Below are 72,089 nucleotides of genomic sequence, written 5' to 3'. Positions count from 1 at the left end.
GTTCCACTTGAAATTTCAATGGGTCCATCTAGTAAGCCAAACATGCAGTTGTCAATATCATTTTAAATTAAAAACAAAATAAAATATATTCATTTTATTTTACCTATTATATAATCAAATATTACCTATCACATTATGAACAATAGAGATTCTAATAATGGTGAACAAAATTTATTGCATCCTTGATGTGTTAGAGAAGGTGATACATTAGTACAATATAGCAACTTAGGAGTTAATTTTTTTAGCAAGCAACTTAAGAGTTATAAAAGCTAAAAGCTATTTTTTAAAAAGAAGCGGTAAAAAAAAAACCCTTTTTTTGTGTCTGGGGTTCGAACCTCAAACCTTGCATAGATTATGCATTGTCAAACTGAACTAAGCTCACATAGACAAACAACAACCAAAAACCCTTCTAGTGAGACTTTATATGTATTGAGTATAATTTTTCTTGATTTATTTTGCTTATAAATATGAACGGAGTATAATTGATCTTAATGTGTTTTCAGAAATAAAATACCAATAAAAGCCAACAAAACACATAATTCAACAGTTAATCAACATATTTTACTGGTGGTATTTTCTTAAAGTTTTAACTTATAGTATAACTATGTTTATTATTATAAGACCTCTTTCCGAACAAAATGTTATGTATTTTTAGAGTTCTGGGACAAGGGTTTTACTTGTTTTATGCTTGGGCCAGAGGTGATTATAATAAAAATGATATTGTAACCGAGAGAAGAAACAAGGGTTTATTGTATAAAAAAGGGTCTTTTTGTGATCAATAAGAAACAAAGGTCTAGAATTTTTTTTTGAAAGAAGGGTTTAGATTCTTATAACTCGATAGCCTTGTTTCTACTCAGAATTTAGATAACCACACTCACCCATGAGGGTGTACACACCATATCCAAATCTTCCCAAGTTATTAACACATTTTAAAAAGCAAAGTGACTAATATCAATATAATTGAAAAAAATAAATAAACAATTAATTAATATTATATGTAGTTTCATAACAAAGTGTTTTGAATCCATGACGTATCACCACAATTTAGACCCTGAGAAATCATAATATTATCCTCCTTACCGTTATGTCGAGCATCCTTGTATTCTAAGCCCTTTTGGTTTTCTGGTGCCTCATCTGCATTAAAACCAAATAGATAAGAAAAAGTGAATAATTTATTGTTCTATTCTAAGTTGTGTGTGTAGACACAGTTCACTATCAATATAAAGATTTTAATATTGTTAACTAATTTGGAAATTTTTATAGTTATAAAGTTTGATAAATCATAACTAATAAAATAATATACACTTTTATCCCAAGTCTCAATCCTCAACCATAACTTTTTAATAACTATGATTTCCTAGCATTTCAACTTGCATATTTCAATTTGTAAGATTTTAAGATAACCAATAAATATGCAAGGATCATTCTTTTTAATATAAATTGTCAAGTTAAAAACATAAATATTATTAGGGTTAATATATGTACGTCTTGTGTGGGGGGTCTTTTGGTTATTAATATATGTGCTATTTCGAAAAAACAATTATATAAATATGATTAATGAACAAATCAATGGATAATATCATATGAACTTAAATTACTAATTATATTCGGTTCAAATACCAACTATTTAATTCTTAACAATACCCCTAAAAAAATTAACATTACTAATTCTTAATTTCTTTTAACATTACTAGCTACTTAATTAAGCTTGTAACATAAAAACTACTCAAAGTCAAATCCAAAGCAACTAACGTTATGAAGGTCATGATGTGCCGCTACTATTTAGACCTATAGAAATAACTGTATTATCCTCCTTACCAGTTCTGAGAACCTTCTTCACTTTATCTATGCTATTTTGTTCTTCTTGTAACCAAGCTGCAATATCAATTGAAAAAAGTAAAAAATATATACAATCTAAGTATAAATACACTATTCACATAATTATTTTATATATTACTAGCTAATCATAAATTTTTAGATAATTATAAAGTTTGGCTAGTTGACTACCATTCAATAAATCCTTAAAAACGTAAGACACCTCGTCATTGAAATTGTAAAAATATTTACATAATAAGTGTACCAAGTTAAACTTATAAAAAAACTACCTCTAAAAATAACAAGATATATTATCACACACTCCTTAAAAAAAGAAAAGAAGAAGATATATTATCTCTCACACACACACACACCCACACACACACACAGATATATATATATATATATATATATATATATATATATATATATATATATGGGTTTGCTAACTTAAGATTATCTACTTATTAATAAGAAATTGTAAGACAGTTTGGGATACATCATTAAATATTTATAAGATGTTTTTAGCTTATTTTCACAGCTAAAAAATGAATTAACTTTATGTTAAAGTGTATAATAGAAATAACTTATTTAAAGGTATTATAGATAAGAGTTTATGAAATCCAATTAGGTTAATCTGATGGTGTTGACTTTGGACCTTGTTTTAGTTTGTTTGTATAGCTGCAAATGGCATCATTTTGTTTGTAAAGTGGGGGCATGTGTTGATTATCTTTATCAAAGATAATCTATTAATAAATTTCATTTTCTATAGAAAAAAATGTATTTATAATCATATTTATTTCATGAAAACATAAGATGGAGTGTATTATTTTAAAGCACTGCTTTATCTTTTCCTAATTAATTAAAGTAATATTTTTGAAAAAAAATGAGCCGATGCGATATGAGTTTGATTTCTTGAATTTTCACGCCAAACTAATGATATAGTACGACAGTTATCTAAAAGAAAAAACCCAACTTTTTACAAACACTTCTAAATAACACAACAACTCTTGGATTAACATTACGGAAACAACTATAGAGAAAAGCGACTCACCACTTAACTCGAGATAAGTATGAGGTTCAGGAGGACAGTTGTGATCAACTGTAATATTGTATATACAAAATAACATAAGTTAGATATGAATAAAACCTTTTAGATATTAGAAATATTGTGAATAAATATCATGTCTTACACATTATACTATAATATAATGCTAATCCTATGTAAGAATCCTTAACCACAACTTTAATAAAATTACGTGGCACTTCGCTTCTCACAATATCGCAATAATAACTTTGATATAATATCTTTTAAAAAAATGATATACTATCATTTTAACTTTTTATAGCTCAGTTTATGATTAATAAAATAAAAGTTAAATATCCACCGATATCTAATAGAAAAATATAATAATCATTCATGAAAAAGTTAATGATTAATATTATACACACACGAATTACTAGTTATTATTTTTTGACTTAAAATACTAATTATAGTTAGTTGAAATATCAATGATTAAATTGTTAACTTTATAAAGTACTCAATCTAGCTAGTAATAAAACAAATACTAAATTAAGAAAAGTTAATTGTAAAACAATATTATCAAGACCATTTTGTGTAACTACTATTTGAAACATGATAAATTATTGTATTATCATTCTTACCCGTTGATGCATCCTTCACATAATCCATACTCTTTTGGTCATCCAGTGTTGAATCTAAAATAACATTAAATAATTAAAAAGTTCAAAAAGATATAAATAATAATATTCGTGTGTATATATACATATGTGTGTAATTTAATTATATACATTCTTGATATACAGAATTTAAATATTGTTATACCCATCCATGTTACCATATTCTTTCCACAAATTATTTAAGATAGATCTTAAACACAAGATATAGTTGATAAAAAAATTGACTTTGTTTTATTTTGAGTAATAAAAATATCTTATACATAAGAGATTATATGATAAGTGGTTATGATATAAGCTTCAAATTAAGTGTTATATCCAAATATGTTCTTTGTATATTAGGATTGAGTACCCCTATATTGTGTTTATTGTTATATTTTATTTGTTATTCAAAAAATATAAATCTTGTTATAACTATACTTTTTTCGTGAAAAAAATGTCACAACATGTATTTTGTCAAAGCAGTGATTTATGTTTCCTAAATTAACCAAAGTAATATTTGTTACAGAAATTGAGCACATGCCACATGTGTTTGATTTGTTGTGTTTTTTTGCCAAACCAATGGCATAGTATTGCAGTGCTTTAAAATAAAAACTTAAATATTTCTACAAATAATTCTAAATAACACTAAAATTCTTGGATGTTTATTACTTAAAAATTATACATTTGATACTTTGTAATTGAAATTGTAAAAATATTTACATTTGAAAGTTTATCGAAGTTAAAATTATAATATATCTACCTCTAAGAGTATATTTACTATGCACAAATATTTAACATCCTTCAAAAAAAAAAAAAATTTAACAACTGTTAAATTTTTATGATGAATTAACCTTGTTTATTTTTTTTCACAAAATAAGAGCATTAATATTTACAATTGGGATATATTTTAGTTTATAATTTTTATAATCATCTTTTCGCAAATTAAATTAAATATGAAGTATATTTATTTTTGTAAATATTTATTGTGCACCATGATGATTCCATATTTGGTGCAGAACATTATAGTTACTTGATGGCTTCACGATAGTGTACTTGAATATATAAATTTTTGTTCTTTTAGTTTTATTGTACACTTGCACAATGACATCAATTTGGCTTCTTTATTAAATCGTATACAACCCTCTTAATAAGAAACTTTTTTCATGGGGGAAATTTAGTTGTTTACTATATAAAACATTTTTGATTTATCAAAGATTATCTACTAACTTATGCCTTTCGAGCCTATTTAGGAGAACCTATGAAATGGTCATAAGTTTTTTTTAACCCTTTGCCATAACAAAGTTCTTTATAAGATAGCTATAAACAAAACATATAGTTTATAAGAAAACATTTTAATTTAATTTTATATTATGTAAAAGAAATATCTTATTCATAAGAAACTATATGATAAGTGCTTATTATATAAGCTTTAAATTAAGTTCTATATCTAATGTGAAATGATATTTGAACAACCATTTTTTGACAACTTTTGTGACAACTATCTATTTCATACTCACATTAAATTTTTACTTTCTCTCTAGCTAGTATTTTGGTTTTTGTGTCAATACTTCAGTTTCCTTGTATTGTAAAATTTTCGTTGTCTAAAAAGTTGTCATTTAAATGAATGTTCAAATAACACAGCTCATATCTAATTACGGCCTTGCTATATTAGGTTTGTCTATACAAGTACGAGTACCCCCTATAATGAGTTTATTATTATATTTCATTTGTTATTCAAAAGAGATAAATGTAGTTATTACCATACCTATTTCATAGAAATATATGATAACATATATTATGTCAAAACATGTTTTTTGTTTTTTAAATTAATTTAAAGTTATATTTGTTACGAAAATTGGACAAATGTCACATGTGTTTTATTACTTGTGTTCTATCTCTAAACGTTTGGCATATTATATCAATGCTTTAAAATAAAAATTTAAAACTTTCTACAAATTATTCTAAATAATAGTAAAATTAGTGAATTTTCACTACTTAAAAAACAACAATAGGTTAAAATGACTCACCACTTAACTCAAGATAAGTATCAGGTCCAGGTGGACATTCAGCTGTATATAGTATGTATAAAAAAAATCATCAATGATATAAAAAAAATAAAAAATTTAAGATATGAATAAACTCTTTATGATACATAAGAGTGTTTGGCCCCAATTTAATAAAATTATGAAGAACTTCGCCTCTTCCAAAGTATCACTAATAACTATGACTTTGTTGGTAAGGAAAAAATAATGGTTTACTAGTATTTAACTTTCATTGCTCAATTTGTACTATATTAAGGTAAAAATTCAATATGCAAAAATATCTAACTTATCTAAACTGGATAATTAGTTTGAACATGAAATAAAGTGAAAAATATAATATTCATTGATCAAAAAAGTTAATGATTAATATTATACATTCTTTTATTATTAATTATTATTTTTTAATTTAAATTACTAATTGCAAAACAATGTTACCAAGTCCATGATGTCTAACTACTATTTAGAACATGGAAAATCACTGTATTATTATCCTTACCAATTGATGCAGTCTTCACAAAATCATTGCTCTTTTGGTCATCTAGTGTTGAATCTACAATAACATTAAACAATTGAAAAAATTCAATAATATATATGCATACATATGTGTGAATTATTTATATATACTCACAATATAATGAATTTAAACATTGCTATACATATTCATAAATTATTATATAATTTTAAATTTGGACTAATAATGACTTCCTTAAATTTTTTACATAAAATTCTTTGTAGTTGAAATTGTAAAAATATTTACATCCAAAAGTTTATCAAAGTTAAAATAATAACATATATACGGATAAAATTATATTTATTACAAAATTAACAATTAATTAGAAAATTGTAGATATACATTTAACAATTGTTAAGTTTTTCTGATGAACTCACTTATTTTATTCATAAAATTATAAGCATCAACACTTAATTACATCTAATTTTTTTGTAACCAATGGCTTGACTTGGTGTAAATTTGGAAGGAATTATTACAATATATGTCAAAGTATAGTGATATTTGTAACCCATACTTTTGGTGAAAATTGTTGAAATTCAAATGTGAATCATTAGTCTCACTTCGACAATGACTAAGCTAAATGAAATATTTATATAAAAAAAAACTCATATTTCCAGTGGTTGAAAATTTTGGATAGAGATGTGGTGTTAAAGTTTCTTAGTGGTTATTCCTGGTGATTTCATGGCTCACCAACAATTTATGTTTGGTGTAAAATAATATAGTATAGTTACTTATGTAGTTATGATATTGTATAATTTTAAGTCTTGTTGTTTTATTTTCTTTCAAAAAGTGAAAATGAAATTGTTTTTCTCCGTAATAAAACCATGTACATCACACTTTCTATAAACAATAACAAGTATAAAAAAAATTAATTGATTTTCATCACTTATGAAAAAATCTAAAGGGTTAGAATATGACTCACCATGGATAGAGGGATCAGCGCGCATATTATAAGCTAAAACATGAGAAGAGAGAAGAACAAAAACACCAAGACCAAGGAGCATATATGAATTTGAATAAACCATTTTGCTTCTTGGAGAATGAAAATGCAATGTTTGATAAATAATATGTAGTCTCTATATATAGGGTTACAAGATGACTTGTTTATGAAGCCAAGAGTCAATTTAAATTAGTTAAATTAAACAAATGTGACCATATAAACTTCTAAAGAAAATGTACATATTAATATTAAAAACACAATAATTATTTATATATTTTATTTAGAATTTTAAAATTTATATATTCGACGGCATAGGTTTCTTTTTCTAAAATTAAAAATGAAATATAGCTGTAAATTGTTCATACGTTTTCAATATTTTAAGTTAACTTGGGTATCTATTAGCACTTCACAACGAATGTGGCCATATCAACTTCTTAAGAAAATATTCATATTAATATTAAGCATACAATAATTATCTATATTATTTATTTGGAGTTTTAAAATGTGTGTCTTTAAAGGCCTAGTTTTTTTTCCCTCATTTAAAAATGAAATCTAGCTATAATAAGTTCATAGAGTTTTATTGTTGTAGGTTAATTGGGGTATCTATTAGCACTTCACAACGAAATTCTTTAATATTTCCTGAATTATGGTGTGTGGACAATGATATATTAAATAATCAAGTACACTAATATTAATGTTGACATTTAAATTGTTGATTTAATTGCTGATGTATCATGTATACTGTCGAAACTCATTTTATTTTAGTCTAAGCTAAAGATAATCCTAGGAATCAAAGGCCGAAAATGTAACGCCCACACTAAACGTATCTAGAAATTTTAGCATGTGCATTATCTTTAATACTGGATACATTAAATTTTGCAACTTGAGTCTTTGAATGGATAAATAAATACAACAAATAATGTTCGTACAACTAATAATACAACCCTACACATCCGATACATAGAATGCACGCACATGAATCCATAACAAAACCCTGCAACCGGTATGAACGAGCACTTGCTGAGTATCCATTCGGTCACATGCTGCAACATCCTGCTAAACCAACCTGCTGATATGAAACAAAATAAGGATTGGGATGAGACATAATGTCTCAGTGAGTTCTAGCTAATCCTAGGCTATGGGCAACCTCGGGGAAACCTATGGTCACCACGTGTCTACAACACAACCATTCGGTTGATTATACGTGTGTGGAACATGCATACCTAGACGGTCGTCCATACTAGGGCCGTCATAAGGTTCTACGTATCATAGGCTACAAGTCTTGTCATATAGATATTCTACATGTCATGGCGGTAAAAGGGAACCTAAGACCGTTATGTCACGACACGATAAACATATCAAGACCTAATCATAAAATATTCATAACATGATCCTGAACCGGACGATCGGGGAGGTTCTAGGATCGTCGATAGTATATCTTTATAATACTATCCTGATACATAAACCTGTACATATCTCATAGTCTAACATAAGCGTGTCGTATCATGTTTCATAACTTATCAATTATGTTAGAGGGTTAGCGTGTAACATAAAATATTATCTTGGTTCATTTTACGGATTAATCCCGAGTGGAGTAACCCCAGGAATTAATCCCATACATGATCAGTGAAATTCCTATCTGAGGCTAACACCGGACTCCTCTTAATGTCGTGCGAGCCTACCTTGTGGAGCGTGTCACGTCCCCCTGATGTGAACCTCTTGAAATCCCCCTGGCGTGGATTGCAAGAGAGACGACATGTCATGTTACTTATATATAGTCTTGTACATACGTGAAGGATTTAACCTAGACTTGCTTGAACAATTACCACAGGTCCGTGACCTACCCGATTATTGGTGATTGTGTACATAGTTATTCATACATAGCTTAACCTAACATGATTAGGTTACATTCTAACATGCTTATTCTTGACTACCTAATACGAGGCTCTAGGATTCTCCCATACTTATACTTGATTTCTACCCGCATAGTTCATGTCTCGCTCGTATGACATTCATCGTTGAACTTGTTAATGTTACTCATGCATTTCATTTATAATACCTCAACATATAATGCACATTAGTTTCTTGACATTGAGGCTTTACTAAAGTTATAAAAGTTTGCAAGGAAAAGCATCGGATGACATTCTGGATCACAAGAGCAATTTTCAAAGGGTGCTGCAAAAGAGCTGGTCGCTTAAGCGACCTCTCAAGCGAGCAGTTCGCTTGCCAGTTCGCTTAAGCAAACACGTAAGCGAACAGAGTTGTCCTTTCGACATTTTGCACGCTTAAGCGAACCGGGATCACTCCAAGCGAAGTTCATCTGTCCAGATTGCAGAAAAATCGTATTTTTGACTAAAAGACCTCAAAACCAAGTCCCTAATGTTCACTATACACCCAAAATTCATGAAAAACATTATAGAACATGTGCATGGCAACAATTACACAACTTCAACAATCAATGGCAACAAAGGGGCTAAAATCATAATGCATACTAATAATTCAATCATCTCACACAATCAAAACACATAAACCCAAGGGTGGATAATTCTATCTAAAGAACTCACATTATGATTACAGCAACTTCAAGTTTCCAACAGTATGCTAAAGTTCCAATTCTACCTTAAGTACCCAAAACCTTAGCCTCTTGATTTTCTTGTCTAGATGATCGAGAGGAAATCCAATCTTAACCCAAGCTCCAATCTTCCTTACAAAGCACCAATATCAATCTAAGCTTGCACAATCATGATCTTGTTATGAGAATTGAGATGGATTGAAGTTTAGAGAGAGGGAGGGCGATGGCTTAGAGAGAGGAGAGAGCAAAATTCTGATTTCTAATCCTAGAGAGAGAAAGTCACTACAAGAATGAATGTTTTGTGACCAAACACACTTAAATACCCCTCCTGCGCAATTAACAAAATGCCCTTCCACCTTAACACACTTAACTTGACTCTGATAGCTGAACCTGCTTGTCTGACACTGTACGATAATATCTCTCGTTAACGTATTATGCAAAGACGTTATTTCTCAAACACATTCGTTCTGATAAAATCTAATACTGATGAGTGGGGTGCTATAGAAAATGTGTCTGATCCTAATACGGAACATCAAGGTCAGCGTAGAGCCTCAAAATAGAGAAAAGTGATTCACATTTAATATATAACAACCAACCTTATTCAAAAAATATTCTAGATAAAACTTCAAGTAAGGTGCAATCTCCTAATTGCATCCCATCCACGTGGAAATATAAACCACCTATTTAAAAGGAAAGTTCATTGTAGAAAAGAACATAATTCATTTTTCTGAAAACACGTCTTGATTCCAAAAATCCTCACGGCCTTGAGCATTTGGGTCCTCGAAGGTAACCAATGCCGCTCGAATGAAGGACAACCACAATCCTCCATAACGCACCTATTTCGACTGTCCTCTTAGATAATCACATGGCTCGCATTTCAATCACAAAAACTATAAAATAAAAAATCTTAGATGTTTTCATCTAACTTTCTAAGTGTTAAGGAACAACATTGATATCTTATGAAGAAAGCACTTTTTCTTGTAATAAATGTATATGTCAAGTGATGACAATTAGTTCTTTAAAAGACACAAATTTGTATCTCATTCTTGAATAATAAAGAGTCCTTCTTGGAAAGAAGTGACTAGACGAAGTTATCAAGTATAAATTGTCACGTGCTTAAAATATTTGTGTGGCTAAAATTATTCTGATTTTTCCTTCCTCGTCATTATTAAAAAAAATGTGTGAGATCATTTATGAAAATATGCATGCATTAAAATTTCAAAGAGACGATAATCATAAGCTCCACTAATATAAAGACTAAATACATAGTTAACCTCCAAAAGCCTCACTTATATATATATATATATATATATATATATATATATATATATATATGTGTGTGTGTGTGTACATATATATATTTCTTGCCTAAGAACATTAGGCCAGACCTAGAAGGAGTCGTGTCAGGTACAAGACCGTTAATTTTTAGGTATTTAGGGGTTAGAACGTAAAAGCTTCTTAGGGTTATATTGAGACCTATTTATATAGGAAAAGTTTGGCCTTTTTTATTTCTACAAAAGTCTTACATGTGTTGCTCCTTAAATCTTGCACAATGTAGTTGGAGACTTAGCCCTTAAGCCACATAGCTTCCGTGATTAGGTAATCGTTTTCTTTATGCTCCATGTGGATATTGAGGGTGATGGCATTTGGGTTTGGTGACCCATCCAAACCATTTATATGAACATGAGCTCTCTCTCTCTCTCTCTCTCTCTCTCTCTCTCTCCCTCCCTCTCTCTCTCTCTCTCGTATGTATGTAGGAAAATAATTCATGAAAATTTCTATATTTCGTCCACCTTTTTAACACCTGTCTAGGTGGAAAATGAAAAGACTTACATAAATTTTTTCAATTGCACCAAACCGTTCAAGCAACAAAGTAGTAGTTTTTTTTTTCTTCACATGGATTGTTGTTTAGACTCGGCAACTTAATAGAACCATTAAGAAAAAAAGTAAATTGGGGCGTAATTTCCAAAAGTAATTTGATTTCTTCAAAATTATATAGATTGTGTGATTCCAAGTTTTAGCAGCAATTTTGATTCTTTGAATCTCATTTAATTTCTTTGTTGGATTAATTAAAAGATACTACTAATTATGACCTAATGACTATAGAAATGATGGTTAATCTCGTGGGATGAATATTGTCATCCCTTTAGATATCAGATTGCTCTTTATCACTTAAGGGAGGTAAATGCGCACAATTGCACATATGTAGGATGCATATGATGTTAGTATGGTTCATATAGTGGGAACTTATCCTCATATGTTTAATTGACTCCATAATATCATGTTGCTCCTTAATCACTATTTAATGGACTTATTCTCGCATATATGCAAGAGGATACTAATGGTGTATAAGAAGTGTACCAAATCGTACTAAAGTAATAAAGTAGTAAGTTATCGTCTCCACAAGGATTTGTTGGAACTAACTTGATTAATTATTAGTTTTTGACTTGTTGTTTTGGATTTAAGAAAGTAGACAATAACCCTGAGAAGAATCAGTGGAAGTTTCTTTTAATATCGCCGCAATTCAACCAGGTATAATTATGGCGTTCCCTTAAGATGAGTTATAGTCCAAAATTCATACTTAGAATCGATTAAATGAATTTAATTTAGAAACTAAGAAGTTTACCATTGTCTTGTTCGGATGGAATTCGGGTCGTTAATCCTACTTAGCTCCATCTAGAGATATGATATAGAAACTGACATATACAAACTTAATTGGACTTTAGATTATAAACAGAATAAGAAAACTTATTAATAGAATCCAGCAAATAAGAAGGGGTTAATCTTGAAACCTTAATCAAAAAAGTTTAGTTGCGCATGGCAACATACATCATTACAAAATAATAGAAAAACATACTTGAGAGAGAACATGAAGAGGATGAAGATATGAAGATCCCCTTCCTTGAAGCTCTGATGTTTGACCCTTTGCTTTGTACCGCTAGATTTCTAAATAAATAAAAGTGTGTGCAAGGATCTCTATTTATAGTGCGTCACTACTTAAGGGTTAAGAGATGAAAAATATGGGTTTTCAACGAAAACAGCTTGAAAAACCAGCAACAACCACTCACTAGATGTGTACCATGCACATGGTGCATGAATAGGGGCGCCGGAGGCAGTAGAAAATGCTACCTCATGCGCGAGGGTACTTCTGGCGGCCCTTCTTGTGCAAACTTTGCAGTTTTTGTCCCATTTTTGCGCATTCTTCCATCCTGCAATGCTTTGGAACTTGAAATGAATTATCTTCATTTTGTAATGTCCTAAAATACCTTATAATAACCATTGATCTTCAATCTTCACATCCTCGATCCTTCGTATGATTTCTTATTTTGCCGATTTACACGATTTCACACTAAAAAGACTAAAAACACCTATGGAGTTTCATGATTTAGGATAAAAATGAATTACAATGACTAGAATTAAAACAATCCAAAAAGTTATTCAAACCATTGACAACTCCTCTAAATGACTTCTAATTTTCCTTCAAATGAAAAGAAAATAACTAAAAACATAGCCTAAAATTACATATGATGTTCCATCATCACAACCAAAAACTTAATCGTTGCTTGTTGATGGTCGGGTTTAGGCAAGTGTACAAAATTGTTTACCAAGTAATAAAGTGTAAGTCGAGTATCGTATCCATAGGGATTGTCGTTCCAACTAGGCAATTCGTGTTACTTATTTGGGAGCAATAAACAATAAATTAAAAATAATAAAATAAAAGATAAAGGGAGGTTTTTCAATTTAGTATGTTTGCAGCAGAGGGAGAGTTTAGGAGTTAACCTGTTTTTTATTGCGGAATGTTAGAAACGGTTAGGATTCCTTGAATCCCCTTTATTCATTTGTTGAATTTAATTAATGGTTAAGCATTATTCAGATTGATTTTACGTTTTTGTCTAAATTATGAGTTCGTGGGGTTTTATTATCATACCAGTTGTCGAGTTGCACCTACTAATCACACGGGTTTGTATGTGTGTGGACTTACTCTATCAGAGGTCTGGGTTTATTCCCTTTCAGCTGTCGAGTTGCAACCTTACACCGGGGTTTCTACACGGGTTATTGTTTGGGTCGTCAATCCAATAGAGAGATACACTTTCGTGCGTAGAGGTACACATGAGTTCTTACTCTGTCGGAGGTATTTGAATCAAGGAAGGACTTAGGGTTCCTAAATTTACTATGTCCTAAAGGAATTCACGTCACTTAAATCTTAGAAGGACGTCAACATATTCTCCCTCTCGGTAATTCTATAAACATGCAACCCTATCTCGTCAACCTTACCAAGGATGTAAGAAGAATAAAGTTACTAGGCTGATTGCGTTATCCACTATTTGTTACTTTCTGATTCGGGTAGGTTTGCACCAATATTAGGTATGTTACCTTCCTAAGTACTATTATCTCAGGTTTGGTTCACTTCGGAAGAAACAAAGTCTTACGCTATAGTAAAATTTAATAGGATTCACAAAATAAATGAACAAAGAAATTAAATTAAAATAACCCAACAAACAAAATACAGGTTCATCTTAGAACCCTACCCTAATAGGGTTTATTTACTCATGGTAACTAAAGACAAATTACAAAAGAAATAAAACATACCCTAGAGACTTAGAGTGAGGAGATACTTCTCCCTTGAAGCTCATAGAGGTTGCCTTCATTTTGATCCACTTCGTTCTAAATGAGAAATAATGAATGAGCGGTTTGATATTTATAGGCAAGTTTCCAGTTGGGTTTAGGTTGAAAACTGGGCTTTGTCCATTAAAAAAGTGGAAAAAGCAGTTATGACACGTGCCCAGCATGCCCGGGGCGCATGACTAGGGCACATAGGCTAAAAAACCATGACCGAGGAGCATGAGCAATGCCCAGGGCACATGGAAGATGCCCAGGGCGCATGGCAGCATGCCGGAGGTGCATATGAGTGTGCTTTTCTGCGCGTAAACGTCTGTTTCTACGCCTTTTTGGGTGTTTCCTTCCATATAATATATCTTGGGACTTGGGAACATAATTCCTCTCTTTGTAATGTCTCTTGAGGCCTCTTGAATCTTCATTCATCGTCTTCCCGCGATCTTCACAAGTCTTCAATATGTTTTCTATGTCTATTTGTATGATTTATTCTTGAATTACATCAAAACACCATAGAATTGATATGTTTCGGGAAAAATAGAATTACATGACTCAAATAGAAAACATTAAAAATGTCTTGAAAATCATATGCAATTGTTTTAATACTCCTTTGTTTTGGATTAAAACTAAATGAAAATGACTGAAAAACATTCTAAGAATAACGTAAGATGACATGTCATCACTTGTACTTAGGCAACAAAATTTCAAGAAGATATAATTTACATGAATTTAAGAATTTGGAACATAACTTTCTGGAGATGGTGCTGAAATTTTTATTCTTCCCACTCCCAGACTTAACTAGCTTACCACTTTCATGCAAGCGACACAGGCTTATCGAAGATACTCATATTTTCAACAACTTACAGTTTCAAGATACATGTATGTACCTCCTAAAGCCAGCGGGGCTAGTCAAGGCATTTGACGCACTCCAGTCGTCATGTGATTGTACCTTGGTATGAGATTGAAGCAATTATAAACAGACATTCTAGATACATATTATCACATACACATATAGATGTCTTTTCAAGGTTATAACATGACTTAGGTTAAGGTGGAATATATTTGAGAAAGTAGGCTGACAAACATTTTGGAGTTAGTTTCCTAAGAATTCCCTATTTGAAATACTTCCTTCCAACCTTTAGCTTTGATTCACAATGTCACAACCTAGAACTACTTATTCTTTTTTTTTTCTTTTCTAAAGAGACCAAACATTTGTTGGCTCTTATTTTTCATTTTTTTTTGTGTAGACCATCAATTTGATGTTTTATCTACATTTTTATTTTTTATTTATTTTTTCTTTTCATAACTAAGTTTTACTAGTACCCCACCCCAAAATTAAGATGTTGCTAGTTCCAAAGAGCAAACCCAAACTTAATTTCAAACAATAACAAGTATCAAACAGATGTATCATTACAGAGTTCAAAACTTGTGACATGATTCAAGTCACATAAGTAAGAAAGAAATAATGCATGGAGGCTCAAATTGTTTTCACAAAGGACATAACAATAATAATTCAGGGTGGCTTGAAAAATGCTCAAAGTACCAAAATAAGTGTCTCGTTGTATGATAATATAACTGATAGTCCGTAGAGAACGACCGAAATTTTCAGCAAAAATAGCAATGCACATGTAACACACATTCAGAAAGAATTATAGTGGAAAATGGAATCTATATTTGGCTCAAAATCTCACCGGTTATGCTGTACATAATTGTAATGGTGAATATTTCTGATTATCTTCCGCAGGAAGCCCTAATAGTTATCATGCTCTTGAACTTTGAAAGTAAGCTAGCCCTTGATTTGAAGCTTTTCAACGACTTTAAATGTGCTGGCACTTCTCCAACATCTCTCTAATCCTTGCCTATATAAGGAGCTGAAGACTTGAAGAATAATAACAAGACTCTAATTTAACTGTGCCCTTACTCTGTCAAATTCAAAAGCTCATAGAACACTTAAGAATTTCTTACTAAGTCCATATCTTAGAAATTCTAATTTCATAGGGTCTGTCATGTTTTTAACTGTTTACAGCTCTCATTGTATAACAAGTGTAAAAATAAATTATTTATTTATAAACTCTTAGAAGTCTCTTTCAATTGTGATTGAGCATTTGGAAGTCTCTTTCTTGTGTGCTTGAGCATATGAAGTCTCTTGGTTGTGCCCTTGAGCATTTGTAATTAGTTGTGATTATAGTGAAAATCCATTGGAAGTGCGAGGGGACTGGACTACTCTTGGATTGTAGGAGGAACCAATATAATTGTTGTGTCTACTCTCTCTCTCTCTCTCTCTCTCTCTCTCTCTCTCTCTCTCTCTCTCTCTCTCTCTGTGTGTGTGTGTGTGTGTGTGTGTGTCTATATATATATATATGTGTGTGTGTGTGTATATATATATCTTTGTATTTGTGTTTGTTTTACTCTGCTGCTATCAGACTCTGAGTCCGACTCTAAACATTTCAGACTTCGACCAATACTAAAACACTTGTAAAAATTTGTAAAAGAAAACACAATTCAACCTCCCTTCTTGTATTTTTTTTCACCTTCAATCAGAAATTGAGATTCAGAAAATACCAAATGAATTAGTGGAATAAATATGCCTAAAAGGTACACCAGAAGATCATAATCAAATATCAGAAGTTGTAAAGCAAATCACAAGGAATAACAACTAGTTTCTAGAGTTACTTGGTCATCAAGGCAAGCCAGTAAAGGACAAACAAACTACTAGTTTTTGAATTGCTCACCAAGATAAAAGCTCTATAAAGGGCACCGTCATTCAAATGAGAAATATCTCTCTACAACAGCTCTCATTTCTACATAATAATAAGATCCCAAAAGATCATAAGTAGAATATCAAGATTGCTTGAAAAAGATTAGAACCATCTTCTCAACTTGAGATTCATTCTGACAATATTAGATAACAATCACAAATAGATCAAGCATATAATATATCTTTGACACATACTTAAGTGTATTTAAAAAGATCATATTTAACTGCGTGTGATCATATTGAACTTAGAGATATATATCTAGAGAGAGAGAGATATCAAATTGATCAATTGTATGATCAAGATCACAAGAACAATTTATGTATTCAGTTGTGATGCTTCACTAATCTTCTCTAAGGTATAAAGGTGGAATGTGTGGTAGCTAAAGTTTGAACTGGATGTCCAAAACTTGTGTGGCAAAGTAGACCATAAAAAGAAGAGAAAATAGTGCCGAATCTAAGAGGGTATCTAAGACACCAGATTGAAAAATATCACAGCAAGTGGGGGACTGGACTAGCCCTGTTAGGGTGAACCAGGATAATTCTTTATATCGTCTTCTTTATCCATTACCTCTTTTATTTGATAGTTCAGAAGCAAGTTCATTCATTAATTACCTTCTTGTAAATGGCTGATAAAATAATTCCACCAACATGCTTCATTATTAGAAGGAGGTTCTCAATCAAGACCACCTTTCTCCAATGGATCAAACTACAACTTTTGGAAAAGAAAGATGTAACAACTCGTGCGTCTCTCTTTCGTCTATGCAAATACCTTTCGATCTCGTTGATTATTACAACTCGATTTCTGGTTTTTCGCATAAAAAATTGAGAACCCAAGAAGTTAGTGATAACAGAAAAATAAAAATAAAAATAAAAACAGAAAAAGAAAGAGAAGAAGAGAGAATTCTAATCACTAAGAAAAAGCTAATTAAATTAGTTAACTCCCCGGCAACGGCGCCAAAAACTTGATAGGGCCAAACCGCAAGTGCACGGCCTATCGAAGTAATAGTAGTAAGTAGAGTTATCGTTCCGCTAGGGAGTTGTTCAACTTAATTAACTTTTAGTGAATGATTAGAGGAGAGAAAGTTAATGAAAGAGAGTTTGATTGCTGAAGGTAAAGACAATAATAATAAAGGGCCTTAGGATCATTGGTTCATCACAATGACTAATCCTTCACTAGACAAAACCTAAACATCTAATTTCATGATTTACACACTAATTTCTAAAGACCGGTTTCCCTTAGCCCCTCACCTTTCCGATGAAAGTCCGGTGAGAGTTTACTTCTAGCAACCAAGCCTATTTCACTGACATGATTACTAGAAGATGCATAGAGGATTGAAACTACTCTTTGTCTCAATAGTTGCAAAGACTATTTCACTGTTTTGCAACTATTGTCTAGATTCACTTGTTCCAACATCAAGACTCCGCTCTCGCTTTATGAATTGATGTTTGGGATGATGGATTAACGATTATCAAACCCTCCGCTTTCGCTTCCACAGTTTGATAATTGTTAATCCACGTTAAGACGGTGAATCTAGATTAGAAATTAGGGTTACATAGGAATTAGGGTTTAGACATGTTTTGTTTAGGATTGAGTCATTAGACTCCCCAATAATCCCAAGACGAAGAAGTCTACTCACTCATGTTCATCGTAGACATGGGGGAAGAAGAGAGAAAATAACAGTAAAGTAAATTGCAAAGAAAGTAAAAGGGAAAATAAACACTTTTATTAAAATAGCAATTGAAATAAACAAAGTAAAGCATCATTGTTTATGGTGGAGAGCTACTCTATTTATAGCTTTACATCTGACTTAGAAACTAAGCAACTAAAAGGATAAAACGGTAAAGCTGCAACAGGGTAACTTGGGCTTGAAGAAAAGCAGCAAAACAGGTCCTGGAGACGGGCACGGCCGTGCCACATGTTGGCACGGGCCGTGCCAAGCTTCTGACTTTGGGGGGCATATTTTTGTCCCGTATCTTCGTATTCTTGCGCTGTATTTGTTCCAGTCCTCTTTCTTTTGCTCCAAGGCACCTTCCACCATATATTTATTCCTAAAATAAAATAAAACATAATTTGAAGTAAAATATTCTAAACTAAAATAAAATGCAATAAAATAAAATCAAATCTAAAATAAAACTAAACTAAATAAGGCAATAAATATGACTATCTATGACTCATCAAACTCCCCCACACTTGAAACTTTGCTTGTCCTCAAGCAAAAGGCAACAGACATAGCAGCAACAAAAGATTTGATTATGGCAATATTAAGAACAATTGTCTCAAAAGAAAGGCTTTGCTTCAAGTACACTAATTACAACTTCAAACACTTCTCATGAACCTATTCTACCCAACATCAAGTCTCAAGTGAGTGTGTGTGTGCAGTCCAACCCTTTTCTTGCTCCTGTATAAGACATATATTATGAGGAATAGGTTCTATCCTTAATGCTAAAGTAACCGAGAAAAGTCCTTTCTTCATTTCATATAAGAGTGATGGGAATTTAAGTTAAGATTGAATTAATTTAACAATTAAGCACAAGGGGCTGCAGATGCTTAGGGGCTATCTATCCTCATAGGAAGTCTTCTCGGATGTAATTGTCCTTTCCCCCTAGATTCAAAATCACCCTAAGCAGCGCTGCAAAATTATTTATTTGTTTCATCTCCGCGTAGGAAGTCTTTTTGAATGTAATTGTCCTTTCCCCCTAGCATTGATGAATTTGTTTCACTTTAAGTTCAAATTAAGGAGTCACCACCACAATTAGGAAGTTAGGATGTAATTGTCCTTCCCCCACATGTTGGTGCCATTCTCCCGCCCCATTTAACATTAACAAATTAAAAAGAATATAACAATTAAGAACAATTTGATTGATTTTCCCACACAAACTTATACTACTTTTACTCTTAAGACTTTAAAGGGTCTAAGTTAACACTAAAGATAGAACGTGTTCCTTAAAATACATATTCATACATTTGCTCAAGGATTGCAACCGGGTGCTTTTCTCATTGGAGAATTTTTCACAATAAAACAAGACATGGGTATAGCAAGAACATAAGAAACACAAGAAACTACTTTCATGTACAAGAAGCAACCCTTAAAGAAGAGACAAAACAAAAATTTTCATGCCATATTTACATTAAAAACAAGTTACTAGTCATGCCTTTCACTATAAAAACAAAACAAAAGAATAAAGTTCAAGGGAGTTTGGGAACACTACGACTCTAGACACTTTATTAGGCCCCCCCCCCCCCCCCCCCCACACTTAGGGGAAGCATTGTCCTCAATGATTCAAAAGAAAAAGAAATTAAAAGAGAAGAAGAAGAAGAAGATGGAGTAGAAGAAGAGTAGTAGGAAGAGTGAAGAGAGAGAGGAGAAGAGGAAGAGGAAAGGGAAGAGAGGAAGAGGAAAGCTCACATGTTCTCATTGAGGTCCATAAGGAGGACCTTGGAGATTGAATTGGTGCATCATCCTTCGGAGCATTTCATTGTTTTCTTCCGACAAGCGGTTGCCCCTTTGGACATCATTTCTCAGCCCCAAAAGTTATACACCTTGCCTTTGTTGCTCGGTGCTTATCCTCTCTATCTCGGTTCGCATCCATGCCCATCTTTCATCATCATTGAGCTCTTCGGCATCATGGTCATGGTGTTCCTCCTCAGGGTGCAAGTTAGCACCTTCTCCTGCGTCATGTTGCTCATGTACCTGTTCATTATCAACATACAACCAATTCTCCTCCACCTCGGTGTTAGTCCGAGATGGGATAGGAAGCAAAAATAGAATAGGCACATTGAGCTTAAGGGCATATTGCATGGGTGGATGATGTGTAATGAATTTCATAGAGATTAATGTCTCTATGTTAAGCCTATTATTGCCCTGAATTTCATTTATCCCTTCCTCCTCGCTTACTCCAAACTTCCTAGCAATGAACGTGATAACACCCCCCACCACTATGTCAGCTACAAGATTAGGCTTAGTTCCTATTGATGCGAGGTAGTCAAGTATGTAAAAACAAGTATTCACGGGATTATTAGTAAGCATTGCCCAAAGCATAAAGATTTCATCCGTCCTACATGTTCCTACTTCTTTCCTACCCCAAATGGTACAAGCCATTACTCTCTGAAGGTACCTAAGAACTGGGTTGTGTATGTTACTAGCCTTGTTGGATCGTGGAACATATTGGTTTCTACCGGTGATGCGTGTCCAAAAGCTAGCAGGGTTATAGTCGTCCGGATTTAGAGCTTGATTCCAAGAGTCATGGATGAACCCCGCATTTGCGAAGCCCATTTCATTGCAAAAGTTTTCAAGGGACATCTCGTAATCAATATTCAAAATCCGGAGGAGATTCTATGATCGGGGTCATCTAAATTCAACTTATCTTTCGTGAATTGGATAGAACTTAAAAACTCATAAGTAAAATTTTCATACCCCCTCATAGGACTAAGCAGCTCACCCCATCCTAATCTATTCAGCAATTCAAAAGCATTGTCCCTAATCCCTAAAGTAGTCATAGTATGAGGGTACCTACAAGGATGCAAAGGTTTAGAGATAAGGATTTTATACCTTTCTTTTTGGTTGTTATCCTTGAAGGTGATGCCATGATTCTTTGCCGGTGCTCTTTTCTTTGACGGTGGTCCTCCGGAAGATGTTGCCGGTTCCTTGCCACTCCTTCGTGAAGCCATTAGACCTTTGACCTTGGTTTGACTTTGGGGTTTTGGTGAAGGTTAGGGTTTTGATGAGAATTTGAGTAGAAAGGGTTGGTTTTGGATTGGGGTTGATGTTTAAGTGAGGTTTATGGTTTTAGATGTGGAGATTGGTGAAGGTTTGATGGTTTTTGGGTTAGGGTTAATGGAGATAAGGGTTTGGTGAATTATGTGTTTGAGTGGGTGAAAGATGTTTTTGATGGGAGGGTTTTGTTTTGGATGAGATTTGTGATTGATTGGTGAAAGAATTGAGTGATTTGGTTGGGTTTTGATGAAGTTATGAAGGTTTGGAGTTTAAGAGTTATGGAGGTTTAGAGAGAGGGTTAGAAGATGAAAGAAGTTTGTGGTTTGAGAATGAATGGAGAAGAAGAAGAAAAATTGGTATATAGGATGCTAGAAGTCGGGCACGGCCGTGCCACCCTTTGGCACGGGCCGTGCCAACATTCTGACCTTCGACTTCAACTTTTATTCACAAACCATGGCACGGCCGTGCCATCCTCAGCACGGGCCGTGCCAGCCTTCTGGACCTGGGGGCTTCAAAATTTTTCAGTTTTTTCGAATCAACTTGGACAATTACCTACAAAAACACTTAAAACAAAGAAAAACAAAACAAAAGCGATTAAATGCGTGGGTTGCCTCCCACGAAGCGCTCTTTTAATGTCATTAGCTTGACGGTTAGAAAGAGTCCTTAGAATGGATCAAAGATATCATATTGTGTAGATGACGCTATAAAACGTTCTTTCACAACATGATCGTTAAGCATGCAACAGGAGTAAAGAGCGGGACCCTTCATAACATTTTCCAACTCGTATCCTACCATTTGATCACTCACTTGAAAGACTATCCTACCAAGTTTAACATCAATGAGAGCTCCTGCAGTTGCGAGGAAAGGTCTACCTAGGATTATAGGGACGTCATCGTCTTCTTCAATGTCAACGACTACAAAATCAGTGGGGATGTATATCCCCTCTATCTTAACAGGTATGTCCTCAACAAATCCTACAAGTTTCATGGTAGAACGATCAGCTAACTTTAATTCCATTTCGGTAGGTTTCAACTCTCCTATCCCTATCCTTTTAAGAAGAGACAAAGGCAGTAAACTAACACTAGCTCCTAAGTCACATAAGGCTTTGTTTATGGTTTCATTCCCAATTTCACACGGTATGGCAAAGCTACCTGGATCTCTAAGCTTAGGGGGTGCTTCTTGTATGATTGCACTAGTTTCCTTAGCCAAGGCTATTGTCTCATTATGCTCTATTGCCCTTTTCTTTGAAAAAATTTCCTTTAAAAACTTGGCATATAGAGGAATCCTAGACAAAGCTTCAGCAAAGGGAAGTTTAATGCAAATTTTCCTAAGTATGTTAACAAATTTTTCAAACTTACCCTCTAGTTTAAGCTTTTCAGGATTTAAGGGGGATGGAGTTTTGTTTTCTTCAAGTGGTTTTGCTTCTTCTATCACAACTTTATCACCTAAGGGCTTGACATTTTCTTTCCCAATGTTTTTAACCTTAGCAAAAGTTTCGCCTAACTTACTACCCCCAAAAGATATGACATTAACTTGGGCTTTGGAATTGGCTTCGGTTTGACCAGGAAAGACTCCCGGTGTTTGGGAAGAGGTAGCCACTTGTTGGGCTATTTGAGCGATTTAAGTTTCAAGCATTTTAGAGTGAGTAGCAATAGAATCAACCTTGGTATTGAGCTTGGAAAGAGAATCATTCAGAAATCCAGTTTGGTTTTTAAGTTCTTGAAGTTGTTTGTTTTGGTTGGCAATAGAATTTTCCAACAAAATTTCCAAATTGGATTTCTGAGTGAATCTTTGGTTGTTTGCATAACCGGGTGGTGCTACTTGTCCATAGGGATTTTGGTTTTTATAAAAATTTTGATTTTGTCTCATCCCTTGGTTGTATTGAGCATAATTCATTTGCTCAACACCGTTAATAGCACTACCTAGTTGGCAATCAACACCAGCATGACCAGTTATACCACATATTTCACAAGAAGGAGTAGAAGCAGAATTGATAGCACTAACATTGAGTTTTTCAAGTTTTTCAGTTAGTGTATCAATTTTAGAAGCAAGGTGGTCATAGTTAGAGACTTCGTGTATACCTGCCTCCTTTTTGGAGGATGAAGAACTAGTGATGGCTCTCTCGTCGGTCCATTTGTAATGATTTTGAGCCATGTCTTCAATCAAGGCATACGCCTCCGTGTAGTTCTTGTTCATAAGTGCTCCACCTGCAGCTGCATCAACAGACATCTTAGTGGTATAAGACAAGCCATTATAAAAAGTGTGGACTATAAGCCACTTCTCTAGGCCATGGTGGGGACAAAGTCTTAGCATTTCTTTGAAACGCTCCCACACCTCATAGAGAGATTCCCCATCTTTTTGGTTGAACCGCGTGATTTGGTCTCTAAGTTTAGCGGTTTTAGATGGTGGAAAGAAACGGGCAAGGAATGCTTGCCTCATCTGATCCCATGAAGTAATGGAACCGACTTCGAGGGAATGGAACCAAGCGCTAGCTCTATCCCTTAAGGAAAAGGGAAAGAGATGAAGTCTTACGACTTCTTGATTCTCCTTCATGGTTCCACTAATTCGTAGGAAAACAGAGATATGAAGATTGGGATCCTCAGTGGGGGATCCCGAGAATTGGTTTTGCTGCACCAAGTTAAGTAGGGCAGGCTTAATTTCAAAATTGTCATCCTCAACCGTTGGGTACACAATAACAGCTTGTGGCTCAGCCGTAGACGGCGTTGCATACTCTTTGAGAGTGCGATTGGCCATGGCGGTGTTATTTCGTGCGTCTCTCTTTCGTCTATGCAAATACCTTTCGATCTCGTTGATTATTACAACTCGATTTCTGGTTTTTCGCATAAAAAATTGAGAACCCAAGAAGTTAGTGATAACAGAAAAATAAAAATAAAAATAAAAACAGAAAAAGAAAGAGAAGAAGAGAGAATTCTAATCACTAAGAAAAAGCTAATTAAATTAGTTAACTCCCCGGCAACGGCGCCAAAAACTTGATAGGGCCAAACCGCAAGTGCACGGCCTATCGAAGTAATAGTAGTAAGTAGAGTTATCGTTCCGCTAGGGAGTTGTTCAACTTAATTAACTTTTAGTGAATGATTAGAGGAGAGAAAGTTAATGAAAGAGAGTTTGATTGCTGAAGGTAAAGACAATAATAATAAAGGGCCTTAGGATCATTGGTTCATCACAATGACTAATCCTTCACTAGACAAAACCTAAACATCTAATTTCATGATTTACACACTAATTTCTAAAGACCGGTTTTCCTTAGCCCCTCACCTTTCCGATGAAAGTCCAGTGAGAGTTTACTTCTAGCAACCAAGCCTATTTCACTGACATGATTACTAGAAGATGCATAGAGGATTGAAACTACTCTTTGTCTCAATAGTTGCAAAGACTATTTCACTGTTTTGCAACTATTGTCTAGATTCACTTGTTCCAACATCAAGACTCCGCTCTCGCTTTATGAATTGATGTTTGGGATGATGGATTAACGATTATCAAACCCTCCGCTTTCGCTTCCACAGTTTGATAATTGTTAATCCACGTTAAGACGGTGAATCTAGATTAGAAATTAGGGTTACATAGGAATTAGGGTTTAGACATGTTTTGTTTAGGATTGAGTCATTAGACTCCCCAATAATCCCAATACGAAGAAGTCTACTCACTCATGTTCATCGTAGACATGGGGGAAGAAGAGAGAAAATAACAGTAAAGTAAATTGCAAAGAAAGTAAAAGGGAAAATAAACACTTTTATTAAAATAGCAATTGAAATAAACAAAGTAAAGCATCATTGTTTATGGTGGAGAGCTACTCTATTTATAGCTTTACATCTGACTTAGAAACTAAGCAACTAAAAGGATAAAACGGTAAAGCTGCAACAGGGTAACTTGGGCTTGAAGAAAAGCAGCAAAACAGGTCCTGGAGACGGGCACGGCCGTGCCACATGTTGGCACGGGCCGTGCCAAGCTTCTGACTTTGGGGGGCATATTTTTGTCCCGTATCTTCGTATTCTTGCGCTGTATTTGTTCCAGTCCTCTTTGTTTTGCTCCAAGGCACCTTCCACCATATATTTATTCCTAAAATAAAATAAAACATAATTTGAAGTAAAATATTCTAAACTAAAATAAAATGCAATAAAATAAAATCAAATCTAAAATAAAACTAAACTAAATAAGACAATAAATATGACTATCTATGACTCATCACTCAAGAGGATGGAACTCAAATTAATAAAATATGGAACAAGCAACGATTTAATACACATTTGAGAAATAAGCCTCAAATGTACAATATATATATATATATATATATATATATATATATATATATATATATATATATATATATATATATATATATATATATATATATATATATATAGGGGGCTGTTAACTTGCACCCACCTAAAAACACTAAGATGCAAGTTAACAAGCTGCACCTACTTGTACTTTGCTAAAACACCCTTTTGTCTCTATTAAACTTTATTTTAATTAAAAGGACATTTTTGTAAATAGCATAAATAATATTTGTTTATAATAGAAAAACATGGGTGTTTTGGTAAATAACTAGTAGGTGCAGCTTGTTAACTTGCACCTTAGTGTTTTTAGGTGGGTGCAAGTTAACAGTGGCTGTTAACTTGCACCCACCTAAAAACACTAAGGTGCAAGTTAACAAGCTGCACCTACTTGTACTTTACTAAAACACCCTTTTGTCTCTATTAAACTTTATTTTAATTAAAAGGACATTTTTGTAAATAGGATAAATAATATTTGTTTATAATAGAAAAACATGGGTGTTTTGGTAAATAACTAGTAGGTGCAGCTTGTTAACTTGCACCTTAGTGTTTTTAGGTGGGTGCAAGTTAACAGCCCTATATATATATATATATTTGAGCAGGAGTGGGAAGGAGGAAAGCGCATATCATCTTTATGTAAGGTGTGGATTTTTTGGTTCAATATGCTTCTCATTCCTCAATGGTTAGACATTCATTTAGCAGACAAGTTGCATATTCCTGATCATCTCACTTTGTTCGGTAGCTTAGTATGTGACTCAAAGAAAAGTCGGTCTTTGGTTCATTTGATTTGACTAGCTTATGTTTAAATAGTTTGAAATGAAATAAATTTTCGTATTTTTGAACTAAAGTAATTGCTTTTACATCAGCTTTTTGATAAAGTCAAACATCTTTCTTTCTTTCTTTTTGGTGTTTGAAAGCTAAACAAAATAACTTAATTTTTTATTTTCATCATTGATGGTTTAATCATGTTTGGTACATGAGCCTTGAATCTTAGGTCTCATTTTGTTAATGTTCTATAATTAGTTATCTTTGTTTTTCTTTTAGGGACAGTTATCTTTGTTTTAATTGGTGACAGACTTTTGTCTTATAAATTCTTTTGGGATCTCCTTATGGTTTAATATATTTTATTTTATCATGTTAAATATAAACTCAAATTTTGCAGCATATATATAGAAAATTATCACTAGAGTATGTACTCTCAACCTTTTTATTTAAACATATTATTATGCACATCATTGCATGCTCATATATATATATAAGGCACCAAATGATATACCCATACTCTTTTTGTTTCAAGAATACACATACTTTTGATAGCTAGTTTAATTGGATTATTTTGTTAAGGAAATTTTATCTTCCTCATCACTTTTGAAAACATTATCTTCCTTGCCACTTTTGGAAACTTAATCTTCCTCGTCACTCTGGAAAACTTTATCTTCCTTGTCATTTTTAGAAACTGTATCTTCTTCATCGATTTTGGAAACTTGATCTCCCTCATCATTTATGGAAACTTTATCTTCTTCATTACTCTTGAAAACTTTATCTTCTTCACCACTTTTGGAAGCTTTATTTTCCCTATCACTTAAGGAAACTTTATCTTCTTCGTCAATTTTGGAAACTTTATTTCCCTCATCACTTAAGAAAAATTTATCTTCCTCTTCACATAAGTGTTTTAGAAATTTTCGGCTATTAGGAATAGTTTCAGAACACTTCTTCTTGATCAGATTTGCACGGATAGTCATCCAATCAGCAGCTGGAATCATCACTTTATGCATCTTGCCTACAATAATGGTAAAAATGGAGCATTATGTCATAGAAATATAAAATGTAATAGAAATTGAATAGAACTAATTTACACCGAAAAAACTATTTTATATTTATTTCAGTGCATCCAAATTAACGTGTTTAGAGTTTAATCTTAAAGTAATGGGCGAGAATGTGGATGGTTTTCAAACTTTTTTTTAGTTCGTCCGGGAGGTAAGTAATGTCTAACTAAGAAATGTTCCATACAAAAATGGAATTCAGTCAACTCCAATTCAGAGTTTTGAGATTGGTTAATCGTGTAATAGGTTGCATACACATAGTTTACAATCATCTCATTCAATTATTTAGTGGGTTTTGATCGCCCCGTGTAACATAGAATAAAAGTAATTAATTTTCAGTAATCGCCGGTCAGCCATACATCGGTGAATTCGTTCCCGGGCCTTGTACACACCGCCCGTCACACTATGGGAGCTGGCCATGCCCGAAGAAGCAGAGTTTCAATGAGAAGAAGTTTGATTGCTGCAATTGTGATGCTACTCTTTTTATTTCTTGAAACAACAAAATTGCGATGTTTCTATGATTGAGAAAGACATTGTTTTGTTTCTTTTGTTTCAATTATTTAGAGTGCAACTGTTGCTAGGAAAACTTGCCATATTGAGTGTGGGGCTGTATTGATAATGTGGTTGGCCGGAAAAGCAAGGCATGAAAGATAATAATTATGCTAACAAAATACTTTCTGACACACTATTTTTACGATAGAAATTCATATGAATCACACTAAACATATGTATAGAGTTTACATGATTTAGCGAAACCGTTTACATTTTAATTAATAGAAGCGTGTGTTTGAAAGAGTGCGTTTAAAATGGTATTGCTAGCACTTTTTAAAAAGATGATGAACGCGAAAATATGAAACAATTAAAGAGTGCATATGTAACTTTTAAAAGCTCAAAGTTACATTTTGTTTTGATAGACAATTTTTTTTTTTTTTTTTTGTGTTCGTGAGTTTAACTCAGTTGGTATACACAATGCATGATATATGCAAGGTATGGGGTTCGAAACCCGGCCACCAAAAAAAAAAAAATACATCTTTTTTTATTTTGTTGTGTCAATTTCTTAGTACATATTCTAATTGCATCCTATTGGCTCATTAATAAAGGCATATACGTTAATTTTTATATCAAAATTTATACACTCTTCGTTCACTAGTATAACCGTAAATCTACTTGCTAGATTTATTGAATAAATGATATATGCGATCTATAATATAGACTACATACATCACTTATTCAATAATCCTAAAAAATATATTTTGGTTTATAATAGTGATTAGAGGTATAGATCTCAAATTTAAAAATAAGTTCAATTGACAAGTTTTTTTTCGTCTAAGAAAGAACAGAACCCAGTTGAATTGACAAGTTTTATACATGTCTCTAGCCATATTTTTATCATATTACAATTTGTGTAAATATATTAAGAATTAACAACAAAAAATTAAATAGCACAAGGAAGTGAGATAAATAATATATGGACAAATGTATAATATATGCAGAGGTCGGGATTCAAACCTGAACACCCTACTTTTCCACATTTAAAATGTCTGAACCAGCCACTATTTGTTAGAATGACTCACCGAGTATAGGAGGCGGAGGCAGCGGAATAGTTTCAGCAATCAGCATCTTAATCAGATTTGCACGGAAAGTCATATAATCAGATGCTGGAATCATCACTTTATGCATCTTGCCTACAATAATGGTCATTGGCTCTACAATTATTGATGAAAGGTAAAAATGGAGCATTATGTCATAGAAACATAAAATGTAAAAATTGTGTTAATGTCTTACCACTATTTTGATCATGGTGAATCATTTCATTAACAGCCTCTACGGTCTCTAGAGCTTCAAATGGAATTTCCTTGGGGCCATCTGGACGTGGATCCTCTACATTGACCACAACTATTTGTTAATTTGTAGTTGCTTGTTGATGTAAAACCTCTTACATTAAAATGTATATATCAAAAGAAATAATAACTTGGTGTTGCTCAAAAATAATTTGGTGTTAACCCTCTGGTTTTAAAGAGAAATGAGTGTTGGAAATCTGTAGTTCTGTCGGAAGGTAAACAATAAATGATGTTTGTGGTTTATGATAAATAATACATTCATCACTTATTCAATAAATTTAAAAAAATATATTTTTGTTTATAATAGTGCCTAGAAGGTGTAGGTCTCAAATTTAAAAATAAGTTCAATTGACAAGTTTTTTTTTTTTTTTTTTAAAAAGAGGGTAAAAACCCAGTTCAATTGACATGTTTTATACATGTCTCTAATCATATTTTTATCATATTAATATTTGTGTAGATATATTAATAATTAACAACAAAATTTTTTTGACAAATAATTAACAACAAAATTGTAATATGACTAAATGCATGTGTAAAATTTGTTTACCATGACCGTATGATTTATTTATTTTTGTTAATCCGCTAGTTCTTAAAGGAAGGGAAGCTAGTAATTCATAGATTTTTGAAAATATATATGCATTTGACTTACAAAATTAAACCATACGTTACTAGAATGACTAACCAAGAATAGGAGGCGGAGGCAGCGGCGATTGAGCTAAAACTTGATAAGAGAGAATAACAGAAAGGCCAACAAACACATACGCCTTTGAGTAAGCCATGCCACTTCTTGGCAACGACAATGCAATAATGTTTGATAAAGAATAATGAAGTAGTCTCTATATATAGGGCAAGAACATGCTTTATTTATGGGGCCAAGAGTCAGGTTTATATATTAAATTAAGCAAAATAAGTGGCAGAAGCAATCTATGAATGAGATGTAAATGTCAATATGGAAATTAAGAGTAAATTACACTTCCCTCATCTCAAAGATGCTTGAATTACACTCCCCTCCTCTCTTATGTTAAAATATACACTCCCCCCCTCTTATTCAAAACATAATAGAAAACTTTTCACTCCCCTCCCCTAAGAGAAGCTTGAATTACATTTCCCTCCCCTCTTATGTTAAAATCTACCCTTTACTCCCTCAATATATATTTTTTTTATTTCTAATAATCTAGCAAAAAAATAATAATCTAACACACTTCGGAAAAAAATACTATTGCGGATCTATTTTAATATAATAAAAAATTGAATACATATTTTTCGCTATTTTTCATTCTCAATTTCATTAACATCTAGTCTTAAACCCTATTATAAAATATGAAACAAACCAAAATAAAATTAAAATATGTGAAAAATTACTAAAGACAATAAAACATGGTTATTTAAAAGTTAATTTTATACTCTAAATTATAAAATCAATAGCAAAATATTTAAATTTAATTATCATTGACATTTAAATTATAAAGAAATGAATTAATTTTTCTGAAATGGTGGTTCAAAATTTATAAATATCATAAAAATATTTATTAATGTTAGAATAGATTAAAGTGTAGTGCATATTTAATTATTAAGGGAGGGGAGTGTACATTTTACTTTTCAAGGGAGGGGAGTGTATATTTCAACATAAGAGGGGAGGGGAGTGTAATTCAAGCATCTTTGAGGGAAGGAGAGTGTAATTTACTCAAATTAAAATTGGAAACGTAAGCCCTAAAAACCTTTCGATACTCTTCCTCCATGTCCATTCAAAACCCCTTTTTAAAAAAGTAGTTTCTTGTGGTCGTATATATTGAATTAAGACTTCTAAATACACTCAAAACTTTATTTTAAGGTATTTTTTTTTCTAAATCCTCAAAATAATGTAGGAAACCCTTCTTATTTTTTATTATATTTACGTACGATGCAGCAACCTTTTTTTTTGAACAAAGGAATCTTATAGCATTTCATTACTTAAAATGTGTTCAATACAAGAAGGTGGTTCAATCAATATCTGGAAACTAGTCGACAATGTGGTCGCCTTTGCTAATTGGTGGGCAACCTCATTTGCTTGTCTCCGCACACCCTCAACACTAGAGTTTTCATAAAAACGATTAACTAGAGATTTACAATCTTTCAAGATAGATCCAAATTCGGTGTGATCATAGTTATTTGACTTAAAACTATCAACCACCTTCTTTAAATCAAGTTCAAAATCGACATGTCCTAGGTGAAGATCATGAACCCAATGAAGTGCCGACAATAAACCCAACGCTTCTCTGATGTGCACATCACATTTAGGTTCAAACCATTCCGTTTTAGCAAGGACAAAAGTGCCTTCCTCGTCTCTTATACACATACCAATACCGACTCTATTGTCATGATTTGGAAAAGAAGCGTCAATATTACATTTCATCTTCCCTGGACTCGGCTTCTTCCACTTAAACTCCTTATTCTGTTGCTGTTGTGTATTATAATTGTGAGCAGAATTCTTCTTGGCACTTGCTATCTTGACCGCTTCCCAATCAGCTAACAGACACTTTGCTCTTTCGATCACAAAACATTGCGTGTCAACAACATCGTTCCATACCTTGTTATTACGTTGCTTCCAAATACTCCAGAGAATGCACGCAAACAGTGCTGCATCTCCATTCGACAGCCGGTGCAGAATCTGGAAAATACAGTTGCTGCAATTATCTTCTAAGTTAGTGGCAGTACTCACTGTTTGGGATAAAACAGACATTTTCCAAATATTGCAGCTGCTCGGACAACCAAAAAATAGGTGAAAATTGTGTTCTTCTGCAGAATTGCAAAGTACACAAGTTCCCGGACAGTTGACTTTCTTATCCCAGAGTCGCATTCTAGTTGGTAACACATTCCTGGTGAGTCTCCACATAAAATTCTTCACTTTCGGAGGCACTTTTAACTTCCAAATCATATCCCAATTGCCTGGAGTTTTAAAAACAGAAGTGTCAAGTAGTTCATGCATACAATAACGATAAGCACTCCGAACAGAGTAGTCTCCATTATTTTCTTTGCTCCAAATCATCCTATCTTCTCTAACAGACGGGTACAATGAAGTATTTATAATGTTTGTGATTGTCTGCTGATGAAAAATGGCTTCAAGAAAAGGAACATCCCATTGTTTTTGATTTTGCAACATACAGTGAGACACTCTCAAATGGGACATGTGGACATCACCTTCAGAGGGAGGGTTTAGAGTGATATTACCTGCAATACAGTTGTTGTTCCAAATTGAAATATTATCACCATCGCCTATTTTCCATATGCTCCCTGCCTTCAGAATGAATTTTGAGTTACACAGACTACGCCACACATAACTAGGCTTGTGTCCCAATTTTGCGCTTAAAAAATCACATCTAGGAAAATATCTGGCCTTGTAAATGCGGGCAATAAGAGAGCTCGGATTAGTCAAAATACGCCAACCTTGCTTACCCAACATCGCTAGATTGAACACATGCAAACTTTTAAAACTCATACCCCCATCCTTCTTGTGCATTGATAATTTATCCCAAGAGAGCCAATGGATACCTTTGTTTTGTGCTCCAGAATGACCCCACCAAAAAGAATTAAGCATTTTTTCGATCTCATCGCATAAAGTAGACGGAAGGGAAAAAATACTCATGAAATAAGTCGGGATGGATTGAAGAACTGATTTGATTAAAACTTCTCTTCCTGCTTTTGATAGATTTTTGCTGCTCCATGAATTTATTCTCTTCCAAATGCGGTCTTTGATGAAATTAAATATGGCTTTTTTGCTTCTGCCAATCATTGACGGTAAGCCGAGATACTTCCCTGTGCCAAGAACAGCTTGCACTTCAAGGATGTTTGTGATATTATTTTGCTTATCTTGTGGAACATTTCTGCTGAAGAAGATCTCCGACATTTGGAAATTAATTGCTTGCCCAGACGCTTGCTCATAGTCTGCTAGGATATTCTTCATCGCTGCTGCTTCAGAAAGTTCAGCTCTAAAGAACAAAAAACAATCATCCGCAAATAAAAGATGTGAAACAATGGGAGCATTTGTACAGATTTTTACTCCATGAATAGTACCACTAGCTTCTGCCTGTCGAATTAAAGATGAAAGTCCTTCAGCACAGATAATAAAAAGATAAGGAGACAAAGGATCTCCTTGCCTCAAACCCCTGCTTGGTTTGATGGGACCAACTGCCTCATTATTAACTAGTACAGAGTAATCAACAGTCTGTACACAAATCATAATCCATTTTACCCACTGCTGAGAGAAACCCATTTTAAGCATAACACATTTGAGGTAATTCCAGTCTATTCTATCATACGCCTTACTAATATCAAGTTTCAAGGCCACATCTCCTTTGTTACATGAGACTTTAGATTTCATAGAATGAACCAATTCAATAGCAGCCATAACATTGTCCAAAATCGATCTACCTGGAACAAATGCAGATTGGTTGTCTGATATGCATTTGTTTAGAACACCCTGTAATCTGTTAGCTAGAACTTTAGCAACAATTTTATAAACAACATTACACAGTGCTATTGGACACCAGTCCTTCATAGAAACCTGAGTCTCTCCCTTTGGAATCAAAGCAATATTTGTCATATTGATGGTAGGTGGTAAAACACCCGACTGTAGCCAACCACAACATTGTTTAAAAATTTCTTCACTGCATAATGGCCAGAATTTTTGAAAGAAGCCTGGGTTAAATCCATCAGGGCCCGAACACTTATCTGGCTTCATAGAAAAGATAGCTTCCTTAAACTCTTCAATCAGAAATGGGGAAGTTAATTTGACATTGTCCTCCCCCGTGATAGATTCAGCTATAACACCAATAACTGGAGCAACATTGCTATTTTGAGCTTGAAAAAGCTCCAAAAAATAATCTTTTGCAACATTACATAAGTCACTTTCTTGTGTTACTCTATTATTAGCAGCATCAATCAGCGAGGATATACGGTTTACCTTCTTTCTAGATGTTGCAGCAGCATGGAAGAATTTGGTGTTTAAATCTCTATTACGCAACCAATTAAATGAGCTTTGGTCCTCTGACGCCAGAATGCATCTTCTTGAACAAGTAGCCAAGACATCTGATTTCGAAGATTATTAAAGTATATAATATTATCTTCATTGACACTTCCTCTCATTTAAAATTGTACTTGAGTATATAACATGTTGCCTCCAATAAATGACTTATCATTCACATTATTACATAGTTGATCCATGTCATAAAGATTCAAAAAAGTTTCATGTTGGTTCTCGATTGCCTAACATGGCATTCTCTTTTTATCCAGACTTGAGTATTTCATTGGAACATATCCATATGACATCCACCTCAGCTATTCCGTTGACATGCCATGCGCTTCTCACTTCATTCCTGGAAGGGCAACAAGTTACCAGACAACTACAAAACCTACTTTGATTGTCTAGAGGTAGAAGACATGATCTTCATCCCATATAATGATCATCGTTAGAGGCTCCATTGGATGATATTTGTTGGTACTTTGGTTGTATAAAGTGCGGCTGCAAGCACTACAAAAAAATGTGTATTTTCCGTCGGCTAAAATTTGGATGTTCCGGCGGTTTTAGCCGCCGCTATGTACATTTCTGGCGGTTTCAAAACTGCCAAAATTTTGTCTGCCACAAAGTTTAAAGCGGCGGTTTAAGAAGGACCGCCATGCAAACTGCCGTAATACGCGTTTGGTTAAACCGGCGGTTTTAACCGCCACAATATACACTTTTTCAGCAAAAAAAAATTGAACATAGTGGCAGTTTCAACTGCCATAATGCCCATTTTTTAAGAAAAAAAATCACATAATGGCAGTTTGAACCGCCGTAATAGTCACTTTTTTAACAAAAAAATATATCTGAATGACACATCTTAATAACAATTATTAATACTAATATAAATAATTTTTGTACATAAATTGTAATATTACAATGTGTAACATAGTCCAGCAACCATGAATGTTTATAAACTAAACTTAAGCTCTTCAATTATGTTGTAGAGTTTATCTCTGATCTCTTCTACATATGTATGGTCCTCCTTATCTCCTTAAAGTTATGCTGTTCTTGAACTTCTCTGATACATGCACACACACGTACACGTAGATTAAATAAGGTTCACATAATGCCAAGTCACAAAACAATAGAACTTGATAAAAAAAGGCATTAAAAGAGGACGCAAAAGAGGAACCTGAGTTTCAAAAACAATCCCCCATTGATCACTTGTCTTTCTATCAGTAACTCTCCCAAAGTACTGAAACAAAACTACATATATTGTAATACATAACTGAAAAACAAAACTATATGAAGAACAGAAAAACACCAACTACTAAACCAGAACAGGAACTGCCATCAGTACATGACATTGCTCATAAAGACTTATACGCTCCTAAAACTTTTAAGGTTAAGAAACAAGGATGACTTTTAGTAAAAGAAAAAATATACCACTTACAAGATTCAAGAGATAAGACAAGAAATCAGAGTACCTAGATAAGTCAAGCATATTTAACTACCTTATAAAAGCATATCACAAAAAAGCATACTAATGCAAGCATCCTATTTATCATTCCAACTAATCATTTAATGACAAATATGAAGTGAATCATTACATGAGATGAGGGAGTACTAAGCAAATAGAAAATTAAACTGAAGCAAACAACTGCCATAATAAAACCGCCGGAAATCTTCTGTTTTTTTGTAGTGTAAGGATTGGTAAAATTTACAAAGTTTAGCATTAACCAAAACCTGTGCATCACGATATCATAGAAGCAACCATTTATCTAAAGAGATGGTAGCAAAAATCACTTTTTATGAGCCTTCTCTAGTAGTTAGTTATTAGTCACACCTGCAATATATTCATTATTATAGCCTTTCTAAATGAATATTCAAAGTAAAGGATAAGCCAAAAATCTTCTAAGCACACATCAATGTAGGTATAAACCAAAAACACTATGTTCGTTCAGTGCTTCAGTTTTATAGTGTTCCAGGACATAAACAAAGAAAAGAGGATCAATCAAACAAATTTTGAACCTATGAAATTAAGCAAATTTCTTACTGCCTTGACTCTGGCAAGTATCCACTTTTTGGAATTATGTAGCAATTGTCTAATCATGTTCTGATGTAAGATTTTTCCTACACGTCATATAACTATGTACACGTGAGTATATATATAGGATCGTTTCCACAGGGAGTTACGTTTAATCATAAGCATTTACACAATCGTTCACATTAAGGGTTTGGATATAATTTGTTTGTGTGTAACACTATATCCATGTTTGACACTAAAGTAAAAACGAGAGGGGATCGAACTATTTCGCTTGCGGTATAAGATAACGAGCAAGCATAACAGCAGCAATCTCTCGATCGATTAACAGACTCTAGCTTTATAACCAATATTATTACAATCATTTCTACAACATCCTTCGTGTCCAAAGCGACATCGTTATTTCCAAGTTATCGTTTAAACATTCGTGTCCAAATTCCTTAAACGATAACAAAGTCGATCGGATAACTTAATCGACCGTGTCCAGCCTGATTAAGTATCCGAAAGCATTAAAATCTTGATTAAAAGTAATTATCAAAGGTTTACAAACTTGTCAAGAGTGATATAACATAAGATAGATTGTTATTCTAGTTCTAGATTCAAGAGTTCGTGTCCAAATCATCTTGAATCTCTTTGAAAGCATTAAAAGCAAGAATAACAACAATATTGAATCATTAAGCTAGAACCTTATATATTAAAAGATCAAAAGATTACATAATAGCTTGATAGTTACCTCAATACTACAAAGAAGGTGATAGTTACATATAGACATGTAAACTAATGCAAGGAATGAAGGAAAGATGAAGATTCCATGCCAAGATCCTTGATGTCTCAATGAATCTAGGGTTGAATCTACTCCTTAATCACTTGCTTTGTGTTTCTCTCTATGAAATAGCTCTAACCTCTCTCTAGAAATGTATAAAATGTTTTAATGGAATAGTGAATACCTAAAAGAGAGGTAAAAGTGCTATTTAAATGGCCTGTGTTTTTGCACCTGCGCTAATAGCGTGGTAAGGCGGCCTATAATTTGGCCAATGGGAGCCTGCCACGTTGTTCTTGCCCTGCTGCTACGCTCCAGCCACGCTAATAGCGTGGCTCTCTGGAGCATTTACGCTAATAGCGTGAAATACGCTAATAGCGTAGCTCTTCAAACCCAGCTTCTGCTTCCACGCTCCAGGTACGCATATAGCGTAGCTCTCTGGACATTGTACGCTAATAGCTCAGAATACGCTATTAGCGTACTCTTCAAGAGTGCTCCAGATCCACGCCCCAGGTGCGCTAATGGCGTATCCCTCTGACCTTTGGCATTTCTTCATCACGCCAATAGCGTAGGACACGCTAATGGCGTAGCTTCTTTGAACTTTGACATTTCTTGCTCCTTGCTTGTAATTTCCTGCACAAAAAGGGTAGACTAAGGCTCAAAAGCATAAATGACATATTAACACAATATTTGGAGTTTTCCATAGAGAATCTTGCAAAACAAGTCACTAAAACGCCTAAACTCCTATGCGAAATATATCACTTTTAAACACTTATCAAACTCTCCCCAACTTGGCTTTTTGTTTGTCCTCAAACAAATCAATTGAAAAGGAAACTAACAAGGCTTTGGACAAGGTTTTCAACATGGTGTCAAACAATTCAAAACAAAAATAAACAAATGGTGATTCAAAAATGATCGCGTGGACAAGCATGAAGTCCTCCACTACTCTAGGTTCAAACTAAGAATGCGACAAATGTCCTAAGCACAAACTATACATCATAAACTTCAAGACATAAACATAACTATCTATGAACCACACCTAACACACTTCTATGAAAGCAAATGCAATATAATGATAACAATGAATGAGGTAATGAACACACATCCAACAATCATGCTAACATCCTATTTAAGTTAGGTGTCCATCCAAATATCGTCTCAAAAAGCATAAAAGCATGGATCAAAAGGTCTTGCAAGGGTTATAACTTGGCCGGGCTACAAAAGAAATGTCATATGTGGGGCAATTGATCAGAAAGCCTATCAAAGAGGAACATTTTTTTGTATCACAACTTGAAATCCATATACTTCCCTACCAAGAATTAAAACCTGTGGTGATTAACAATCAAACTTATAACCTTGACAACTTATTCTATTTTTGATTTTTCACTTTCTTTTTCTTTTCTTTTCTTTTCTTTTTCAAATGTACAATTTTTTCTTTGATTCAATGTTGTCAGGTTATTTTACAACTTCACCAGAACTTAACATATAATGCCTCCTTTTTCTCCCCAACTTGAATACAACAAAAACTCTAATTGAATGTTCCCCTATCCTAAGGCAAGGGACAAAGTACAAAAAGGTTAAGGGTTCAACAAAGTAAAAATATCAAAGTCCTATAAGATTCAACCATGAACTGAATTTCTGAAAAATTTCAGGCAAATTCAACAAGCATTGTGCTTATGAATATTGACAGTTCATGTTTGAGGACTTGATTCATTAGGCTCGGATTGGGGTATCAGATACTCGCTCTTCTCACAGGTAGGCTTTATGTGGTCAAGTAGGTTACTCTCAATTCAAAAAGTGCCTTGATCCTTTCCATGCTTTCAAACAATTCAAAATAATTATCTGATTTAACATAACTAAAACAAGTTAGACGGTGATTATTGGTCTCCAGCATATATACAACAGATTGAAGCTACCTCACATTTATGTTAAGTACTAAGTGGTTCAAAGATATTTATGTTTATGAAAAGACTTAAATGATATATATTTTGTGCAAAGTACAAGTTTCAAATTCTTATTAAAAACCTAGAATAACAGGAAACCAATACCTTGGCCTTACGCTTTATCACAAGTAATATCATTATCACTCACCTGCTTTTGCTCAAACATGGCTCCATGGAGCACTTTAAAATTTATTGTTCATGAGCAATTTTCTTTTGAGAGACACAAGCAAGATGTAAACAAAAATTTCATCCAAAGCATAAGTTATTAAACCAAACAGCTAAGTTATTAAACCAAATATAAAGTAACAAATCAAGCACTAAAAACCACAGTGCTTGAAGAGTACAAAATACAACCAAAATAAACAGATGTTCCAACATGAAATAAAAACGAAGAGTTATAAAGCAAAAAAGAAAAACATCACTAAAAACTCAAGTTCACTGATCATCCTCTCCAGCATCATCCATATCAAGATCCTGGTACACATCATCATCATCATCACCCACGACTCCAGCATCATCAGGTGTCGCCTCATCATCAACAGCATCAGCCACCCCCACATAAGGATTTGGCCTGCCCTCAGGCCAATGAACATAAGCCTGGTACTGCTCAGGAGTCATCACCGGGTACTCAGCATTTCCCGGATGCATGTGAGCATTGTAGAGGTCCTGGTGTATGCCCATGTTACTCCTCCAAATTGCTTCATTCTGGTCCATCAAGAAGCTATTCTGGTCCCTCACGTACTGGTTATGCATCTGCTGCTCCAGCATAAAGGTCTGCAAACCTGAAAAGTCAAAAGAACCAGCAGCCTCAGATGGGCCACCTTCATCATCAGAGAAATGGTATTGGGCTGCCCTCTGCTCTGTTTTCTCCCAAGTGCGAATATGAGTGTCAGTAATGGCCCCTTCAATATCTTCATCATAGGGTCCAGAAATAGGCACTCCATAAGCCTTAAGCAATCCCATAATCAAACCCGGGTAGAACAATGCCACCTTCTTAGCACCCGTGGCAACTTTCAAAGCCACAGCCTTCATCTCATTTGCTATGATGCGAGCAATATCAACAGGCACTTCTTTCATAATGCACCAGATGAGTGGTAGAACGGCTTTTGTGGCATCGGAAGTATGGGCTCTAGGTAGGGCATTGTGGACTAGGAATTGGAAAACTAAGCGGGCAGTAGCGGTCATCTCCTTGGTAAGTGCATGCCTAATCTCTCCCTTGTCATTTTTGACGAAGAGCCTACCCTTGTTCATTATATCACGCTCAATTTGCTGATATTTCCAATTTCCTTGAGCGTTTCTCTTAGCATAGGTACACAAGGTGGGCATTGTGGGGTCCTCAGATGGCTCAAGGTTTAGGGCATTTTCAAGGAAATCATTGATTGCATCCCTATCAAACGGGATTTGCTTTCCTCGGACATAAGAAGTCCAAGAGAAAGTCTCAGCAAAGGTAGCGGGTGAGGCATCAGGGACAGCATTACAATAGAACTCCCTGATTAGGTCGGTGTTAATCTCGGTTGCGGGCACAAGGAGTTTGGTCCATTTGCGACCAGTGAAAATGTGGAGCATATCAGCATGCTCACCACTAGGATGAATGTCAAAAGTTTTCTCGTGCCAGGTTTTGTACTGTGCCATCTTCTTAAACCTGGCAGAGTGGGCAGGGGTGGGGAAACAGTTTGGGATTGCAGGTGCAGTAGAGGTAGAGGCACCTTTGCCTCTAGGACGCTTAGTCCCGGTAGTTTTCTCAACATTTTTAGGTGCCATCTGCAACAAAACCAGGAAACACCGACATATTGCATAGAAAATATTAGCACAAACTCCAATTGGTCATTTAAAAATATCAAAAATTTTGAAAATCTGGGCAAGTACGAAGAACTACGCTAATAGCGCCAGACACGCTAATAGCGAAATTTTTCTGGGAAACTTTCGCTATTAGCGAAATTTTTCTGGAAAAGTTGCGCTATTATCGTATATTTCGCTAATAGCGTACTTCCTCGTTCCTGCAATTTTCAAATTTTCAAAATCTTTGTTCCTGCAATTTCTCAGCACAACCCAGCATATTTCAACCCTAGGTTTCATCCTATGTCTCTAAAACCCAATAGAATCATGAAAAGGAATCAGAATCACAACATTGGCACACAAATCATTCAAAACCCTTATTTTTCAAATTTACAAAATGGGTCAAAATCAAAAGATGAATGTTTGTTGCATGTGGGTTATGATTATTGTTCCTTTTCCAACTATTATCATTAAAGAACAATCTCTATTCACAAATCAAAACTTTAACCCTAACCTAACCATCTCTAATCATGTCAAAAGCATGGTTTTTTTTTTTCAAATTTAAGAACAAAGATAGGAAGAGAATCAAACTTGTTAGTGCAGTGATTGGATGCAAGCAATAGAATGAATGATGCAAAGATGAATGCTTGGAACCAATTGACCCAAAAGAAAAGGGTTTTGATTTTTAGGGTTAGTGTGTGAGTGAGAGAAGTTTTTGTGTGTGAGAGTGAGAAAGGGAAGAATGAAACCGTAAAAGGAATAAGAGGAGTGGGTTGTGGGAAGTTATGGGGAGTTAATCCCCTGGGCCCACAAAAAATTTTTCTCCCACGCCAAACTCACGCTAATAGCGTAGCTCTTCAAACCCAGCTTCTGCTTCCACGCTCCAGGTACGCATATAGCGTAGCTCTCTGGACATTGTACGCTAATAGCTCAGAATACGCTATTAGCGTACTCTTCAAGAGTGCTCCAGATCCACGCCCCAGGTGCGCTAATGGCGTATCCCTCTGACCTTTGGCATTTCTTCATCACGCCAATAGCGTAGGACACGCTAATGGCGTAGCTTCTTTGAACTTTGACATTTCTTGCTCCTTGCTTGTAATTTCCTGCACAAAAAGGGTAGACTAAGGCTCAAAAGCATAAATGACATATTAACACAATATTTGGAGTTTTCCATAGAGAATCTTGCAAAACAAGTCACTAAAACGCCTAAACTCCTATGCGAAATATATCACTTTTAAACACTTATCATGTTCACATATAATTAACATTAACTCAATACACAATGATATAGATTCAGCAAAAAACAAAACCATTCAAGTGAAGCCAAAAAAAGAACAAGTTAAAAGCATATTATTGAACAAAAATCTCAGTAAAATATCCAAAACAAATGCAGGACAGATTAAGTTAACAGTGTTAACTTTCATTCAACTTTAAATAAACATCAAATGCATCCAGTTTTCAGAATGTCAATGTGAAATTTATACCTCACCAGGATGTGTATGTCTTGTACTTCTTCACAAATAAAAATTGAGGCCCTTCATTAAACTGAAAAAATGAATAAATTGGCTCATTAATCGAATTTCAAACTATGTAGACATCATGCCTCAGGATTGAAGGGGTGCCCAATGTATGACACATGTTCGTGTTGACACAAATACGACACCAACAGATGAGGTTGCAATCAATAATTCCATTTTCTCAAATTATTACTAATGTTCATGTGTTGGTGTCATATCTCATGTTAGTGTTTGTGCTTCATAGATGTTAAATATCAAACTTAAATTACTAAAAGGTACGATACAACACATTCTCATAACAACAAGTATATCGCATGTGAGATGCGCTGCAGCTGCAACCCAATCTCACAAATCATAACCACCATAGTGCTCAGGACACTATCACCATTCTAACAAAAATCAAAAATTAAAATGATGTTCCCTCTCATTCCATTAACCAAATCAACAGATACAGCTTACATTAAAACCCATTTTCATCAATACACAATTAATAAAAATATTCAAGCTTTTACCTGCTTAGAAAGATAAAGAGGTTGATGGTTTTGGTAATTCAAGTTGAGGAACCCACCTATTACAAAAATCAAACATTCTAAAATCAAATCAAACCTAATATTTCATAAACTAAAAACAAAAACCCTAGAAGGAGATAGAAAAACAAACCGGCAAGAGAGAGGTCCAAAGAAGATTATGATTAGCAAACAAATCTGAAGCGTTATTGTCGTTGCTATCTGACTGTAGATAAATCGATGGTGCTGCGGTTAACGGCATGGAGACGAGAGAGGGGAAATTGTGGATCTGAGAAGAGGAAGAAAAAAAAATAGAGAGAGGTCATGGTTTGAATCGGCGGAGAGTGAATGTTTGAGAAAAAAGATTGAAAGGGTGAGTGTCTAGGGTTTGAGAGAGGGAGGAGAGGGTTTGTGATATAATCAGTGTAGAAAAAAGAAAGGGGGAAAACAGAGAGGGATTTTCATTCACAAAAATTTCAATTAAAATAAAACAGGGAAACTAAAATTATAAGTGCGCCAATCTCTTAAAAAAATATTGTAAAAAGCGGCGGTCCGTAGTATACAATCTAAATAGTTAAAAATAATATTGCCTATTTCGGAGGCTAAAACTGCCGTAATATCCCGTGAATAGTGGCGTCTACTAAAACCGCCAGAATGTACCGATTATAGTGGCGGTTAAGGGGGACCGCCATAATAAAACCGCCAGAATTCTCCAGATTTTTTGTAGTGAAGATGGTTTATCGTCACTTGCTAGAGCGGGTGTTAAGGCAGTACAATCGCACATAGACCATTATGAGGCATCTTTCTATCGTACCAGCTATTTAGGGGTGTATATGGGTTGGGTCTACCCATAAAATCGGTCAAACTCATCCAAAAAAACCCAGAAATGTGGGTTGGGCTGGGTAATTGGGTGGATATTGTTTTAAAAAATGAAAATCCCATAAAAAAAAAAAATAACTGGTTTAGGTTAAAATTATACCCAAACTCAATTAACCCACTTAACATTTTTATTTTTATTTTCACATGGAAGAAGAAGAATATCAAATGTTTTGGTCATAAATCAAGTCTAGTTTCGAAAATTGACACAAGACAACCTCTATATAAAAAAACGAAACATGTTAAAGTTACAATTTAGGATGTTGCCTCTAAGGGTTTGAGCACCTAACAAATGTTAGAGGAAAGTTTCATGAAGAAGTAAATGATTGATAAAATAATTCCACCAATAAGCTCCATTACAAATGGAGGTTGTCAATCAAGACCACCATTCTCCAATGGGTCAAACTATAACTTATGGAAAGGAAAGTCGGTCTTTGGTTCATTTGATTTGAGTGGCTTATGTTTAGATATTCTAGAATGAAATAAATTTTCGTATTTTTCAACAAAAGGAATGGCTTATACCTTGGTGTTTGAAAGATAAAAATAGCTTAGTTTTTTTATTTTCATCATTGATGGTTTAATCATGTTTCGTACTTGAGCCTTGTATCTTAGTTCTCATTTTGTTAATGCTTTATAATTAGTTATCCTTGTTTTTATTGGTGACCGACTTTTGTCTTCCAAAATCTTTTGAGATCTTCTTATGGTTTGATATATATATAAAAGATTATCACTTGAGGGTGTACTCTCAACCTTTTTATTTAAACATATTATTATGCACATCATTGCATGCTCTTATATATAAGGCACCAAATGATACACACATACTTTTTTTTTGACAAGAATACACAAATACGTTTTGATAGCTGGTTTAATTGGATTATTTTGTTAAGGATATTTTATCTTCCTCATCACTTTTGAAAACATTATCTTCCTTGCCACTTTTGGATACTTTATCTTCCTCGTCACTCTTTAAAACTGTAACTTCCTCGTTGCTCATGAAAACATTATCTTCCTTGCCACTTTTAGAAATTGTATCTTCTTCATCGATTTTGGAAACTTGATCTCCCTCATCATTTATGGAAACTTTATCTTCTTCACCACTTTTGGAAGCTTTATTTTCCCTATCACTTAAGAAAAATTTATCTTCCTCTTCACATAAGTGTTTTAGAAATTTTCTGCTATTAGGAATAGTTTCAGCACACTTCTTCTTGATCAGATTTGCACGGAAAGTCATCCAATCAGATGCTGGAATCATCACTTTATGCATCTTGCCTACAATTATTGATGAAAGGTAAAAATGGAGCATTATGTCATAGAAATATAAAAAGCAATAATAGTGTTAATGTCTTACCACTATTTTTGTCATGGTGAATCATTTCATTAACCGCCTCTACGGTCTCTAGAGCTTCAAATGGAATTTCCTTGGGGCCATTTGGACGTGGATCCTCTTCATTAACCACACCTATTTGTTAATTTGTAGTTGCTTGTTGATGTAAAACAATTTACAATAAAATGTATATATCAAAAGAAATAATAATTTGGTGTTAATCCTCCATTTTTTTAAGGGAAATGAGTGTTGGCAACCTGTAGTTTGCTCGGGAGGTAAATAATGTTTAACCAAGAATTATTTCATGCAAAAATCGAATTCAAGTTCTTCTAAACAATCCGTCCTTGTTGAAACTCATTGAATATTTGAGTCTAATTACTTAGTTATGTATATATCAAAATTAATGATAGACTTGTTGTCTACATTATAAATGAGCATTTATTTTATTTATTTAAATATTGACGAGAAAATCACACATATATGTGTCACTTATTGATTTATGAGATTACTTTTAGATCAATGAGGCAAAATGGTTTCAGCTAATATGATATCGTCAACTCCAAATCACCGAGTTTTGAGATTGGTTCATCGCGTAATGGGTTGCATAAACATGATTTACAATCATCATCTCTTTAGCGTATCTTGTGCTTTGGGGTGTTTTTTCTTATCTAATAAATAAAACTTTGTTTTTGCTTCTTAAAAAAATATAACAAAATTGTGATGTTTCTATGGTTGAGAAAGACACGTTTTGTTTTCAATTATTTAGAGTGCAAATGTTGCTAGGAAAACTTGCCAGATTGAGTGTGGGGGTGCATTGATAATGTGGTAGGCCGGAAAAGGAAGGCATGAAAGATAATAATTATGCTAACAAAATACTTTCTAACACACTATTTTTATGATAGAAATTCACGTGGATCACACTAAATATATAGAGAGTTTACATCATTTAACGAAACCGTTTACATTTTAATTAATAGGAGTGTGTTTGAAAGAGTGTGCTAAAAATGGTATTACAAGCACTTTTCAAAAGATGATGAACGGGAAAATATGAAACAATCAAAGAGTGCATATTTGACTTTTAAAAGCTCAAAGTTACATTTTGTTTTGATAGACTGCTTTTTTTTTTCTTTTTTTTTTAAATTTTTTTTGTTGTTGTGTCATATACGCTAAATTTTTTATCAAAATTAAACTATACGCTAATATTGCAAAATTAAACTATATGTTAGAATGATTCACCGAGAATAGTAGGGGGAGGCAACGGCGATTGAGCTAAAACCTGATAAGAGAGAATAACAAAAAGAACAACAAACACATATGCCTTTGAGTTAGCCATGCCACTTCTTGGCAACGACAATGCAATGATGTTTGATAAAGAATAATAAAGTAGTCTCTATATATAAGGCAAGAACATGCTTTATTTATTGGGGCCAAGAGTCAGGTTTATATTTTAAATTAAGCAAAATAAGTGGCAAAAGCAATTTGTATAATTAAGAAACCCTAAAAACCTTTCTTTTTTTTGGTAACAACCCTAAAAACCTTTCGATACTCTTTTTACATGTCCATTTAGATCTCATTTAAAAAAAAAAAAAATTTCTTCTTGTATTTGTATAATTAAGCCTTTTAAATATACTCAAAATTTTATTTTAAGGCATTCTAAATCCTCACAAAAATGTTGGAATCCCTTCTTAGTTTTCATTGTATTTAGGCGTGATGCAGCAACCCTTGCGCATTTAACATTGTACTCGAGTTATACAACATATTGTCTCCGATAAATGATTTAGCATTCGCATTATTACATATTTGATCTATGTCATAATGTTTCAAAAAAGTTTTATGTTGGCTCTCGATTGCCTAACACGACATTCTCTTTTTATCCAGACTTGAGCCTTTCATTGGAATATATGAATCTGACATCCACCTCAGCTATTCCGTCGACATGCCATGCGCTTCGCAGTTCATTCCTGGAAGGGAAACAAGTTACCAGACAACTGACCATTCTAATGAATCTTTCCATCGTACCAACTATTTAGAAGTGTATATGGGTTGGGTCAACCCGGAAAATTGATCGAACCCACCCAAAAAAACCCAGAAATGTGGGTTGGGCCGGGTATTGTTTTAAAAAATGAAAATCTCATAAAAAATAACGGGTTTCAGGTAAAACCAGACCCAAACCCAAACAACCCACTTACCAAATAATGCCAACATTTTTATTTTTATTTTCACATGGAAGAAGAAGAAGAATACCAAATATTTTGGTCATAAATCAAGTTTAGTTTCGAAAAATGACACAAGACAACCTCTATATCAAAAATCAAAACATGCTAAAGTTACAAATTAGGATGTTGCACTTTTTGATTAATTTGATGCTAATGCAATTTTATGTCATCATATTATAGCGTCATGCAACTTTATTTTGTCACAAGTAATTTATGATGAAACTTATTATTTGACATTATATTTTATCTCATGCAACTTTATTTTGTCACAAGTAATTTATGATGAAACTTATTATTTGACATTATCATTTATTATTTTATGACGCTAAAATATAATGAAAATATGTTACACATTTTTTTTAAGAAAATAAAAAAGTTGAGTAATTTTTATGGAAAAAATACAAGGACTCACCATTTAGTCATTTAATATTATTAACAAAAAAAAAACATAAATTGGGTACCCACTACCCAATTGAACCCAAATCAAAAATTAGTGGGTTTGCCCAAACTGGTCCAATAGTGTAACGAGTGGTTACTTTACCTCTCCCAAACCGGAGTACCTTATAAGGTTTGGGTCTTGGGTTTGACCAAACCCAACCCAAATAGACTCACATACACATCTACTATTAATGTCTTCCAGGTATATCAGACTTTCCAAGATTATTTGATGTAGGTTATATATGAGGCTGGGCGGGGTCTATTCTTGAAGAACGTGACTAGTGGCAGCACATACCAGGTCACATTTCTTGGTTCTACAGGGTATCTCATCCGAAAGTAGTGCCCTCAGTCAAGGGAGAACCACCTTGGCCAGCAATTGTTGAGGTTGTGATATAGGAGGAGTAGGACAGAGATACTATGGATACATTTCAGTAGATCAGGAGTGTTACGACCATTGCCTTAGGTGATATGCCAAATGGTAGCTCATATGACGACCTATATGCGTATCTTGAACAGTTTGCAAATAAAACATTGTCGGACACTCAATATCAAGTTGAACAAAGGAGTAGAACTTTCTGATGATTATTTTTACATTTTGATATTTTTTTTGTTTAACCTAAATGATGAATGTAATTGGTATTGTAATACCTAAGAAAATATTTTTCCCTTTGGAATAGAATACTTACAAATTTATGCAATTTGAATGATGATTTATTTTAAATGTTGCATGAGTGTTTAAAAGCTTTTATGTCTGTGCGCCCAATTGCTAATCAAATTAATTCTGTGGTTGATTGTTTGTACTATTCTTATGTATGAGTGCTTGACAGTGTATAAGTTTGTGTGCCCGATTTGGCCTATTCATAGTCTCTGCTATATTGTTTGCGTTTCTTCCATGCGACTGCATACCAACTACTGTTTATGTGAACAATATTTAATTGTCGTTCATGGGAACAATTTCAAACTACTTTTCAGCAGCGAACAGTAGTTAATCACCGTTAGGGATATTCTTGGTAGTTTGAGGTTCATGTGGAAAAAAACTAGGTGCCTAAAGAGCATTATTCTTACTTGTTTGCAAGATGATGGACATCATAGAGAAGTGGCTAAATTTGTGATTAAGATTTAATAAATTATAAATAGATTTTTCCTACAAAAATTTATTTATGATGTAATTTTTATTTATATATATGATTTAAGAAGCACCGCATTGCAGTGTTTGGTAATCAAGAGTTCTTAGCTCATACTCTTTTAGACATGGTAACATTTATAGATTAGTCATTGATCAAGTTGAAAGCTAAAGAAATTTCATATGATTTCTATCAATAAAGTACTCAATCATTCATATGTTTAGGAGTGGTTTTTTCTGTAATTTAATTCTAAATTATTTTTGTTTCTTGATTTGGAGACAATATTGTTTATGATGATGTTTTTGTATTTCAGAACTTTGTAACCTTTCAATCGTAGCACTCGTTGTGCTTTGATTGTTTATTTTTAATATATTGTCTTTTTGGCATTTTGATGACAAATCAGCATATGATATTTTATGTTGTTTTTATTTATTTTATTTGCATTTCAAGAAAATTTAAAAGTCATTTAGAGGAGTTGTTAATGGTTTGAGGGACATTTTCTATTGTTTTCGTTCAAGTCATTGTAATTCAATTTCTTCCCTAGTCATGCAACTACATAGGTATTTGGAGTTTTTTATTGATAAACCATGTAATTCGGCAAAACAAGACACCACGTTGAGGATTAAAGGATTTGAAGAATGATGATCAAAGTTACTTAGAAGGATATTTAAGATAATACAAGTTGGGGAAAAAATATCCCAAGTTCCAAGATATTTTCAAATGAAAGAACACTCGAAAAAAGAATGAAAAATTGTAAAATTCGCCCCCTAAAGGTTATCCAATGCGCATGGAAGATGACCACGTGTGCATGACACAACCCCCTGGGCTGACTAATGCGCTCTTGCGCTTTCTGACAGGAAAAATACACATTCAGCTTGTTTTTCAAGTTGGATCGGAGAAAAAATCTCATAAATTCTAACTTAACCTAGACGTAAAGATGCCTATAAATAAAGACCTTTACACACACTTATATTGATTCAGAAAGTAGGTGGTACAAGGAAAGGGTCAAGTATCTGGGCCATCAAGGCAGGGTTTCTTCCTTCATTTCTGCACTAATACTTTTGTGTAATATTTGTCTTTCAATTTTACCCTTAATTTCAACTTTCTATTTACCATTATTATCCTTACCTAAAAAATAAATAACTTAATGTTTTAAATATCAGGATAAAATTTTACAATTTCTATAATTTTTATAAATAAAAGTAGAAAGATGGGGATGCTAGTCTTTTATAAAGTAAATAGGTTTAATGGGAATAAAAGGTATTTTCCAACTTAATACAATCACGCAACATAAGTTTTTTGGATACAATATATTGGTATGTTAAATCAATAAAAAAATTGAAAGTCCGAATTTTACAAAAGCACTTAGCCAATTAGGCACATTAATTACACACTAGTAATTATGTAAAATTATCACAATACAAATATTCACATAATCAACCTCATAAGGAACAATTTGTAAAAAAAAAAAAAAAAAACACCCCTCATAAGGAACAAGTTACTAATCAAACATTTGTCAAAAAAAAAAAAAAAACTCATAAGGAACCAGTTACTATTTAAACATGGTATGATGTATTTTCGAAAGTGTCCTTATCTCAAATCCTTATACTAGCCCTAAATTCAACCTACATCATAAATCAAACATAGGGTTTCTTTTATTCCAAACCAACTCAACACAAAATTATATTCCTATATTTAACTAGGAGGGGGCTCTAAGTTGAAACACTGTAGCAAAAATCTTGAATTTAAAAAAAGAAAACGAATTCACAAGAACTCAAAACTTTTATGAAATAATATGGTTCAAAGTATTGAGTTCTTGTGAATTCGTTTTTTTTTTAAAGTATTTCTAAGTATTTTCAAACTGTCTCCAAATACCCAATTTAAACTTTGACATTAAATTCTAGGATTTCTAATGCCTATAGCAAAAACAATCTCCCTCAAAAATAATTTATCAAGACATGAATATTTTTCTCATAACATCCTTCATTTTTCAGCATTTTCAAAAGCCACTTAGTATATTCAAACTCCAACACAACTATTTTTTTAATAAAAAATAATCCCCCCTGTAAAAGGTTGTCAAAAGGTTTGATGCATTTTCAATCCTTTTTAACAAAAAATAATATCCCCGCCTCTAAGAGGTTGTCAAAGATTTGTTTCATTTTCAAACTCTAAAGGGTTCCTTCTAATTTTTTAAAGAAACAACTTAAAAAATAGAAGCAATAATTCTTTTCTTTATTTTCCAAGACTTCAAGAATCTAATCAATTTATAGACTTATCAATAAATTACTCATTGAGTTCCTTTGAAGATAATTTTTTTAATCCAAGTTACAAAAACAGATAGGCCATTCTTAAGAGACGGGAAAACAAAATAAGAGAGGGTTTGAATTGTGTTAATAATTTTTTTCTTTTTTATTTTACTGTTTTCTTTATCAAAATACTTTCCTCCGTTTTTATTTAAGATTTTAAATAGAAGGTGAATAGAGAGAAGACATAAATAACAATAATAAATAAAGACAATAGCTGGGATAGAGAAAAAACATTTGCATTTTTATATTATTTCACAACAACTCTTGCCACATCTAGTTATCCCCTTACGGATAGATTTGCCTCACTGCAACTGCGGACTTAACCCACTAAGGTTAACATATCCGAAGTTATCACTACACCATTTATCCTTTCTGGGAACAACAGAAAAGCGTTGCGAGAGACAATAAATGGTGTAGTGTATTAACCACTGAAGACTCCTCTCCCTAAAATGTATTTTAGTATTTTATGAGTCTTATGTACTTTATTTCAGGATTTTATAGAGTATTAGAGTGAGTTATTTCTCATTTAGGAAAATGATTTGCTAATGTGTTGAATTAAGTTATTGTGTGTTTGTATATTTACCTAACCAGATAACATTATAGGGTGTCATAGTCTTTTTGTATAGACCATCGGGTTGGTCCAAACAGAAGACACTAGATGTTACGGTGGTACCAATCACTGTGCATGTCAAGGAATAACGTACCTTTGGGTTCATTCGCCATGCACGCACTAATGTTGCAACGAGTGTGTTCCCCTCGATCACATGCACGACACTCATGACAGGAGGCATGGTGTGCACCCTGCTGATCAAATGATGATATCTCAACATACGTGAGCACACATAGAGTATGTACAACTAGCCGTATGGCATGTGTGCGAGAACATAATTTTTGCCTTTATATATGATTTTTAAGATATAAACCTATGTTCCGAATCTTGACGGCTCAGAGGCATAAACTGTGATCTTGAAATCAAATGTGGCGTTTTTCAAGCCTTGGGAAAAAAGAAAAGAGAAGCTTTTAATCATACCTTTTTGTATGTGTTGTTTCTATAACCTTTGATTATGTAATCATGTAATCTATGATGTCCCTTTTAATGTAATTTGAACTATGCACTAATTACGCAATTTATTTTTTGTCTTTTATGCCAAAAAAACAAAATAGTGACTTTTTGCTCTTTTTAGATATGCATTGTTAATGACCTATTTTTTGTTGTTGTTTAGTGCATGTCAATTTCATGGAAAGGTCTTCAATTTATTCAATCAATCCTTATTCTAATTTCTAACACCTACCGTTCAGCGTGGAAGTGATGACAGGAAATCATATAGAGTTTATAGTGCAATTTTAGAGTTAAAGCATATAATTTGAATGTATTTTATTCTAGTTTTGCATGGGATTCGTTCAAAAGTCATGAAAAGAGAAAAGAAGGAAAATAGCCTTGAAACCATGGTAATCCACCTAAACCAAACAACTTTGTGACAGTGCTATGCTTTTTACAAGTTTATCCTAAGTGATTTTTGGAGTATAGTTGTTACAGATGTTTTGGTGAAAAGGAATGGAGCAAGGAGTGAAGAAAATAGTGGGAGTCAGCCACTGTCTACCTCGCATCGCGGGCTACAAGCTCCGCGCCGCGGATGTGAACCAAAGACCAAGGTGTTTGCATTATTTATAATTCTCATCGTGGCAAAACCTTCCTTAATTTTTAGGGAAACTCATGTCTATATAAGACAAGCACCTGTGATCAGTGGAAAAACCCTTTCAGACGAGCATACGAAGGCATAGATATGCAATTTATGAAAATTAGGAGTGATCAGAGCCATTTGAGAGCCAAGGAATCATCAATCGGTGATCCTTTACTCATGATTTCTTATTGATATTTATTATTCTCTGTTGAGGAATTATGAGTAGCTAACTTCAAATTATCCTACGAATACAGTTGATTGCTTTGTTATTTTATTTGGTTAAATGTATCATTAATGCTTTTTACACCTTTACAAATGTTCATAAATCAATTTAGGTTTAAATGATTACTAACCCTAACTTTGATCGTTTGACTTAATTTAACTGTTCAATTGTTATTAACTTTGGACATATTGTAACAATGATTATGTACTTAATGTATGACTATTCTTACGAAAATAAAGCTAGTAGAAAATATTATTTTGACCTTCTATATATAAAAGGGAGTTAATTATCCACAAATCCTAACTCAATTGACAAAAATGTTGAAATTGGTAGGCCGGACGTTGTGATAAAGGTTTGAATCTCAACTCCTCCACTTATGTGTGTGTTCATAATACTATTGTTATTTTGTCTATCTATTAAAAAAATAGCAATGATTGATAAGGAAGGGGGGAGAAAAAATTGATGACATTTCTCCTCTCTTAATTCCTTTGATAGTCTCTTGTATTTTAGCATTCTAGTACTTATATTATATTCCACGAGTGTATTAATTTCATCTTACTTTTAATTCTGGTTTTATTGTAATTTCATATACTCTTTATTTAATCCAAATTGCATAATATACATCCATTCATTTCTCTACCGTTACCTTTTCAGTCGCATATAAATCCCCAACCCTTACACATGATATTAAAAAACTCTTTATAGTTGACTAGTCCATTACCATCAACATCAGCGTCTTTGATAATCTCATTCACCTCTTCATGGGTCACCTTTTTTCCAAGAGTTATTATGACATGACGAAGCTCAGCTGCAGAGAAGAAGCCATCTTGGTCCTTGTCAAATGCTGAGATTTGTTTATCAGTAAGTGGATAGATCATTGGAGAAAGATTTGACTCTGCAAAAGAGAAAAAAGATAAGAGGAGAAGGATGTGTTTATGATATTGAACATCCATTTTCTAAAGTATTCAAGCACATGATCTAACTTAGATAAAAAAATATATTCAAACATATGCATTTAACTTAGGAAAAAACAAATGATAGGCTAGAGAATGATTTACTTGGAATAGGAGGCGGAGGAACATGAATATCAGCTGCAACTAGAGAAGAGAAAATAACAAAAAAAACAAGACAGGGAAATAAATACAATTTTGAACAAGGCATATCTTTTTTTCACTATGAAATTGAAATATGAAAAATAATAATAATGCAGTAGTACACATATATATATAGATCAAAACAATGCCTTATATATGAGGTCAAGAGTCAAGTTTAAATTTAAATTAAGGAAAAATACGTGGCAAAAGAAAATTCTGAAAGAGATGTAGTTATTAATATAAAAATTACAAACTAAAATGTAAAACTTATCTATATAGAGTCTGTTTTATTTGCATATGAGCAAGTACGGAAAAATACATTATAAGACACACACACACAAACATATATGACATTTCTTTTGTGGTTAGGCCACATTGCAACCCTTAAAAGACCTTGGTGATTTATGCTTTAATATTTTTCAAAACAGTATGCTTGGATGAATTCGTAAGTTAATTAATCAAGATGTTAGCAAGATTGTTGTGAACTTCTTCAAAATATATATACGAAGAAAGAGGTGTACGTGAACTTCTTGACCGACCTACATGAGGGAAGATCGACACTTAGGCTTAGGCCAACAAGTGTTATGGTGTACGAGTAAATAAGAGAGAAACATGCATGTGGAAATTTGACTGAGTTTCCTCGTTTGTTAAATTGAGAAGTAAGGCTTTTACTGTGGGAGAAACAACTTCAAGCAAACTGGTAAAACATAAGAAAATGTGTTTTGACAATAACGGAACTTTTATACAATTTGTGTTTGACACGTTTTCCTCGCACTAGAGATTGTAGATCTTCTACAAAAAGTTTAAATGGATATGCATAACATTGATGTCTCCTAAATCTATGGATGACATTTTTAATTATAAGACTTATTTTACCATCTATAAAGGGCTAGCACGTAATATTTTACCTTAATCAACCCTTAAAAGACATTAGTCATTTATGCTTTAATATTTTTCAAAATAGTATGCTTGGATGAATCCATAACTTAATCAAGATGTTAGCAAGATTGTCGGACTTCAGTTCAAGTCCCCACATATGGATCATGTTTAATTATCTACCTACAAATAAGTGTGTTAAGTGTGATTCATTATTAATTGTGTTATTGGCTTGGAATGCATGAATTAAATTTTATGTTTTCAATAAATTTCAAATTCATGATTTTATTTTAGGTTTTTGGTAAACATAAGACTTGCTCGTGCAATTCAACTGTGAATCATGCATCTTAAATTTGTTTCAAAAATTAATTGATTCACAGGAAATATTTGTGAATCCTTTTCTCGCATTCAATTACATACTCCATCCATCTCATAATAAGTGAGTCAGTTGCAAAAAAAATTGCCCCAAAAAAATGGACCCATTCCACTTTTCAATACAATATTAATTACTTTTTTTTTTCAATTAGAACTCTAATTAATACTACTTTCATCACTCCCAATTCAATATATTCAAATTTGTATTTATGATAATGGGGAATGCAAAATATTTGACAAGACACTCAAAACCATTTTTCTCCGCTTTCACTTATACATTTTTTTTTAATATGTGTGAAATGAACAAAAAACTCACTTATAATGGGACAGATGGAGTATCTTTATGAGGAATTTTGTTTGAGGACAAACAAAGTTCAAAATTCGACCCCCCCCCCCCCCCCACACACACACACAAAATTTGATATAAATATTGTTTATGTCATTAAAGTGTTCCAGAAAGCTATTACGTCCTCTTTTTATACAATTCTGTAGGTTTAAGACAATTACTGCACCAATGCGGGATAAAGGAAGGCAAGCAAACGCGCTAGAGCCTTATAAAGACATCTGGAGACAATAACGACTCCTCAAATATGCATGGCGAGGTAAACGTGAGCCTAAATTGAGGATTCTAGAAGGAAACCCAAAGACGGTTCGTTAAGAACAAATGATACGCTGAGCAAGCAAATTCGGTTTAAGTAAAATATCTGAAGCTGGAAAAATAAGTAAATTTGCATTATTATTCAAATTTATAGTTAACTTATAGAATTGTCTTTATCGAGCCAATATCCTCTCCATTTCCTCCATTTAGAGAGATAAAGACATAAAAAGTAAAATATAATTAATGATGGTGGAACCCACTTAATGATATGACCCACCACCTATTTTTTGTGTCTATCTCTCTCCAAATTGTTACTTCCATTTATTTTTATAAATGGAGAGGATCTTAACCAGTCTTTATCTAACGACATGATTTATTATTATCAATTATCATTGTATTATTTTTTATGGGATATTATTATTGTATTTGTTTTTAGATAGAAAAAATGATAATAACAATTAAAAATTTATACACACAAGTAGGGGTGTAAGTGGTTTGGACAAAACCGATGAAACCGAAAATCTAAACCGAACCAAACCGAGAAAATATCCGATCTTGTTTGGTTTGGTTCAAAACCGAACCGAACCAACCTAAACCGATCTGGTTTGGTTCGGTTCTCGGTTTTTTATTTTGAGATCCAATAAACCGATGAACCGAGCCGGTGCTAACATGACTCCTCATTTTAGTAATATTATCCCTTCTCGCACACACTTATGATTAAGCCCAAAATTGAAGTCCAACCTAAAATACTCCTTATTTCATTCACGTTCTCCCATCATCATTTCATCTCATCACTCACACTTTAATTCGTTTCTGCAAAAAAAGAACACTTGTTGTCGGTCACCCTTAACTCATCATTCCTCACCGCCGTCGGGATCGTCCATCTCTTAGTTTTTTCATATTAGTTATAAAAAAGTATTTTGAAAAAAGAGAATATGGAAAACAAAATTCTATGAAATATTTGAGTATGTTGTATACATAAAACAGAAATTTGTGAAAATATGAATTTTTTATTGTATTTTCAAATAAACCGATCAACCGAACCGATCAACCGAACCGATCAAAACCGAACCAAACCGACTAGTTTGGTTCGGTTTTTTTTTAAAAACAGAAAAAACCGAACCAATTCGAACCGATGAAGATTTCATTGGTTCAGACATTTTTTTGACTATAAACCAATCCAAACCGAACCGTTACACACAAGTGGAGAAGGTGGAGTTTGAATCCGGTTCAATGTCCAATCTCACAATTACAATATTTTTAAGAGTTGGGTCAGAACTTGCAAACTTATAATTATTTTTTCTTTCTTTTTTGCTCAAGATAATTATTATTTCTTTATTAATATCCATTTAAACTCTATTAGAAAAATGAGGACAATCCTTTTCCAAAAAATAAAATAAAATGGAGAATCATAACAAAAAAAGTAAAAAGGAAAAGGAGGATCAGTGGCAGCAAAATGAATAATCATTTTTCTCAAAAAAATCAACGGTCACTTAATGATATTTATTGTAATTAAACGTGGGCTGATTTCCATATATTAATGTGTTTTTTATCATTAAAATTAAAATCAATTTAATATGAAACAAACATATATTATCTTGGTTTATTTTCTATTTTTGTTGAAAATGGAAATAGGAAAAGACCTAAGAAAACAACCCCCCTTATTATTTTTTTTTGGAAAGAATCTGGCTCAGCTTATTTACCAACAAACCCTAATGAAATGTTTATGTATATGAAAGTTGAATTGGCAGTAGAATCTTGACGCAAACAAACCCTGTTTTGATCACAAACCAAACAATGACTCCGTCGCAAGCTGCAGGAACAGGTCGTGACTCAGAGCTGACCATCAATATCAAAGTTGAACACAAGTTTACTCTAGAGTTGGCGGATCCGGTGACCGCTGTCGCTGCAGATTCTACGAAAGTGCCGAGCATCAATGTTGAGGATAAGCCTACTCTAGAGTCGGCGGATCTAGAGTGAGTGAGTGAGTTTGTTTTTTGCATTTGTTGTTTCTCTTTTTGGATGGATGTTCTGATTGCTTCTTCTTCTTCATATTTTAAGGCTTACGTCTCTTACTTCAAGTGGTGGGCCGGGTTAAACTTTGCTGCGGGCTATGTGGCACTAGCAGTAGCTTTAGCAGTCTGTGATTTCAATCCCGTCTGTCCCAATTCCAATACGACGATTGATGTATTAACATGTTTTTTACCGATTTGCTTCTGGGCATGTTGCTTTTTCTTCTGTTGCCTTGGAGGAAACCTCACTCACATAGATCAGATCAACACTCGTACATTCCGCGTCCTCAGGCTATTGGGGTATCTTACATGTCTATGTGGCTTATGTTTATTATTCATTGTGGTAACTTATATCCTCTCAATTCCGGTGCCACCAGCACCAGCACCAGCACCAGCACCAGCCTAGCCTAGTTCTGGTGTTAAGTTGTTCGTTGGTTTAGGCTGTTTCTAAAAGCATTCTAGATTTCTAGTATATTATGTCTTGTTATTGTTGGTTGGTTCATGGAACAAACAAAACAAACTCTAAGTTAAGCTTTTATGTTTACTGGATTTCAAGTTAATTCATTTCTATTTTAGTTTATCTCATTATGCATGCATGCCTTTTATATTTTTCTCAATTCGTTCATGTGTTTGAATACTCAGCTAGTTTATTGGAGAAATCCATCTATTACGATCCATGCAAATGCAATTCACGGGGCTTTTGCATCAACTCAATCAATCTTTTGTTTCTGGTTGTTGTTCTTCCATTCCAATCTTTTTGATTGGCTTGTTACTTTTAACTAATCAATTATACATGAATGTATGGTTCTTATAGCCTTCATTTAATCGTGTCTTTCTTTATCTAAGTGATCGTTCGAAGCTCCATTTGGCATTGTATAACCCAAATCTTGATTTTTTTTTTCTTTTTTGCAAGTCATGATTATGTTTCGTATATTCCTTCAAAAAATGATTGTTTCGTATTCATTACTATTTTTTTTATGAAATTGTTATTATATATTCAAGTCAAAAATAATTATATAAATAATAAAATAATTTACATTATTATATTTTCAAAATATTTCGATGCTAAAAAGGCAAAGGCCCCAAACATTTGATTGCCAATAGTTAACATTTCTCTAGTTCCATCAAGAATGAGAATAATTACATCACTCTTTAAAACAAGTTGATTGCCATATGAGAATCACGTTCAAAATATGAAATGCACATGATTTACATTTTTCCATAAATTTTTTATAAAAGTTTAACTTGCACTTTTAGTCTTTATTTTATCATGATCAGGAAAGTATCAAACTTGTTGAATTTTTTCCAAATTCATTTTGTTGGTGTGACAAATTTTTAAACGAGTTGCATAAAACCTGATGAAATGACAACTACATATATCAAATTGGATGATGACTTGCAAACTTTATTACTAGTACCGATTGCAGCCGGTCATACATTATGCGAACAAGTTTACATGACTGTTTTAAAATTCAACATAGATTATGCAGTTTGATAAAGATGGTAGGTTGTGGAATTCTGATCCGGACCCAGGTGCTAAGCAAGCACCCAAGTCAGAGGTGTGCGCGCGCCATAACCCGCAGCCGTCGTGATTTTTGGAGTCTGTAGCTGACAGTTGGGTATGGCATTGGCTCAACTGCACCTAAGGAGGTCGGGGATAGAGTTCAAATTTGGTGAAGTTGGAACTCCAAGAATGGAGTTCGCTAAAATGCCTAAAGTACTTGTGAGATGTTCAAATTCCTTGTTATGTTTGTCTGAAGTAGCTATTCTCTTGAATGAGAATAGATTGCCATCATTTGAGACTTTGACCGATTATTATGCTAAAAGAAAAAATAAACACACCATAACTCTAGCACCACATGCTCCAATTGATGATTCTATTGAAGGTGTTACACTTAACTTATTTCCCACTTATTTTAAACCTTAATTGTTGGAGACATACAAGCCTTTGAAGAAAGGGGGATTGTTCATTGTTAAGCAGAAGATTCTTGATACATTTGAGAACACATGGCATTTTTTCATAATATATTCACCTCACTTTGGGATGATCATAAAGCTGGTGTTCATGAGGTAAATCTACCAACGTTGTATTACATTCCTAAGGTTAAGAAGAATTGCATTATAGATTTGTTTCAATTCAAGAGTTGACTATAAGTGACATTTAAATTGTGTGAGACATCAAATGAGCTTAAGACAGTGATGAGTAAAAATTCACATGCAACATCATATGTATGGTGAAAATTGAGAGCTGTTCTGCTTATTTGGTTAATGGATGGCAATGGGTTGGTTGCATTCTCATGGTTAACATGAAAATTTGGGTCTTCCTGTTTATTATGGCCCATTTGGATTTGTTTATCCTTTTGTTCATGAAGTTAATCTGTTTACCACACCATTTCCAAGTAGAAGATTTTATGTTGTCCATCTTCCTTGTAGATGAAGTAAAAATAATGGTCACAGGGAAAGGGGGTTTGAATTGTAACCTTTTGAAAATTTTGGTTGCTTCTCAAACCTTGAGAAGATGTTCATATTTGAGATCTGAAGAATGTATCAAAGTAAATGTGATACAAGAAGAAATTAGTTGAATGTGTTTACTTCTGAACTATCAAATAGAGGTGTAAGTGGATAGATAAGATGACACAAAGCAATTTATCCTTGTCCACCTAAGTGGGATAGTCAAGTCCTCTCTCTCTCTCTCTCTCTCTCTCTCTCTCTCTCTCTCTCTCTCTCTCTCTCTCTCTCTCTCTCTCTCTCTCTCTCTCTCTCTCTCTCTCTCTCTCTCTCTCTCTCTCTCTCCAAGGTCAAACGGATCATTCCAGGTGAATCTAAATTTTGTTTCTCTGAATTCAATCTGATCACACTCAGATGAATCTGAATTTTTAAAATACAATGTAGAAGATGTTCCAAAGATATATTGGAAGCTTGAGTGTATTTTTGATTCCTATCTAATGTCTAAGAGTGCATCTCAAGTTGAGATGATACTGATCTTTTTTAAGCAATATTGAGTTTCTACTGCTGATCTTTTTGGGATCTGATTCTAATGTAGAAATATGAGAGATGTTGTGGAGAGATTATTTTTCTCTTTAATGATGGAGTGCTTTATTGAGCTTTGTCTTGGTGAGCATGTAAGGAATGTCCTTTAGTGGTCTTCGTTAGTCACCAAGAAACTTTCGAAACTACTCGTTATTCCTTGTGTTTTGACTTCCAGCTTTTGATTTTTCATTATGATCTTCTGGTTCCAAATTAGGCATGTTTCTTCCATCAATTATTTTGGTGTTTTTTGAATCTCTTCTTTTGATGTCATTATGATCTTACTTCTTCTCTTTAGAATTTCGATCATTTGTATCCCTTGACTTGCAATGCTGATCTTTCTGATCTACTATCTCAAGTAAAGTTTATTTTCATTCTTTTCTTCAACAATCTTGATCTATGACTTATGAGATGAGAATCAATTTTGAAACACCGGAACTGAATATTCTTCTATAGTCATTCTGAAGTGCTTCTGAACTGCAATTCTGATCTTATGATTTGCATTCTAAAGTGTTTCTGATGTCTACTCTGAAGTTCAATTTTATTGAAGAATTTTGTTCCTCGGATTGACATGGATCAGCTTCTAATCTCATATTCCCTTGATCAACCTTGGTCTTCAAATTTGTAGTGCCCATGAGAAGCATTTATTCTTAGTTTGGCTGGTTGTATATCATTTGTGTTTTCAATATAATTTTAGTCTAAATCAGTTCTTAATTTTTGTCGACAATGTAGTGTTCCGTAATTGATCTTGTTATTTATTTAGACCCTAGTAAGGCTCTCTATCTAAGGGACATAATTTAGATTATGTGTAGGTGTTATCCTAAAGAGATCGCAGGCAGGTCTATATTCATGTCTAACCTTTCGGTCATATGTCATAGAAACAATCGACTATTTTTTCGACGTGCATAAGAATTCAGTTGTTTCTATGCTATCTCGTGTCAATAACCTTAGCTGGAGACGTACACTGAGGAAAAGGCGGAGTTATATTTTATGCATAAAAATTATACAATCGATTAAGAAAGGATATTGGACGAATAGTTTGGGAAGCTTAATCCCTACAATATTATCTTTCTACTCTTGTTTTATCATGTAAATTGAAAAGGCCTATTCCAAACCACTCAACACTTTTACAAATACTTTGTTCAAAAAAAATTTCAATACAAACTTAAATTAATTAAGCATGGTCTCTATGGATACGATATTTTATTTGTTTGATAAAATTGACATAGTTGTCACTGTGCTGGAGAAACCACATGGTTTCCTCCTTTATCAAAATGGCATCGTTGTTGGGTACTGCGTCTAATTAGTTTAATTTAAGTATGAAAAAATGGAGTTTCTGATAAATTATGTTATGTACATGATTTTCGCTAAGCACACACATATGCCCAGCAAACCAGACATAACATGTATATATTAGTTTTTTTCTTGAACTATTCGTTAAACACACTTATTGTGCCCGACGAATTAACAAGAGTTTGTAAATATTTTTCTTTGTTTTACATTTTATTATTGTATAGTTTTGGTTTGGACCATCCCCTCTTTGCAAGACAAAGAAAAGTGTTCTTGTTAGTTATATTTGTTTCATATTCTCTACCACAAACGAAACCATGGTTTATCGTGGTTCTAAGAACTTCTATACCCCATACAAGTATAAATCATATCAACAATATCAACGACATCCTTCCAAAGAAGAGAGAATATCAAAGATGCAAGATATCTTGGACCAATTCGTGCAAGTATCCATGACGATTCATTAAAATAATGATCAAAGATTAAAGAGATTGTCATGTACATTGGAGATGATGAGCGCACAACTAGCTTATGCATTACCAAGGATGGAAGGTCAAACCAACACTTAAACTTTTTTGGAAGATCAAGAAGATACTCCAAGTGATGATGAGGCATCTCAAGAGAGTGTTGGAGAGGATGTTGAGGAGGAAGAGATGGAATTCATAGGATGTGGCATAGTGAAAACAGTGGAAGAAATAGAGATTCCACAAGAAGTAGAACTTCCTCAAGAATGGTCAGATACTGAAGATGCCAAAACAATTCATAATGAAGAAGTGGTGATGGCTCCAGAGAAAAAGAAAGAATTACTTAACAAGTAAGAATCATATGAACAAAAGGGGGTGAAAGAGAATAAGGCAGAAATATTGATCGAGTAATAAATGAAATTTGTGCCTTGTTCAAGAAGAAAGAGTTAGGGATGATATGGACTTCACATCAACTTTACTGCAAATTAATGGAATTCTTCCCAAAGCGAAGGAATACGCAAGAGGATGTGATTTCCGTCTCATTTTGGCCACCCTAACGAAAAAGTTGTCAAGCTAATAATGTAAAAGAGACGCTCGTTAGGAGGCAACCCAATTTTCAAGTCCTTACTTTTATATTCATGCAATTTATATTTTTAGTAGTATAAATTAACTAACTTTTGATACGATGAAGCTTTCAATGAAACATTTGAAAATGATTCTGTTTTCTGCTACATTTTCTAGGCAATACTTGTTTGCCTAGCGAATCATCTCAAATTTTGAAAATTTTCCTTATGTGGCTGATTCGCTAAGCATGGACCTTTATATGCCTAGCGAATGAGCTGATAAAAAGACTCTGATTTTCAGATATTGTACAGGCATGTCCAAAAATGTTGAGTGAAAAGATCCAGGACAAGTGATACTACATAGATGGTGTCTCTGTAATTAATGCACGACTTGGTTTACGATCAAGTTGTGACCTTAGAGTCCCAGAAAGCTTAAAAGGACGAAGCAACAATCCGACCAACATAGATATTGCAATATGTTGATGAAGTTATGTGAACTACATAACTTGACCTGTGAAAATCCAAATATCATGGAAGGAGAGGAAAGTAGAAACATATACAAACTGTTAAAGCTCGCCTATAGATTAGTAACAATTTATTAATTTCAGTCAACTTTCTATATATACGTTATCTTGTTTAAATGACTGAAATTTTTAAGTTTCATCTTGTTTACGTTTATGTGAAAGTTTTTAAAAAAATGGTAGGTTGCACATTTAATCTATATCTATATCTATATCTATATCTATCTATCTATATCTATATCTATATCTATATCTATATCTATATCTATCTATATCTATATCTATATCTATATTATATACAATTGCAAATGTTTTACAATGACCTATATTAAATGCTACTTTTCTTATAGGCTATCCACTTGTGCATTGTGCCACTTGGCAATTGAAAATTAAATTACTAAATTTTCATGACACTAATTATAAAAGGCAACATTAATAAAAGACAAATAGAATTAACTTGCATCTGATTGATTTGTTAATTTTTTTATTTGATCAAGCAAAAAATAGTAATTGTAAGAAATTAAAAATAAAAGACATAATTTTAAATGGTGTGTAACTTATTTTTTAATTCTTTATTTGAGCATAAAAAAAAGTAATAATTTCAACAACTTGAGAATCACTTGAAAAAAAAGGGCCGTGCAAATTTTTACACGTAGAAAAATACCCTGTGAAAAACGATCCTAAAAATTATTTTAATTTAAAAAATATAATACCATTAATATATGGTAAAAATGACCATACAAATTACTACATGTAGAAAAAAAAGAAAACAATTGTATAAATTATTACATGTAGAATAATATTATGGGACTTGACCAAAAAAAAATATTATGTGAAAAAATGACCTTAAAAATAGTTTACCGTGTGAAAAAATTATTAGCGTGGAAAATAAAAGTTAGAGGCTATTAGCGTACAAAAATTTGTTCACTATGTTATGGAATTGGTTCTTAATTTTACAAATCACAAAAAATTAAAAGTTAGAGTTGACAATGACTGGATTTGAATTACCAATTAATATTCCATAAAACCAATTAATTTGATCAGATTTTCATAATGTCAAATTCTACAAATCACAAACTGAATTTTGATGTATATAGATGGAATTGTATAATGCATACATTACATTACATATTATTAATAGTTTTAAATGTCTTGAATTGATTTTCAATTTTGAACAATTTTTAGGCTCTAAAGAGTTCAAAAGAGTTTTCTACCTATAAAAATGTGTCCTTTTCGTCCTTTTCACATTTGTTCAAAATTAAGAGTTTTTCAACCTATAAAGAGGCTCTTCTATAAATTGTGAAAAGGACGAAAAGGACACATTTTTTCTTGAATTCCGTAGAAGAAAAAAAACTATCCTTTGTATTCTGAGTACAACTGTCATAGAGTTTTTCTATTTTTTATTATTTTGTTAATTATTTTATTTCTTCATCTTTTTATCTTTCATGGATTTATTAAAAAAAATTATATTTTTTTTTATTTTGCAACCAAGACTTCAATGGATTTGTGAAATTTCTTTTTCAAACATGAAACACGTTTTCTGATACTATTTATTTAGTTAAATGTATATTTCTTTTATGTTTTTTTTCTTGATTAGTGCAATTATTTTTAAATGACAAATTAAAATAAAACTTAAAACGTTAATTTTGTATATGGTGTACACCAATGTATCTCATAGATTTCTTTTGTAATTTTTTCTCAATTACTTTCAATTCAAATATTGTCAAGATTTTTCTCAATTACTTATCACGGGTCATGCTTATGATTACTTTTCAAAAAAATGAATATGATTACTTTTTGATAGCGATGATTGTTTGAATGTGAATTGTGCTTGAAATGTCAAAACCTTAGAAATCAAACTCACTTGGGTATTCCTTCTAAGAATATTCATCCTTCAAAGCATACTACTTTTATACATATGACAATTAGTCCGGATAAATCAATGAAAAAATATATCTATTGAACTCTCATTCACAAGTCCAATGTGTAATTTCCCAAATCATTATCTACCATCAATAAACTTTTACTTCTAATTTAAAAATTTGAATATTCTAATTTTCTAATTTTTGAAAACGGGTTATCCATCATTTTCCTAATTAATTTAGGCACCTTTCTTTGTCAATTTCGCCACCATTCAAAAGTATGTTCAATTGCTAAAATTATGTTCAATTGCTAAAAACAGCTGGGACAAGATCAATTAGTGCATTTAATTAAAAATAGTTCGACTTAGCATAAATTTATATTTAAGACGATTTACATGAATTAAATTGCTCAAATCAACAGTTCAAATGTACCAAATATTTTAACTGATATCCTCTCTTCTTGCATTGATTTCACAAATGGACACTCTTTTACATTCAATGTAATTTATCATTTCATTAAAGATACATCATCAAATATTTAAAATTCAATGCACATATAGCATTCCCGTTCAATTATTAGAAAGTAGAAATTTGACTTTATAACATAAAATGAATTGCTGATCACAAACTAGGGGAGGGATTTTTGCTAAGGTTAATTTTGTTTTTTTAGGGGATTGCCAATGGTAATTTAATAGCATATCATTTTCAACATAATTGAATAAAATTGGATATGTAAATTAATGCATAAAGAAATTGGTGTTGCTAATAGTAATTGATTATCAATTTTGATTTGTTCCTTAAATGTCATTTAATTGTCGTATTATTTCTAATCGATTTTGAATTTTCTTTTGACTAAGAGGGATCTTTGCATCCAATAAATATATAAGGCACAAAGGTGAGAATGCATGACGTTTCGGCATACTCATCTTAGTAAAAAAGTTATTTCTTTGTAAAAAAAAAGTTATTTCTTTGTCCTTCGATTACTATCATGATGCGCTTTTTTACTAGTAGTACTTATTTTCCTAAACTATTACTCTTTTATGCTTTTTTCACTTATATTTTTTAATATGATCATGATTTGCAACCATGGATGCCAACTCAAATGTTGTAGTGTTAGACAAAAAAAAAGAGGGGTTAAACAATAGTAGTTATTTTTACCATTTTAACTATTTATTTTTCGTAAGATATTTATTTGTTCCTTAAGTTTTGTTTTTTTCATTTTCATAATTTGCAACCATAGTTTTGCTAAATATTTATTTTGTCGGTCTTTTGACATGACAACTAACCCAAATATTGTCATGATTTCCAACGTCATAAACTCTACTTAGAATTATTTTATGATGGTGAAGATTGTTAAAACATGTCATGTGACTGAAATATCAAAATCTCAAGAGTCACACTCATTTAAAATGATTCTAACGGATGTTGAAGTTATCATTAATTTGTTGTTTTTAGTGTTCTTATACTAAATTAAAAGCGTTTCTTGGTAAATCTAATTTTCGATTTTGATTTTTTTTCTTCAATGAAACTAGACTCGTGCAATAGCCAAAAAGAGGCTCATATACATCTTTGCAAACACAATTGAGGGAATGTGTTGTCTAATCGGTTCCATGTTGTGAAGAACACTTAACAATATTATCGTATTAGTAGAGACAATTTCAAGATAGGCAAAGTGTATGACTCTAAATTTACAAGGGTTGGCAATAATGATTTACCATGAAATTTGTATCATTTCACTCCATGGATTGTTATTTTCCCATAAGATTTTGAGATAAATATGTTGGTTGGTGAATTTTTTTATATATTAAGAAATTAAATAACTTCATCATAATAATATAAACTATTAGACTAAGAGGCTATTGTTTATTCTATTCAGACATTACTGGTTAAATAACTACTATTGGAAAAAAAAAAAGAATATGTTATAAATAACTTCAAGGCCAACATTGTTGTCATAGAGTTAGACATTAATAGCTAAGCACTTTTTGTCATTGAAATAGTTCATCAACATAGTCAATTCATGATTGTTGCTAGGGTTTGTTGATTCAAGATTTTCTCCCAAAATTGTATTGAAAAATCGAAGGTTGCATAAAATATATATTAGTTTGTTAATTCATTCTTAAGTTAGTTATGCAATGAAATGTAAGTTTTTCAATTTTTTAACACAAGTTTTTTCAATTTAAATTGATTTAGATGGTTACAAGTTGATATATTTTTAATAGATTCCTCTGTATATCACATTGATTTTTGGATCAAGGATCTTCCATTTCTAATTGTGAACAAGCATGTTAGATTTCTTTTTTGAACCGTCTTTAAATAGAACTCACTTCAATTGATATTAATCAAAATATAGATTTTCTTTTTTGAAATTTTTGGAAAATAAGATAAAAAAAATGTCATAAAAATAATAAAGTACTTTTAATAATGTTAACTTGGTATAGAGTTAACTTACCTGTAAGGCTATATGTTTAACTCCCGATGTTAGTGTGATGATCTCTTCGATGGATGAGATCTCTGCTTACGTTCACTGGGCCTACTCTAACTTTAACAAACCTCAAGTCCAAAATGATAAAATAATTTAATAAAGGGAAGCAATGAAATAAAAAAAAATCACGTAGGAGATATGTGTATCCCCTTTGTATATGTATACATACATTTTAACATGTATTTTACTTCTTTTTTATAACAAATATTATCAACATAAATTAAAATATATATAAAAAAATACAGCACAAATTACTCCGTGCAAGGCACGGGTTTCAAACTAGTTGATTAATATGAAAAAGACTATGTTTTCTAGCGAATCTGGGAAATACTAAAGTTTCCCTCGTGAGTCATATTTTCAAAATCTTACCACCACCACGCTTACTCACATTGAAACACACACATCACTGCTCTTTCATTATCATTTACTTTGCGTGTAGAAAGTGGTTTTCATATCTTAATCTTAATATATATAAATGTTAGACAGTCTCCAATCAGCCTGATTAACCCTAATACCGCCCTTTTTCTGGGAATTTTTATGAAAAAAAGTTGTAATTCTGGGAATTTTTATGAAAAAAAGGGTTTGTAATTCTGGGAATTTTTATAAAAAAAGGGTTTGTAAGGAAGGAATCAAACCAGGTACCATATGTCACCACTTCCGTAACTTTTACCACTAAGCCACAACCATTTTTTTGAAATATTGTTGCTTATAAAATAGATATGTAAGGCCTTTTTTTAAGCCACTATCACCTTGGCGGTTCATTTTCCAATAGCAGTTACTTTTTTATTATTGTCGGTTCCTTTTATATTTTTCCCAATTACTACACAACAGTTCCTTTTATATTGTGCAAACTTTTGTCTATTATTTTCTTTTGATTACAATGTTCACTATGAATTATCATTTTAATTGTGTTGATATCCACCTTTGATTACCATTTTAATTGTGTTGATATCCACCTTTGATTACTTCCGCTAAATGATACTTATATATGAAACTCTATAAAACTCGTGCATCGCACGGGTTAGAGTCTAGTATATATAAATGTTAAACAGTTCTGATAAGTTTGCCCTAATCAATCCCACCTTTTTTGGTGAATTTGAGTAACTTTTATGAAAAAAAGAGTTTGCAAGGAATAATTGTGTTGATATCCACCTTTGATTACCATTTTAATTGTGTTGATATCCACCTTTGATTACTTCCGCTAAATGATACTTATATATGAAACTCTATAAAACTCGTGCATCGCACGGGTTAGAGTCTAGTATATATAAATGTTAAACAGTTCTGATAAGTTTGCCCTAATCAATCCCACCTTTTTTGGTGAATTTGAGTAACTTTTATGAAAAAAAGAGTTTGCAAGGAATCAAACCAGGTACCTATGCTTACACTTTACAACTATAACCAATATGCCACTTCTATTTTAGTTGAAATATTGTTGCTTCCAAAATTGAAATACATGACTAAAACATTTTTTTTAAAGCCCCAACCGCCATAGCAGTTTCCTCTCTCATAGCAGTTATTTTTTATTATTAGTGGTACCTTTATTGATAGTAGTTCTTTTTCATTTTTTTTTGGTGTACGCTTACTACGTTATACGATATTAAAGTTGATAGTAGTTCTTTTTCATTTTTTTTTTGTGTACGCTTACTACGTTATACGATATTAAAGTTGCATCTTTAAAATTGTAGATAATTGTACTGATCTAGATGATAATTTTATAATTAGAAACTTCACTTTTTTCTGTAATTTTGCCGGCCTCTTTGTTTCTCCTATTAATAGTTTAAATTGGTGTAATTTTTCAATTTTTTGTTGCTTTTTGCAGTCGTTTCATATCACAGTATTGAATGTATAATCAATATGATATTTATATATGAAATTCTACAAAACCCGTGCATCGCACGGGTTAGAGTCTAGTAATGTTAAAAAACAATGCAGTTCATTATATTGTGTTTTTCATATGATTTTCAAAACAATGCATTTAATGTTAAGCTTTTCATGTATACATTTACATTTTATGCTAAATCACTTTTAATGTAATTATTTACCATTTTGTCAAAAAAAAATTTATTTACCATAAAAATTCAAATGAACATTCCATATCCTTTCAGCTTAATTTTCTACTTTTCATATCACTGTTTTTTATATTTATTTGTGTGATCTTGATTATTTTATACTTTTTTGTTTGTTTGTTTTCCTAAAGTTGATGTTGTTTAATTTATGTAGCCGATTTCATTTAGTGGGGAAAAACTTGATTTTTGTTGTTGTTAGTTTTCTAACTAATATTTTTTTCGGCAGATTTCATTGCCAAAAGATTAAAGGATTTGAGTGGAGTGTTTCTTCAATGTATTGCAAGTGGAAAATCAATGTCAATCTGTCCAAATTCGCAACAAAATTGTTTATATAGCAATTTGTTTCAATCATTACTCATAAACAGCTTCATAATTGATAATTAGTAAAAAATGATGGACACGGTCAACTTGTTGTTGAGATTTGTCATGAAATGATGGAGCTCATATGCATAGACGTAACCATTCTAATCCTTGTGAAACATACGGAAAACTTCCTTAAGATCTTTGTCGTTCATCTTACATGCGCGCTGTGAGGTTGAGGAATTCGGAGAAATCAATGGCATTGTTCCCGTCAGCATCGAACTTATTCATGGTAACCAGCAAGTCAAATTCAGTTGGGTTCTGACCGAGCGACCACATTAGAATCCCAAATTCCTTGGCAGAAATACAACCATCTCCATCCTTATCGAAGAGGCTGAAAGCCTCCTTAAACTTTGACAATTGTATGTCATTGAGTTGATCGTCCATTCGAGGAAGATTTGGTTCTGCAGAAAGGAAAGGAGAAGAGGAGAATGATTTGTATGTTTTTTTGGAAAGGAGTTTCAATGATGCATTTACTATTTACATAACTACATTGATGTTGTAGCTGGAAATTTTTGGATTAAGATCCATTTCATCTGTTTAAACAAAGTAGCATAAAAGTGCGATATAATTATATAAACATGTAAATTAAATTCTTTACATACATACATTTAAAATACAAAATAAATGATAGGCTAGAATGACTCACCAATGGTAAGAGTCAGTGGAACATAACTATCGGCTAAAACTTGAGAAGAGGAAATGACAAAAAGACCAAGACCAAGAAATAAATATAATTTTGAGTAATCCATATCACTTCTAGGAGCTGACAGTGCAATGGTTGATAAATAATAACGTAGTAGTTTGTGAGATATATATATATATATATATATATATATATATATATATATATATATATATATATATATATATATATATATATATATATATAATGCAAGAAGTTGACCTGTTTATAGGGCCAAGAGTCAAGTTTAAATTTAAATTTAAATTAGGGCAAAGTATGTGGCTAAAAAACCTTTTGAAAGGATGTAAATATTAGTTAAGAAATTAAAGTTGAAAACGCAACACCTATTTATATAGAGCCTCTAACTTTGTGTTTTAGATTGGGTCAAGACTAATTTTCTCTACGGATTTGGTCCTCTGAAGTCGCAGATTAGAAACGGACTATAACATTGTCTTGTCCTAAATGTATTGGATAAGGACCGTCTAA

At 32.8% G+C, this 72,089-nt stretch overlaps 4 protein-coding genes, 1 long non-coding RNA gene, 1 other non-coding gene and 1 pseudogene across 41 annotated transcripts in view; 2 read left to right on the top strand and 5 right to left on the bottom strand.

The window, feature by feature from the left end:
* Nucleotides 1-7,101, bottom strand: part of LOC146938374 (nodulin-25) — a 9,191-nt gene extending 2,090 nt beyond the window's left edge. For 22 of the 31 annotated variants that reach the window (XM_085752318.1, XM_085752324.1, XM_085752321.1 and 19 more), the window contains exons 1-7: nt 6,971-7,101; nt 6,034-6,087; nt 5,523-5,564; nt 3,481-3,534; nt 2,870-2,917; nt 1,819-1,875; nt 1,081-1,134 (exon numbers count right to left, since the gene is read on the bottom strand). In XM_085752318.1, coding sequence (XP_085608444.1) covers nt 1,081-1,134; nt 1,819-1,875; nt 2,870-2,917; nt 3,481-3,534; nt 5,523-5,564; nt 6,034-6,087; nt 6,971-7,073 — 412 coding nt within the window. In that variant the 5' untranslated portion in view covers nt 7,074-7,101. The remainder of the gene's footprint in view (nt 1-1,080; nt 1,135-1,818; nt 1,876-2,869; nt 2,918-3,480; nt 3,535-5,522; nt 5,565-6,033; nt 6,088-6,970) is intronic. The other 9 variants (XM_085752319.1, XM_085752326.1, XM_085752336.1 and 6 more) reach the window with 3 other exon arrangements.
* A 16,830-nt stretch (nt 7,102-23,931) lies between these two features.
* On the top strand, nt 23,932-24,038 carry LOC146938373 (small nucleolar RNA R71). Its single transcript, XR_015033663.1, has one exon. It is a non-coding gene; the product is annotated as a small nucleolar RNA R71 (small nucleolar RNA).
* Nucleotides 24,039-27,110: 3,072 nt separating this feature from the next.
* LOC146938372 (uncharacterized) lies at nt 27,111-30,418 on the bottom strand. 4 transcript variants are annotated; one of them, XM_085752314.1, is made up of 4 exons: nt 30,289-30,418; nt 29,551-29,661; nt 29,340-29,471; nt 27,111-27,722 (listed from the first exon to the last, which is right to left on the bottom strand). In XM_085752314.1, exons 1-4 carry the CDS (start codon nt 30,383-30,385, stop codon nt 27,346-27,348), a joined length of 717 nt encoding a protein of 238 aa, XP_085608440.1. In that variant the 5' UTR covers nt 30,386-30,418; the 3' UTR covers nt 27,111-27,345. The 4 variants fall into 4 exon arrangements, with proteins under 4 accessions (XP_085608440.1, XP_085608442.1, XP_085608441.1 ...); XM_085752316.1 differs by having other exon boundaries at nt 29,340-29,450; XM_085752315.1 differs by having other exon boundaries at nt 29,551-29,646.
* Nucleotides 30,419-35,493: 5,075 nt separating this feature from the next.
* Nucleotides 35,494-43,679, bottom strand: LOC146938371 (uncharacterized). The gene is made up of 5 exons (XR_015031266.1): nt 43,285-43,679; nt 43,137-43,192; nt 42,592-42,652; nt 35,777-35,839; nt 35,494-35,662 (listed from the first exon to the last, which is right to left on the bottom strand). It is a non-coding gene; the product is annotated as an uncharacterized LOC146938371 (long non-coding RNA).
* Nucleotides 43,680-44,721: 1,042 nt separating this feature from the next.
* LOC146938370 (uncharacterized) lies at nt 44,722-46,725 on the bottom strand. 3 transcript variants are annotated; one of them, XM_085752310.1, is made up of 3 exons: nt 46,570-46,725; nt 45,358-45,453; nt 44,722-45,278 (listed from the first exon to the last, which is right to left on the bottom strand). In XM_085752310.1, the coding sequence occupies exons 1-3, from the start codon at nt 46,664-46,666 to the stop codon at nt 44,884-44,886; spliced, it is 588 nt and encodes a 195-aa protein (XP_085608436.1). In that variant the 5' UTR covers nt 46,667-46,725; the 3' UTR covers nt 44,722-44,883. The 3 variants fall into 3 exon arrangements, with proteins under 3 accessions (XP_085608436.1, XP_085608435.1, XP_085608437.1); XM_085752309.1 differs by having other exon boundaries at nt 45,358-45,468; nt 46,570-46,710; XM_085752311.1 differs by lacking the exon at nt 45,358-45,453 and having other exon boundaries at nt 46,570-46,710.
* A 16,414-nt stretch (nt 46,726-63,139) lies between these two features.
* LOC146938369 (uncharacterized) lies at nt 63,140-63,615 on the top strand (annotated as a pseudogene).
* A 7,234-nt stretch (nt 63,616-70,849) lies between these two features.
* Nucleotides 70,850-71,725, bottom strand: LOC146938368 (calmodulin-like). The gene is made up of 2 exons (XM_085752313.1): nt 71,568-71,725; nt 70,850-71,322 (listed from the first exon to the last, which is right to left on the bottom strand). The coding sequence occupies exons 1-2, from the start codon at nt 71,668-71,670 to the stop codon at nt 71,075-71,077; spliced, it is 351 nt and encodes a 116-aa protein (XP_085608439.1). The 5' UTR covers nt 71,671-71,725; the 3' UTR covers nt 70,850-71,074.
* Nucleotides 71,726-72,089: the final 364 nt, after the last annotated feature.

The sequence above is a fragment of the Medicago sativa genome, chromosome 3, assembly GCF_051527215.1.
Source record: "Medicago sativa cultivar Bolivia chromosome 3, Bolivia_mono, whole genome shotgun sequence".
Lineage (NCBI taxonomy): Eukaryota > Viridiplantae > Streptophyta > Magnoliopsida > Fabales > Fabaceae > Medicago > Medicago sativa.
Note: the sequence above shows the minus strand (reverse complement) of the source record. Positions and strands in the feature narration are given on the sequence as shown.

Coding starts and splice junctions, on each gene's coding strand:
- LOC146938372 (XM_085752314.1), bottom strand. CDS start 30,385: ATGGCTTACTCAAAGGCGTATGTGTTTGTTGGCCTTTCTGTTATTCTC. Junction 29,662..30,288: donor GCCTCCGCCTCCTATTCTTG/GTTAGTCATTCT, acceptor ATTAACAAATAG/TTGTGGTCAATGTAGAGGAT. Junction 29,472..29,550: donor TCACCATGATCAAAATAGTG/GTAAGACATTAA, acceptor CAATAATTGTAG/AGCCAATGACCATTATTGTA.
- LOC146938370 (XM_085752309.1), bottom strand. CDS start 46,666: ATGGCTAACTCAAAGGCATATGTGTTTGTTGTTCTTTTTGTTATTCTC. Junction 45,469..46,569: donor GCCTCCCCCTACTATTCTCG/GTGAATCATTCT, acceptor ATTAACAAATAG/GTGTGGTTAATGAAGAGGAT. Junction 45,279..45,357: donor TCACCATGACAAAAATAGTG/GTAAGACATTAA, acceptor CAATAATTGTAG/GCAAGATGCATAAAGTGATG.
- LOC146938368 (XM_085752313.1), bottom strand. CDS start 71,670: ATGGATTACTCAAAATTATATTTATTTCTTGGTCTTGGTCTTTTTGTC. Junction 71,323..71,567: donor TCCACTGACTCTTACCATTG/GTGAGTCATTCT, acceptor TCCTTTCTGCAG/AACCAAATCTTCCTCGAATG.